This window comes from Fukomys damarensis, unplaced genomic scaffold (genome assembly GCF_012274545.1).
Source record: "Fukomys damarensis isolate Sample0158 unplaced genomic scaffold, DMR_v1.0_HiC HiC_scaffold_2, whole genome shotgun sequence".
Classification (NCBI taxonomy): Eukaryota; Metazoa; Chordata; class Mammalia; order Rodentia; family Bathyergidae; genus Fukomys; species Fukomys damarensis.
The window spans coordinates 26,983,454-27,044,800 of record NW_022900914.1 but is presented as its reverse complement, the minus strand read 5'-3'; the positions used below and the strand labels follow the sequence as shown (position 1 = coordinate 27,044,800).

Here is a 61,347-nt window from a genome sequence, read left to right as displayed (position 1 = left end):
GATAGGGTCTCACTATGTAGTTGAGACTGACCTGGAACTCACTATGTAGCCCAGGCTGGTCTTGAACTCACAGCGATCCTCCTGCCTCAGCCTCCCCAGTGCTGGGATTACAAGCATGCATCACCACACCCAGCTCATTCGATATTTTTACATAATACATAGGTCAAAGCTCTGTGCAAAGGATCAGACCCATACCACTGTCATCATTTCTCCCAGCACCCCTGGCCAACCTTGGCTATAGGCTTCTTCCCAGAACAAGGGAAATCACTGAGGACAAAGCCACCCCAATCCAAATCCCAGATAGAATGAGGCAAAAGAAAAATGCATAAGTAATTATAATATAATGGTATCCATACTAAAAATGGTTTACAAGGAGGAGCAGGAGCACCTGACCTGAATGGGAGGCCCAGGCAAGGCCTCCAAGAGCGGGAACCCCAGACTGAGATCTGTGAAACACAGGGCACAAGAAGAGGGCAAGAAAACACGTCCCAGGAGGGGCACTACGTTAACCCAGGCCACAGCGTTGAGAACAGGGCGGGATGGAGCAAGGAGAACAGCGAGGTTTGGCCAGAAGCCAGGAGAGAGCAAGGAAACTTGTGATAACAGACAGCTAAGGCCACTGATGAGTCCCCAGGACTGCCACAAGGAGATGAGTTGGAGGAGGCCACACTGGATGCCAGGAGGCAGTGAAGGGGCTGTGGGTGTGGAGGGAAGAGTCAATGGCTCCCTTTGAAGAGCGAGGTCTGAGGGGAAGAATACTAAGATCCAAGAGGCTGGCACTCGATCACATGAAGCAAATAGAAAACGGGGAGACCCGAAGGGCTGGGCCTCTGTGGATGGAGGAAAAGGCAGTTTTAAAAAGGCCCACAAACACCATCTACTTCACAGTTTTACCCAAGGCTATCTCTGATCCCAGAGCAAGTTTAATATAGAATTTGTCCTTTTCCACAGTGAGTTCTTAGCAGAGCCTTTGAAAAGTGTTTGGGAATATCTCAAATTTATCCACTGGAAAGACAGGCTCTTGGCATTTAACAATGTCGCTGTTCGGAGATGCTCTTTCCTTGTCCTTTTCGTGGCACTTGAGGGCCTTTGGGTAGAATTCTCTCAGAGCAGTGAGAAAATACCAAAATAAAACCACAGGAAAGGACCCGCCCCGCATGTGGGCGCCGCCTCCCACAGCCGTGCAGCCGCTCCGGTCTGCAGCGCTCTGGGAGAGAACAGAAGGACAGGCCGACGGAGGGTATTTACAAGGGGTCTCCGAGGCGGGGAGGCCTCACCCACTTCTTCCCCGTTGAAAGAGATGGGCAAGCTCAGCTGAAAAGTCACAGGAATGTCCTCATTTGGGCCAATACAATTGGTATTCGAGTAAAGAGCATGGACTGGAAGACAGGATTGGTTTTCAAGAAAATAAAGGGCCCTTAAAGGCGGTCATGAAGAGATAGGGCCCTCTGCCTCTGAGAGGGAGAAGCAGCTCTGAATCCAGTTCCACTTCTGGACGAAGAACCGCGGAATAACGCCTCGGGTACACACGCCTGCATTCACCTGAACCCAGGCCATCTTTACTCTTGCACTCTTACTTAAAGCAGTCCCTCTGCTCTATGGGCTCGGGAAAATAGCCCCAGGAGTTGTCCTTCATTTTCCTTTCCCCTCTGGATCTCTGCCAACGCGCACCAGGACACACCACCTCGCGGCGCCGCAGCGTGGGAGAGTGAGCGGTCAGCCTGGGAGCAGGCCACAGTGGGCTGCGTCGGTGAGAAGTCAAGCACAATCATGGAACAATTAGGTCCGGCCGCTTTTGCTTATCACTGCGCTAACAAGTCTATGAATTTCACAATGAAATGCTCACCACCCCCTTCAATTTCTTTGTCACGCGTTCTAATTGTTACGATTTCTGTCGAGTTTTAATGATGCATATGGAAGACTCGAATCAGCATAGTTTAATTCCTTAGCATTTAATAAACGTCATGTTTGCTTGGAAGTTAACTTGGGGGACTCCCCCGTACTCTGCCGGACCCTGACACATGTGGACCAAACACACGCACTCTTTTTGGGAGTTCACACTGGTCCAGAATTGCTCTTATCCCACCTGCAGTCTGTGCCCCACTCTTCTTGGTAGTACGCATTCTTGAGCTTTAACCCTAGGTTCATAATAAGCAGTGATTGTAAAAATGAAGAAATTGAACTTAGGTTATTTCAGTTCTGTTATTCTGCGGGACCACGTGGAGTTGTATTTGTGTTTTTAAATTTAAAAGAGTAGAATAGCCCACGGTCCCACGATGGGTAAATCTTGGAAACTACCTGTGTGTCCACCAACAGATAAAGAAAATGTGGTACGGCTGGACCCGGAAGGGAGCCGCAGGGCCGCTCTGCTGTCGCCACCCCCGGGGGCTGTGCGGCGACCCCGCCAGGGTGCGGATGCCCAGGCTGTTGAAGGGGCGAGGAAAAGTCGGGGTTGAATCCCTGCAGAAACCAGCGGTGGCTTGGCTCCAAGTAGAGCCGTGTTTGTGTCCAGCTTCCCTTGTCCTGACAAACAACGACCTATACTGGACATTTCCCAAGTACGGCACGGTCGTGAAGGTTACAATAATGAAAGGCAAAGATACAGGGAAGAGTAAAGGAGGTGCGCTTGTATTGTTTTTGGGTAAAGACTCTGCACAAAAACTGCACCAGAGCCATGAAAAAGAGACAGTTGTTTGGTAGAGCGACAAAGGCAAGCGTTGCTCTAGGCGATGGGAGAGCGGCTTCTTTGTTAAACGGAAGTGTGACCAAAGTGGGGAAAGCAGACACTTGAGTGTCCCAGCGTGGCGTCCTCCCAGCAAGCCAAGATTGAAGAACACAGAGCAGGGGCCCCCTGTGTCAGAGGATTCGGGGCGCCCAAGGATAAAGAAGAGTGGGTAGGTACTTCAGTGATGAAGAAGAGTTCAGTAACTAGAGTTGTATAATGTGGATGTCAGGAAAATAAAAACTGTCTGCAGTACAAATTATTTGCTTATAGGTACATTTAATATCAAATATTTTTAACCATAAAATAGTGCATAGAAAATAAAAAACAATTTCTTAAAGTATCATGTTTTGAGCTGGGTGTGGCAACACACTTTTATAATCCCAGTGTTCTAGGAAGCTGAGGCAGGAGGACTGCAAATTGAAGCCCAGCCCGGGGAATTTAGCAATTTAGCCAGATGCTGTGTCAAAATAAAGATTAAAAAGTTACACCAAGGATGTAGCTCAGTGTGAAGGCCCTGGATTCAGTGCCCAGTACAAAAAAAAAAAAAATCATATTTCTACCTTGCCTTGGCATAGTACAGATTTAATATCTCTAATTCTTTTTTTTTTCTTTCTTTATTTCTTTAAACAGGGTCTCTTTGTAGGCTGGCCTTGAATTCACTATGTAGCCCCGGCTGGCCTCAAACTTGCAGAAATCCTCCTGCCTCAACCTCCCTAGCACTGGGATTACAGGTGTGCGCCACCACGCCTGGTTTAACATCTCTAATTCAAAAACCTAAAATGCTCTACAATCTAAAACCTTGAGCGATGATATGATGACTTGAGTGGAAAATTGCACACCATGCAACTATGATTCATGCATAACATCATGAAAAATACTGTATTTTTGCCTTTGGGTTATGTACTTAAGTTATTCATTTATAAATGAATTCCATGCTTAGACTGAGGTTCATCCAAAATATGTCCCATTCTGTATAAGTATGTATTCCAAAATACTCCTGGTTCCAATTTTCTTGTTGTTATTGTGTGTTTAGCTTGGTTTTTTGAGACAGGGTCTTGCTGTGTAGTTCAGAATGGCCTTGAACTCACTACATAGTAAATCAGGCTGGCCTCAAACTCACAGAAATCCTCCTGCCTCAGCCTGCCAAGTGCTTGGATTAGAGGGTGAGCACCACCATTCCTGGCTGAGCCCAAGTATTTTGGATAAAGAATACTCTACCTCTACTAAAATTCAGGATTTTTTGGTAATAATCAATCTTGAAAATAACTAATTTTAATGAAAACAAAACAAATACTACCATAGTAATGCTATTGTTATCCTATAAAAAAGGTAGGTATTAAAATTATTTATTTGAAAAATTCACTGTAAGTGCTTTAGTAACGTCTCACTTGTTTATAAGTACTTTTGAAATAAATTTAACCTTTAAAACACACCAAAAAACCAGGCGTGGTGGCACATGCCTGTAATCCCAGCACTCAGGAGGCTGAGGCAGGAGGATCGCTGTGAGTTTGAGACCAGCCTGGACTACATAGTGAGTTCCAGGTCAGTCTCAACTACACAGGGAGACCCTGTCTCAAAAAACCAAAGAACACACACAAAAAGAATGTGGTATGTACATAATGGAGTATTATTACCCAGCCACAAAAAGGATAAATTTGAGCCATTTAAAGGAAAATGAGTGCACCTTGAGACCATAATTCTAAGTGAAATAAATCAGCTACTGAAGGTTAAATATCACATGCACTTATGTGAAAAATCCAAAGTATAAATAGTTTAAAGAGCAAAATTAAAGATGGACAATAGAAAACAGGGAGGTAAGACCTTCTGCAAATGGGAAGAGACCTAGGGATGAAGCAGGAGGGCCTGAGGGAAGGGAAGTGTGTCAGTAAAAACATGGTTCATGAAATTCTGTTTTCATTATCCCCTTATTTTAACCATGTATACCAACCTATCACTAAAAAATAAATCAAGAAAATAAATTTTTACCACAAAACTATGGTTTAGGAGTTGCTTAAATTGTTATCTTTTGCAGATATTTTAATTATACTAAAACTCAGTAGTTACTTGTCAAATATTTACACAGAATGTCATATCAAACTGTAATAAAAAATGAAGTTGTTAGGCAGACATAAAAAGTATGAATTAACAGTTGTGCTTCTTTTTATCCTGCAAGAATTCGTAGGCACTCACAAGATTGTGAAACCAGCAAGTGCTTCATAGTTAATTTTTATTTAATAACAAAATCTGTCATAAGATTACTGTACCAACGTGCCATGACATTGACCCAGTGGGCCTGAATCAAGAAAATTTTTGAAAATAAAATTGGTAGTGATTAAAGCAATGGCTACATTTATTTTAAATATGTAACGCCTGCACATCTCCCATAGAAGTAGTAAAAATTCAGAAGAAATACAAGCCAGCCATTCAAGGCAAGTTGCACTACAAACAGCACATGACTCAGATGACAGGAGCTGCGAGATGACAGGGAATCTTTTTCTCTAAGTGTTGACAATAGGAAAGAGAGCGACAGTAAGTGTCCATTAGATAAAGCGATAATGATGAAAAAGAAAGACACTAGTAAAGACAAAGACAAAGACTTGGGGGCTGGGCCGGTGTTAGCAAACCATCCCATTCTTAGCGGCTACTGTCCCGACTCACATCTACAACAGAACACCTCAAAAGAGCTTAGGGGGTTCAAACGCACCGCTGCGACGTGCGCTGCTCTATTGAGTATGTAAGCTGAAGACACTGGAGAAGCAGCAGGTGCAGGAAGGGCGTCAGGTCATGAACTTTCCCACAAGCAAGGTGCCCTCCCATGCCGGGAAGAGAGGCAGATCCTCAGCAGGGCCATGCCAGGATGGACGCAAACCAGTCAACTAAGTAACGTTCATTCTCTCCTTCTACTCCAGCTCCTCTTCCTCGTGTCCTTTTCTACGCTGTCCTCGTATTCTTGAACCCCCAGGGCTCTGCTCTCAGACCACACCTAGTCCTTCCACGCCCTCGCAGCCAGTCCTGAACTGTGAGAATACATTTCTGGGTTCGGTTTTGTTTTCAGGCAGGATCTTGCCCTGTAGCCCGGGCTGGGATCCCGCCTCAGCCTCCTGAGTGCTGGGATTAGAGGTGTACACCACTGCGACCGCTGATCTTCACACGGAACACAGTTCGTGTCGTTCCTCCACGCAAAGCCTCCCATCTCATTCAGAGTAAAATCTGAAGTCCTTACGATGGCCTGCAAAGCCCTACGCACGGTGCCCCCCGCCTCTCAGCCCCTGTGGCCCCTCGCCTCCTCTCTCACCCTCTTCCCTTGGGCTCCCTGCGGGAGTCGGTAGGCTCTCCTTACAGGTCTCTTCTAGGACGTCGATCATCCCAATATTTTTCTGCTACTGTCCCCTTACCCTTTGTTTTTCTGCCTAGCCATGATCACAAATGTCTATCAGTTTATTGTCTGACTTCCGCCACTGTAATATACCCTCCAGGAGAGGAGGTGTGTAAGAAAGCCTTCAGAATGATCAGCAAAGGTGACTGCAGGAACACAGCACTCTGGGGTTTTCTAAAGTGCCCAGCTGCGGCAGCCAGAGCTTTAAGCTGCCCTTCTGGACTTCAGAGGGTGGAAGATGACAGGCACCTTTAGGAACTGCTGATAGACTGATTCAGAAGACTTCCAGAAATAGAATGTCTGATAGGCTTCGTGAAAGGACAACCACCACTGGAAAAGATTTCAGAAAGAAAGATGGAGCTGATCGCTGCTCTCAGGACAGAGAGAGCCAAGGCTTGTCCCTGAGTAGAGACAACACGGAAACTCTCCTGCACGCCTGTATTTCCTGGTTCTTACCAATAAATCTGCAAGGGCCACCGTGGGCAGGGGCTAAATTTTAGAGATCACATTGACCTCGATACCTGCCCAAACAAGATGAATTGATTCCAATAGCTTATAAATCTTTTAAAGTAAGAATATGTGGACTTTACTGTCTCTCATTTGAAACCTGTGGAGAAGGGAGACACTACTACTTTTCTGTCTTTAGTAATTAGAAATGTTTAGAGACCGGCATGGTATTTAAATTTTTGAGATGTGTAAAACTGTATTAGACAAGGCATTAAGAATACTTTAAAGTGTTTATCTACTACATTAATTTTAATTATACGCCACTGGACTCACAATGTTTTGAAACGCTTTATAAAATGGCCTCAAGATCTTTTTATTAATCATAATTCAAATGCTGAGGTTTCCGAGTCTGGGTAGCAGCAGCTTTGCCTGAGGGCGCCCTCTCCTGTTCCAACAGTGTACTGCAAACACATTTCGAGGGCTTCGCAGCAATTTTGGTTAGAACAAAAGGGGCTTCTTAGGAAAATGTCAAAGCAGACATCATATTACTTAAATAAGCTCCCCTTCCTTCTAAGGTTTGGAACTCTGTGCTGGTGCAGACAGACGAACATGGAAGGGAAGTAGTGGACCTCAAAGTGGAATGGTGATTCACATTTCTTCTCCAGGAATTCTCATGGAAATGAACTTTAATCTTTCAAAACTTTTAGTAATTACACTAATCTGCTTCCTTTTCCTTACATAATTTTAAAGACATACTATTACTTGCAGCTTTTATCTGTGGTACTTTTTACAATTCAACTATTTGCTTCCCAACCAGCAACTGTCTTGCTCAGAAAATTAATTAGGCCCAAAGTCATATATTGATGCCACTTTGAAGTAGGAGCTTGTTCATAAACCTAAAACAAGAAAGATCCTTGTTTCATAAACCAGGGAAAACTGCATGTGATTATACTGAGTCCCATGACACTGTGATCAAGAATGATAAATACAAAAAAAAAAAAGAATGATAAATATAGGCACTTACCAATATTTCATCAATACACACGCCCTACACTTTTGGGCCCTGGGTAAGGTCCATGGAAGGGAGCAGCTGCAGGGACTTGGGAGGGCTTAGGAAAGGTGACAAAGTCACCAAAGCGTCTGCAAGGTGGTGGGCAGTCCAGGTGGAGTTGAAACAGAACAGGACGTGTTGATCGATGGAGAGTGGAGGAATGTTGTTACGATATGGTCAGTTAGTGCCACTGACCCCTTCCATTGTTTCTGAAGAACCAGAGCCATTCCTCTGTGCTGCCGGCAACCGTTAAAATAGTTCTTGGTGACTGGACCTCAATGAAGGGCTGATGCAGTTTTGGAATATTAACTTTAATAGATAAATAGAAGTTTAACTTCAACAAATGTCTGTTTTTTATACAATCGAAGGTGAAGAAGTAGGTTTTTTTTTTTTTGTACCAGGGATTGAACTCAGGTCCTTGCGTTTGCAAGGCAGGCCACTGAACCGCTGAGCTAAATCCCCAGCCCATGAGAAGTGGGTTTTGTGGGTCGGTTTTTATCAGCATTGCTTTCTGCCTGCATCTGCTCACCCAGGCCCATCGTACTTCTCACAGCTCGTCTGAGACAGGTGGCACAGTTGTGTGACAATACTTTCCTACACATTAAAAAGTCTGTTTTTAGATGCACCTGATTTCTATAGTGGAACTACTCAAGTTGTCAAAGTCATATAGTTCCATCTTCCCGTGGACAAAATTTGTCTCAATTGTCAGGAGACCCAATGAAAGACTCTGGAGTACAAGTCCTGTCTGGCTCCTTCACCCACACCATCAACACCTCGCATCATCTTTGGATTATTTTACAGACCTATAAATTAAAGAGAACTGATATTCTTACCTATGATTACTGTCCACTGAAGTACAAATTGTGTGGGATAGGAGGAACTATTGATTGCTACCTTGTGGATGACTATACCCATCTTTGTATCTACTTGCAAACTCATTCCAAAATCCCTTACTTCCTGTGGATGCCGCTGCCCTCTGAACTTCCCCTGGAACCCGCTGCTACGCATCTTACCAGTTTCCTCATTGGTTAATGAGTTAAATAAAATCTTATGCACATACTCATTTTATATCTTGATGAGTCAGGAGTACAGGCTCTTTAAAGAATCATCCTTCATAATATCATCAATTAGAGTTGGATGGTGTTATTTTTCTAGGGTATGCCAAGGTGCCATGTCCAATGACTCCTTAATAGTGAAATTGTGTACATATGCCTGACAGAGTCGATTGGTGAAGGTTATTGAAATTGATTTCACACCTTTAAAAAATAGCCCCAGGCCTTGCAAAAGATATAAGTCCGTAGCACATCAAGAATTATTTGAAATATATCTTTAATTTTAGAAAAATCAATATGCAATCTACAAAATACTTTGTTACATGATTAGTAAGGCTCAATCTTTTATATTCGTATCGATAGGACACAATCATTTTGAGTAAAACATTGTAATAGTCATATTAAGGTAGGCCTTCTAACTGAATTTATAAGGAAAAGCACAGCTCCAGAATGAAGGGAACTAAAAGTCCTAAAGCTGCCTAATAAATAGACAACGTCAAAAATTCCAGGCTTTATTTGTTGGAAAAATACCATTTTCAAACCTTTCTTAAGATTCCCAGAGAATAAACAATGTTCTTAGACTCAGGCCTGCACAGTTGAGTATGTAAGGATGGAGCCATTTGCACAATTAATAAGACTGTGGTAAGGTGACCAGACCAGACCATGAGAGCAGAGGGACTTGGCACAAACCATCATCTCCTTGAAAGTCTGCCATGGAGGCCATCAAGCAACTGACTCCTAAAACGGTCCAATTAATAAAGTGGCCCACATTAAAATGCTAGAAAAGGAGTAGTTTTATTCCCCCTCTCCTCCCTTAAAAGCAGGGGTTTTCTGAAGATCATGATCAACTTTCTGGCAAAGAAGTTTCTACTTCTTAATCTTTGAGTCTAAATGGACCCAACTGGATTTTTCACCTGGAACTCCAGTCACACTTGACCTCCTGTCATTTCTAAGGTCAGAGCAATTGTATTAAAAAGCTTCTCATCCCCACATGGAATGTTAATTTAACACTAAGTAATGAATATTTAAGGTCCTAATAGATGTGCAAATTAACAATTATGCTGTAGCACCCTGCTGTCAATGCCATCAACCTTTGCATTGTGGCTGAATCTCAATTTGGGCTTTCCTCACTCTTTTGTTACTCTTATTTCCAACACTGACTTTTGAGATGCTCCTGAAAGCTGGGTGGCTTGTAACTAACCTCAGAAGCAAAAGAGCCACAGACACTAGTCAGCCCGTGAGGCATGAGGGGTGATTAACTGAACGCTTGCTGAATTTATTTGAAGGTATAAATATTTATTAAGTGAGTTCCTTATGGGCAGGATGCCAGAGAGCCCACTTAGAAAGGAATGGCAGCAATTAACTAGCTAACTTCCCTGGGATCATGGTGCAGCACCAGACCTGGACCATCTCTCTCTTCCTGAGCCCGAGACGACTGAAGCCATGCCAGAGTGCGCCCCTGCTGGATGATGAGGAAAGACGGGGCTTTTAAAGTTACACACACATGTGCATGTGCATGTGCAGACTTGCCCTGCTATACATGGACAGTGAGTCTTCAGCATGTGATACCATGAATGATAACGCCAGTGAAGCTAAAAAGAGCAGTATCGATTCATTTTTACCATGACTTTTGCAATATGTGTCCTCATAGTAAAAAAGAAAAAGCAATAAAATCTGTTGATTGATACAGACCATCGTGTTTGTTTTAATCTGTTACTTGAACAGATTAAAATGAATGCAACACAGTATTAAATAAAACATAGGAAATAAACTCTGTAGGCCAACAAATAAATGTTATTTGGAAGAACGTTATATCAGTTTTGACTCAAAACAAATCTTGTATATAGGGAAAAATGCCTCCCAATCATATTCAAGACTCAACATAAATTGAAAGTGTGTTAATACCTCCTGGAGGAGTTTGTTTCCCAAACTGTAAAATACTTAGAATATAGATTTCATACATTTTAAAATTCTGACCTGTCACTGTAAATATTTAAAGGAAATTATAAGCAGAATTGTAACTGCTAGTGCCACTAGTTTTTCATAAGAAACTGAGCTACTCTAGTTGTTTCCTGCTTTGAGGAATAGAAATGTTTCCTCTCAGAAATCTAGGTAAAATAATCTAGTGTCTTTTACTTTAGACATGTTTTAAAGAAAAATACTTAAAATTAAGCAGGATTAGCATAAAATAACATGATAGCAGCACCAGCATAAAATAATCATATGATTTAACTGCTATTCGAGAGGCTTGTGTTAATTACAAATACTTTATCAAAATATATTCTGAGTGTACTTTTAGAAAACAATATTCATGAGCTTTAAAAATTCATCTTTAATCTACATAAACATTTCAACTAGTGCCCAATACTCTTATTCCATTTTTTAAAGGATTTCCATCAGCCAAAGGGCAGTGTGTCTTAGTGACCTATACTAAAATTCATATAGCAACAGATATAGCTCTTTGCCACACACACCAGAATGTAAAGACACTTCCAAAATGATAAGCCAATGGGGGGAAGACAGGTACCAAATACAGCCAAAGATTATTTACCAATGTGGCTAGAGGAAAGGCACAGAAATAATTCAAAACCACAGATACTTCCAAATCTGGATTTTATCTGTGGTTTGTTTCAATATCACTCTCTTCCTAAGCATGTTTCAGAAAGGAGGAAGAGAGGAAATGAAGTACTTTAGTTTATGTCCCCTTTGTGCTTTTCCCTGTGGTACAGCAAGAAGAGGTAAGGACGGAGGGATATGGAGCTCAGGTTACTCAAAGTACAAAACAATCAACCACTGAGAGATAAAAAAAATCAAAAACCCTTCAGCTGTGCTGGCTACCAGGTCACGCACTCATTGGATAACAGTGCTTTGAGTTTCAATAGGAAGCAAGACATCACACAAATTACAGGTTTGTTTTAGATCAAACCCAAAGGGCAAAAACATATCAAAAGTATAAAATACAGATGGTTTGGTTTCAGGTTTAAACTTCTCTAAACACAGCCTTTGGACCTGTCCTAAGCCCACTACTCGGAAGTCATTTCCACTATTTCATACAGTCACGGAATTCTGAAATTCCTGCGGTTTCTGTGAATTACAGATTTTACAAGTAGCTTTTGGCATCTCTTCTTGCTGCTCCTACTGTGTGACGCAGCCACCAGCTTTACCGGCGTCTTCTCCATCCGTTTTAATCCATTTCTTTTCTATTTCAACCTGTTACGCAGAAGCAGAACATAGGCCTCATTAGCAGAGCCATGCAGCCCTGACGCCCCTTCAGCCCTCTTCAGCCCCGAGGCACAGCCACAGCCTGATACCCTTCCAGGGCAACTGCGGAGGGGTGTTATGCCCTCTTGTGGGGCAATGGAGCCCCCAATCCTTCCCCAGGGGCCAAATCGAAAGCTCCCTAAGTCATAGTTTTCATCATATTTTTTACTGTAAAATGCTTCTAAAATACGAATTCATTTTAATTTCTTTTTTATATAAAATGCTTGCAGATCCGGCTAGGCATGTGATTAGTCATCCCCACTCCCCAACGATCACATATCTATCCCGGCCCGCCTGGGGTTTACAACACACCCAGAATGATCTCTAACTAGAACAAGCTAGTTTACAGACTAGAAACCCAGTTTCTCTGCCACTTATCATTTTATCTCATTTCAAATGATACCTCCAGGAGACCTCCTGGGAGACCTTAGATAAACAGCCCCTGTTGCTCTCTATCCTGCTGTCCTGGTTTATTTCCTCTCTAGAATCTGTCAGTAGCTGAAACTGTATTATCTGTTCATCTACTAACTGCTTTTTACTCCCCCCAAGCTCCATGAGGACGATGCTGAGTCTCCTGCTCGCTGTCTCTGCCTCTGAAGTCACGCCCAGCACCGTGACACCGCTCGGCAGACACTTGCTACACAGAGGGCAGCGCTCCATTAACGCTAAAGCTGCTTCCTCGTGTCACTTGGCGACTCCTGCTAAAACTGTCCAAGACTGGCATGGCCAATGAGGAGAAACTCGGCATAAAGGAAGCCTCTCTGCCCTGGAGCCACACGTCAGTCCTGTGTCACACTCACACCCCTAGTGCTATAGGTCTGGGCCCCAGGAAGCAGCTCTGGGGTGAAGATCTGTGTGCAGTCACCGGGGAGTGGAGGCTGGGAGGAAGCAAAGCGGACACAGGATCTGCAGGCTGCAGGGCAGCATCTTACAGGCAGCCGCTGGTGCCCTGGGAGGCAGACCCCACGGTGGTCCACAGACTGAGCCCCAGCGGGAGCATCCGTCCATAAGGGGACTCAGGCTGAGCCAAAGGGATGCACCCCTGGGTGGAGCATCTCTCTTAAGCCAGCGCAGTTCCCAGGCAGCATCTCACCATCATCCGTTTTCACAATAGGGAAAAAAGTCATGGAACTCCCAACAATATAAACAGATGGTCCCAAGCAACCCTGACCACCCTGACCATGGGTGTTCTTTCAAAAGGAAGAAATGAAATCAGAGAGGCATTAGTCATGACTGAGATTCCAACAACATGCAGACTTTAAAATGTCAGAAAGTGTAAAGGCTATTCACACCCAAGACAAAACGAAAACACATAGGCAGATATGGTGATGCACACCAGTAATCCCAGCTACTCAGGAGGCTGAGGCAAAAGGATCACAGTATAAACTTTAGACTTAACCACTTATTTGTTATGAACTCTTCAATCTGTGACTTGAAAAGTATTTTCTGATTTAAAAAAAAATACAATGGATCCTTGATTTATAAATTCAATTTGTTCCCGTGGGCTGGTAGTAACTCAAGTTGGTCAACTGCCTTCCCAAAGTCTCTCTCCTGTATAATTTTGGGCCACACTTTCTTCCAGGCAGATCTCAGTGTCCTTAGAGAGACATTGGCCCAGGACTTCTCAACCCTATACAGGAAAGATGTTGTAATGTTCCATCCAGAACCCTTTAAGGGTTAAATCTATATCTGAGACCATCTGGAAGCACAACTGACCAGCATCTGGGTCATAACTCAAGGCTTTATTCATAAGTTAAAACTAAATATCCAGTCATGATCCAAGTTGTTCATATGTTAGACCACTCATAACTCAAGGGTCTGCTTATTTAAATAAAACCAGCAACATATGTCACCACCATTTCAAGATTATTTTGGGAATGCCAAGGCAAAATTTTCCATATAGTTACTATCCTTGATGATAAGAGAGAAAAGTAAATTCAGAAACAGTAAGTGTACTGCACTCTGATTCATCTGGCCCAAGCTGAAGAACTGATGGTGAACATTTAAAACTCTTATAACAATATGTGCACCCATGTTTACAGCGGCACAGTTAGTAACAGCTAAAACTTGGAAACAGCCCAATTGCCATCAACTTGAAACTGCATAAAGAAGATGTGGGTTTTTTTTTTTTAATAAAATGGAGTACTATTCAGCCATAAAGAACGAGAAACTAGAGACATTTATAGCTAAATGGATGCTCATTGAGACCATACTCTTAAATGAAGTAAATAGGACACACATGTGTAAATACTGAATAGTTTCTCTGTTATGAAAAACTAAAAGTGTAAATAATATCCAAATGGTATAAGTGATAATGTGAAATAGGAGGAAAAGGTCTAAAGGAGAAGGGAAAGTGGGAGGGGTAGGGGAAAGCTAAGAAGGGAAAAGAAAAAATATAAGGAAAGGACAAAGTGGAAACAAAGTCCTTATAAATAGGGGAGGGTGGAGGGGGTGAAGGGAGAGGAGGGGACATCACATAAAGGGACACGTTCCCAATGATGAATGGAGCTGTATTGTATACATAAAATGTACCAACAAACTAAATGGGCAAAAAATAAAAATAAAATTTAAAAACTCTTGTAACAGAGTGACTCAGCATTTCCCAAACCATGCTCCACAGAACACTACTCCACAAGACGTTGATATGCGCCTGACACACACCTACCATCAGATAAGATTCCACGGGCAATTAGTTGGAGGGAACTTTGTTAAATTTAACAAGTTTACTGCAGGACTTCTCAGAGCCTTCATTTAACATTAATTTAGTATATGGTATTTCCCAACTTTTTTTTCCCCTTGGAAAAAAAATTATATAAGACACAATATGTTTTGGGAAATTCTACTTTTTTTTTCTTTTTTTGTAGAGGCAGGGTCTCACTATCTAGCCTAGGCTGGCCTTGAATTCACTTTGATCCTCCTGCCTCAGACCCCCAATGGCTGTGATTACAGGCATGCGCCACCATGCCCAGCAAAGGAAATTCTATTCTAGCATGGCAATTTTCATTATCAGTGTGCTTCTAAGATACAAATTCATTTTTAATGTCCTGTTTTCCATTGAAAGCTGTATTATACGTATTCCTCAATACAGACCATCCAGTTTTCATGGCTGAGCTCTTCTCTGGGTTAAATATCATTTCATACAGTCAATCAAGAAGGTAAAGCAAGTATTTAAAGTCAAATCACGGCCCAGCTCTGGAAGTTCCAGTGTGAAGGGAGGGGTTGGGGATATACCTGGAGGTTGTAGCAAGCTCTCTGCTGGATGTGTTTCTGTGGCTGCACATCACTCTCCACCCCCAGAGACCTGACCGCCGTCTGGGAGGCACAGGTCTCCGCCATGGAGAACTGAACAGTAGCAAATGGATACCAGTCCAAGGGAATCTCTTGGTCAGATCCAAGTTCTAGTTTGTACGACAAACAGTGGGGATGATCAGGACCTTGAAGAAACAAAATCAAACTATTTCAGTGGTCACTGGACATTTCTGTTAAACATAAAAGGCACCTCCAATTCCATGAGTGCTGTGGTTGTACAAATTCCATATTAAAAACATTCCATCCAAATCCACAATTGTGCACAAAGTAGGGAGAGTTCCATGTGGATGCAAGTACCAGCTCTAAAAGAAGTGCAACTTTATTACAATACACCTGCACATGTTAACTCTTAAATGTTTTCAGTTACAAGTGTTACTGTTTGCGCTAATCAAAAGATAAGAGTAATATTTATATGAAACATAATTATTTGGCCACAATGTGGTTTAGGTGTGGAAACTTCTCTTAAGCAGATGGAAGAAGCTCTTAGAATAATTCTTCATTCATTCATTTTCTTACCCCTATGCTTGTAGAACATGCAAAGGTAAATTTCTGCTCCCATTGGGTCATAATACTCAGAAACCTGATTTAAAGGTAAACTTGGGGTGAAGGGAGGGCAGGGACAAGGGGAAAAAATGAGAACCAAGACCTGTCATGTAGAGGTACAAGATCCCAACAATGAATGTAACTGTACTGTATCCCTAGAATGTACCAATAAACTCAATTAAAGCTGAAAAAAATAAATAAAAGTGAAACTGAAGGTATTACTACATTTCAGAAAATATTCCAAGTTAAGAATTATTTTTTCAGTAAAACAGACTGTTTTTCACTGCTGAAAGTCTCACTCATGCTTCTGAAAAGCTTTGGCTAGCTCAGAGGTACTGAGTAGAGATGGGTATATTTGTTTTCAATATTTCAATCTAATATTTGTTCTCACTCGGTTGAGCAACTACACTGTGCCAGGCCAGGATCTGTGCCAAGCTCAAGTGTTATGGTCTGTGTCTAGATGCCCCCAAAAGCCTCATATGGACATAGGTGGAACGTTTCAAAGGTGGCTCCATCTAGGGTGTATGGTACTGGGATTAAGGGTGTGGTGTGGGGAATAAAGGGTTTGTGATAACTAAATTAGCCCATTGATTTGTTGAGCATAGTTCTGGGTGTGGATTATGGGAAGGCCCTCCCTGGATGCAAGTGGCACCATCCAAAAGGCAGGTATCCTGGAAAGGATAAAAAGAGAGAGGTACACTGTTTCTGCTGCTGCTGCTGCTGCTGCTGCTTGCTGCTTTGCGGGCTCCTGTCTGCTTGCCATGAACTATTTCTCCTCTGCCATGCCACACTGCCTTGAAGCCACCTGACTCTGGACTGAAACCTCTACAACTGTGAGGTGAAATAAACCTCTCCTCCTTTAACCTTGGTATGTTGGGTATTTCGTCTCAGCAATGATAAAAGTAATTATGAAACAAGGGATATTATTTATATCAATGATTTCAGGTGGATCACTCAAATTGTGTGTGTACACATGAATGCATGTTTGTGGTAATGAGGCAAAAATATTTCCACTGTAGTAACTTTATAAATGACCGTGACCTCATCCCCTTGTTATAACATCTACATATCCAGTGTGATTATCTTTTCTTAAATAAATGTAAGAGATGACTGTAATTTCACAAGCCAGACTAAATTATTATACCACTGACACTGCTTAAAAGAACATTTCATCAGAGTATAGCTGTAGGCACAAGAACAAAAGTTTAAAGGATTTCACTTAATTCCTAAAAGACAAATTGCCTTTCATTCCTTACAACCTGTTTCTCGTAGAGACTAAGAATTCCAAGCTGTAAAAGTCATCCCTCAATTAGCCAACAGATGCTCATTAGCCATTTCTACCACTGGCACGTAAGGTCGACCACAGTGGCCTCAGAGGGGTTCTGGCCCCCTACAGCACCGCAGGCAGGTGATGACTTCATCCCACACATGCACCGAGACCCCCACCTCCATCCAGTATCCTTTCCCAACCTCAGGGGCAGCAAGTTCATTCACATTTAACCCGGGGCTCCCCAGGCCAGGGAGGGGGCACACAACCTCCACACCCGGTGCACACTGAGGCTACTTACCTTCAAGTCTCAGCTTCCCTCTGCAAAGGAGGGTAAGAGTGACCACCCGACCCGCTAAGGCCGTGGTGAGGATTAAGCACAGGGCCAGGCAGGAGCGGATCACGGTGGCACCTGCTGCTCGTGTTATTACTCTGACGAGTGCCACGCAGCTGGAAATCCATCCATCGTCATCTCAGTACTAGAATTGAGCTAATAAAGGAGCTGTGAACACTACACGTTTAGAGTTGAAAATGATATTGGAGATGATCGAATTTGATATTCACGTTTCATAGGAAAAGACTGGGGGAAGTTTTGCCACAAAAACTGAAGGAAAAATTAAATCCAAGTTGAAGGCCTAACACTGCAAAAATGCTAAAAACAAAACCTTTCTGCCTGTTTTTCTAAAAAGCTGGTTGAAGATAAAACAGAATCTTCCTTTCACACTTCCTGAAAATTCTAAACTCTGCCGTGATTACTAGCACATTCTCTCTTTCGACTTTGAGTCCTATAATTAAAAGTATCACGTGTCCCCAGCAGCACAAAGCCAGCATGTTGAGACTTAACCCGTACTTGTCACATGCATGAATGGATATGAATAAAATATACACATTGAACCTCCATTTACATTCATGTTAAAAGAACGTAAAACTAGGGACGATGAGAGGCAAAATGAAACCCCTTAGTTTGTACGACCTTTCCTGAAATGAAAGAGGAAAATCCTGTCGTCTCAGGGCTGACCACGAGTGGGCGCCGTTGGGCTTCGGCAACTGTTATCCTTCAGTAGCATGGGAAATGCTTATCCAAACTTTCCTCGGGTCTGTCCGGTGGATACCAGATCCCTGATGAACAGGAAGTGTTCACATCTGAAACTGAACTACCGAAGGTCGAAGGAATGAACGGCAAGAGGACGGCACAAATGGAGGCCGAAAGAACAGCCAAAATCCGATGACGCAGAGCAGAGAAAAACGAGGAGAGGAGGACAAGCGGGAACTGAAAGAGAACTGCCTCTCCACCACAGCCACTGCCCTCTCCAACTCCGGGCCACCTTTTACACCGCCTTTGGCTAACTGAGTCCTCACGCTCTCTCTCTTTTCCCTTTCCTCTCTTTTTTCCTGGGTGGTTCCTGCTTTGTCATCCTTCACACTTGAGTATGAATGATGGATGACCTACTGCCCTTCACACCCTAGGATGAAGACTACGAGCTACTGACTGCCCAGGCACCATATGCACCATGAAAAACGTGCCCATGTAGCTGTTAAAGGAACATTCTGGGCCAGGGGTTTAGTTCAGTGGCACCGCGCCTGCCTTGCAAGTGAAAGGTCCCGAGTTCGATCCCTGGTACCAAAAAAAAACACACACACACACACACACAAAAAGGAACGTTCAGCACTGACGAGGTACTATTTAAGAGCCATTTAAGGGACCCCTAGTGATTCCAACGTCTCCTGACATCACAGGTCCAGCCTGAGCTCCCAAATTCCCAGGAAGAAAGGCAAAGCAAAAATTTTAATTAACTACTTCATTTTTCTTTCAGTTTCCATGTCCAAAGTATTTCTCCATTAGTGCAAGTTTTTCAGAAACTGAGCTGAAGAGGGTAATATTTTAAAGGCACTCTTTGAAGAAAATCCTCTGTTTGCTAAACACACAACTGATCTGACAGTTACCTAGAGAAACGTGCTGCACCCAGCCCTACTGCAGGGTGTGTGGCCCCAGGACCACAGCAGTGAGATGGAAACACAGGCTGGTACAGTCTACCTTTCACCAAGGCCATCCTGCAAAGGTTAAGAAGCACTGCCCTTGACAAAGATTTCCCTTCGGTCCCAACTTTCCTTTTGCTCTCCATGCCTCATCCGAAGAGGGAGGTTAGAAGGCAGCGAGCCAGCCTCCTGCTCTCTGCATTACCCTCCCACCCCCTAATGCAGAGTCTGGGGAGAGTGCTGAGACACCGCAGGAGTGCCCACCTCTGTGTCTTGCCCCCAGGGGGTTAAAACCAATCTGTACAAAGCACCTCTGACCCCAAAGGATCTGCTCGGTGCATCATCGTTGTGCAGCTGACCAGAACCTTGTAAACCCCGGTTCCAAGTGTGCCTGGGGCCGTGAGTCTGCGGGAAGAGCCCAGCAGGCCAGTCTCTCTGGAATGTCTATTCTGGCCATTATTCTCAGTCAACTCAACTGCTGGAAAAGACCAGGGGAGGAGAATGACAGAGAATGACAGGGACACGTGGGGCAGGGAGATGGCACCTGCCTGGGGCCAGAGCAATGTCACAAGACAGTGACCAGGTTAGCAGCTCTTGCCCGCGCTGCTAGGAGTGTCTTTCACAAGCACCAACCACTAGGCCTCACCCCAGAGTCAGACCAGAAGCTGATGCAACCCAAGCATGGATACAGCTTGAGTAGCCCTTATTGGGGATGCTCAGGACAAGGTTTCAGAATTGGTTTTGGATTTTGTGATATTTGCATATATATAATGTGATATCCTGGTGATAGGACCCACACCTCAACACAAAATTCATGTCTGTTTCACATACACCTTATACCCAGAGACCAAAGGTAGTTTTATAATAAAATAGTCTAATAGTTGTGTACATAAAACAGAGTTTCATCGTGTGAAACTGTCTGCTTATGGCATCAGGTCAATGCTCAAACATTGTTGGATTTTGGAGCATTTTGGATTTCAGATTTTTGGACTAGGGATACTCAACCTGTATGTTTTTCTGCTCTGTGACTCCAACATGTAAGCAGGCTGGGAAACACACTTAAGGCTAGGGATGAGACACAAGGGCATTCCAAGCTATCCTGGCTAACAGCACCACTGCCCTTCTAGTCACCCAAGCCAGACAGACACCCTGACCCGCCCCAGTCCTCTCATAGCCCCAAGTCCATACACAGTCTGTCACTGTCCTGAGGCCACCTCCTCTGACATCCGTCAACCTTCCCCCATCTCCCTTTCATGGGGGCAGAGGTCCCATGCGGGCTGCAGGCGAGATCCTCCTGGTATGTCTTCAGACCTCCTCGTACCCTAAGCGCCGCCCCAGGGGCTCCAATTTAACTGGCACAGAGGGAGCCTGACCACGGAGATTATTTAAAAGCCCTCAGGATATTCTAAGATATGGTCAGGTTTGAGAAACACTGCTATTCATTGGCATCACCCACAATAAAAATACTTCATCTGAAGTCCATGGCCAGGAGAAGCCTAAGATAATCTTAAGTTCTTCTGGAGGACTAGAGGGACCGTGAACTACTAGGAGCCAGTGATCAGTTCTCATCCATCTTTATCCCCAGAACTTGATGTGGCACTTGGTACACAGTGAGTGCCCAGTGAAGACATGAGTGAATGATTCCCCAAACCTGCTCCAAATTTACCTCTGTAGTCCAGGTTTCCATTAGGAAAAAAAAAAACCTCAACATTAACAGGAACAGCTTTCACTTCAAAATGTGCTTTTTTGTTTTATTATATCTACTAACTTATTCTTCTAAAATAAATATGATGTTAAGATTATTTTTAAAGTTCTGAACTTCCTTTGCAAAATTTAAAAATTAACTGCATTTTTAATGCTCAGGTTGTATCTACCTAATCCTAAATCAAGTTAAGTTGGTCAAATGGGTAAATTAACACAAAAATTATGTTGAGTAAAAATGAAAGTCAGTCTTTTCTCAAAAATCAAGAAGCAAAACCTAAAGAATAAGTTATATCAGCTGAGAATACAAAGAAAAAAGTTTAAGTATATTCATGGATGGCAGATGTATACAGCTAAATTGGGGAACCTAAGCTTTATTAAACACATTTTTAATATCTGAGCTTGATATCTAGAAGGCCAACTACAGACATCCAAAAAATTCTCCCTTAGTGCCATCCACAACAGATTCCTAGCCTAGGATTGTAATTCTTACGATATTAAAAAGATGTAAAATGTTAAACATATCTGGTCGAAATTGGCACAAAAGGAAACAAACCAGCTGTTTGACTAAATGTCGCTCTCCTACCTGTCTATGTAAGCATAACCTCAGCTGACAAGTGACCATCTGACTGGCTCTGTCTGGTTTCAACCCCAGGATGAGAGGGAAAATATTTAAGCTGTTTCCCATGAAAATCAATATAGGTGCTGCATATTTACTTGAATTTTTATCAGGAAGCCGCTCTATCTTCCACACCACAGCCCGGTAGGCACTCTCATATTTTGCTGACCCCACAGTGACGTGAATGACAGGTTCAGATTCAGGTTCATGTAAATTCCCTAGACACGATGGGCGGTTCATTTTGGCCTTCAGAGACTTCTGCCTCTGGAGGCTCATGGTCCAAAGGGCCTTGATCCACTGAGATGGGACAGGAAAGTGTATCATTACACTGTCACAGCACCTCAAGGACCCGGTGTGGGATGGCCTCTGAAGGGACGGGACCATGTTGACAAAGGCCTGAAGCTCCACGTACGCCCCCTGGACTACTACCACAGACTTCACAGAAAATGGAAGATCGTCCCCGTGATACAAAGTCTTGAATCGCATAAGCTCAAACCGGCAGGCATCCAGAGGCACGAACTTAATGATTCTAGTTTGCTCAAATTCTTGTCCTTTCACACACTTGTGCAAATGATAGTCAAGAATATCAATCCACTTTTTTTCTGGATCTTTTTCAAAACAGCATTCATCTCTCTTTTGCAGCTCAGGGTCATTCAAGGTTAAAAAGCATTCCGTGTTCCCGTTCACAAAGCAGAGGCAATAGATTTGAGTTATCACGGCACTTTCAACCAGTTTCCCATCTTCCTTTGTGACTTTGCCCCAGAAGTTGTCCACAATTTCCAGAGAAATTTCTTGCTCCTCATAGTTCTTCTTTGGTTTTGAAACAGTTGGCAGCTTCATCAGCTCCTCCTCCATAGTACTCAGAAAGTCAAGGAAGTCACGGTACTCCAGAGACCCCAACTTCAGCATCTGCTCTGCATCTGGTTCATGAACTACTTCCATCTTAGAATGGTATTTCCTTTTTTCTGTGTAAGACACATGTTCAATCTTCACAGTATGGATTTTTCCTGCCACATTAAAGTTCTCTACTTTGGGTTCAGAAAGCCTGCAATGTGGATCAAGCTGTAACTCTTTGAATGGTTTCTCTAAACCCTTCTCATAATACATTTGCAAGATTCCTCCAGGTAAAACTTTCAGAAAAATTGGTCCCCACTGACGGGAAGACATCATGTTCTTCTTCTCGGGAATTCTCAGCATGAAAGACCATCCAGCTTTGGGCTGACTCCTGAAGAGCGTGTGGGGGACAAAGGAAGATGCAGAGTCTTCAGCATAGGGACACTGCATAGACACACTGCCAAGAGGGTCTTGGTTCTCAGCTGACTGGAGGTGTTCAAGTTTCTCACAGATGTAGTTGAGTGAACATTTATTTAGGCTTTTTTGATCCATTGGCATCCCCTTGTCTCTTGGTGAAATCGTCTTTCTGCTTCTTGAGGGGTCAAAGGCGAACTGAGAAGCACAGCATTCCTCTTTCCAAAATGGACTTGAAAATGCACAGGCCTCCTGAAAATATGGAAACTGGGAAGCATCACTTTGGACCCCTGCGTTTTCAGCCTGCTGAGGGCAAAGTTCATCTGGAAGACCTACTGCGGCAGCTGGAATTGTACAAGAGAGGTCATTGGGTAAGAAAGCCTGAGATAAACAGGTTGGTTTAGCAGACAATAAGGAAGAACTTGCTCCTGCTGGTGTGAGTGTGCTGTTTGCAGAAGATTCTGGGATAGGATAAAGCACATGAGTCCCTACTTTAGGTATACCAGGAAAACCTGGGAAATCTTTGGTAGGTGTAGAAAGAGGAGAATTACTTGGCGGTCCTGGGCTGAAGTAAAAATCAACAACAGGAGAGGAGAGAGGGGTGCTGCTGGTCGAGGATGATCCACTGGGGAATTCTTTGAGGCCAGGAAGGTTCAGTTTCAGCCCATTTGGTCTACAGACACCTTGATTCTCCAGAGGGAAACTCCTTGACTTTTGAGACTGAAAAGCAGAGTCGTCATCAAAAGTGACCCAATTGCTTGGGTTCGTGGAACACATCTTCAGGATTATGTTGTGGTTTTGCCAAGGAATCAGATATGTTGTCTCTGTTAAAAGAGAAAGAGAAAACAAGAGCACAAAGTAAAGAGGAAAAGAAAGTTATTGCTTGGCACACTAGCACATGTCTGTAATCCCAGCTATTTAGGATCCTGAAGTCAGAGGATCACAAATTCAAGGCCAGATTGGACAATTTAGTTAGACCATGTCTGTCTCAAAATAAAAAATACAAAGGGCTGAGGATGTAGTTGAGTGTGAAGGCCCTGGGTTCAATTCCTAGTACTGCAAAAAGGGAAAAAAAAATAGAGTTCTTTATTTCTGAGAAATACTTAGATGTAAAAGCGCACATATATCCTGAATGTGAAAAAATACTTAAAAAACAAGAACTCTTTTGATGGCTGAATACATTTTTTAAACAATAATCCAAGTAGGTGCTGTCTACCAGAGACTCGCTTTAGGGTTAAGAATGCAAAGACTAAAAGTAAGGGGCAGGAAAAGATACCCCACACAAATAGAAACCAAAATAGAGAAGAGGGGGGGTGCACCGAGAGGGGATCTGGAGTATCCCCAAAGGCACTCGTGTTGAGGCAGGGCCCTCAGCTCCTAGCCCCATTGAGAAGTGGTGCGGCCTTCCGATGGGGCCGGGAAGGAGGTAGTCAGATTCAGGGGGTGTGCCCTTGAAGGGGCTCTGAAGTCCCACCTGTCTCTCTCACACAAGCTCCGAAGTAAATGGCTTCTTGTTCCATGTGCCCCACAAGATGGCGCTGCCTGCCACGGGTCCAAAGCAACAGACCAATGGGCCTGGACTGAAGCCTCCACAGCTCTGAGCCAAAAGAAGCCTTTCCTCTTTTAAGTTGATTACTTCAGGTATTTTCTTATAGTAACTGAAAGCTAGCACAGGGGGCATTCTTATATTAAAAAAAAAAAAATTAAGTCAAAAACTGTTACAAAACACTGAAGAGGAGATTTTATAATGATAAAAGGGTCAACTCACAAGGAAAATGTAACAATTATAAATATATATGAACACAACATCAGAACACCAAAATGTATGAAGCAAACCTTGACAGAAATGAAGGATGCAATAGCCAATCATTCAGAGAGATCAATATCCCAAATATAACATCCAGTGGGAAGGTCAATAAGAAAACAAAGGACTGCAACAACACCGTAGGCCGAATGGACCTATTCAGACACAGAACATTCTATTCCTCTGTCACAGAATGGATACACATTCTTCTCAAGCACACACAGAATATTTGCCAGAACAGAGTATACTAGGTCACAAAACAAGTCTTAAATTTAAGAAGACTGTAATCAGACAAGTATCTTTGCCAGCCGCAATGGAATTAAACTCTAGAAATCAGAAGGAAAGCTGGAAAATTCACAAATGTATAGAATGAAGCAATATATAACCCAAATAATGGATAAATTGTATCTTCATACAATTACAAAAAGGGAAATTAGAGACTATCTTGAGACACATGATGATGAGAAACAAAATATAACAAAACTTATAGTGAAAGCAATACTAAAGGGGAAGTTTATAGCCATAAATGCATCCATAGTATGAACAACTACATGCAACAGATGGGATAACTTAGAAGAAGGATATATTCCTAGAAACATACAACCTACCAACCCTGCATCACAGTGTCCCTTTGGCAGCCCATATACCAATACTGAATCACAAAGAAAGAAAATCTGAACAAATCAATAGTAGGAAGACTGGTTTAGTAATAAACACAACGAAAGTTCAGGACCAGATGGCTTCACAGCTGAATTCTACCAAACACTCAAAGAAGAATTAACCCCAATCCTTTCCAAACTTAAAAAAAAAAAAAACTGAAAAGGACAGAATACCTGCAAATTCACTTTACAAGGGCAGCACTCTGATACCCAAGCAAAGCAAAGCAAACTGCAAGTAAACATTCCACATGAACAGAAATGCAAAAATATGCAATAAAATACAGTATTTGAAAATCAAATTCAACAGCAAATTAAAAGGATCCTATACTATAACCAACTGGGATTTATCCTTGAGATGCAAGGATGGCTCAATATACAAAAATCAATCAATACAACACATCACATTAACAGAACAAAGGACAAAATTCAGGTGATCACTTCAACAGACAAAATAAAGCATTTGACAAAAGTTAACAGCCTTTCATGACAAAAAGATTTGACTAACCAGGAATAGAAAAAAATTACCTCAGCTAACATCATCCTCAACAACAAAAGTCTGAAAGACTTACCCTAAGATCAGGAACACCATTAGAATTCACAGTGAGGGAAATTAGGCAAATAAATAAATAAATGTTAACAAAAGGAAGAATTAAAATTATTTCTGTTTACAGATGACATGATTTTATACATAGAAAGCCCTCAAAATTACACACACACACCACCTGTTGGAACTAAAAAGCAAACGAGGCAAAGCTGCACGACACATAATAAACATATAAAGTTCAGTTGTATTTCCATACACCAACAAAAGCAATTTAAAAATGAAATTAAAATAATCACATGCACAAAAATATCAAAAAAGTACTTAGGAATAAAAATAACCAAGGAGCTGGGAGTGGTGGCTCATGCCTGTAATCCCAGCACTCGGGAGGCTGAGGCAGGAGGATTGCTGCAAGTTCTAGACCAGCCTGGGCTACATAGTGAGTTCCAGATCAGTCTCAACTACACAGTGAGACCCCGTCTCAAAAAACCAAAAAAAAAAAACCAAGGAGGTAAAAGTGATATGCATTGAAAACTATAAAATGTCCCTTTAAAAAATTAAACAGGGCGCAAGTAAAAAGACAACACTTGTTCAAAGATTGGAAAATTTAAAATTGTTAAAAACATCCATACCACCCAAAGTAATCTATAGATTCAATGCAATTTCTATCAAACTATCAATGGCATATTTTCAGAAGTTAAAAAAATCCTAAAATTTATATGGAACCAGAATGAATTCCCAAATAGTCTTTTTTTTTTCTAGAGGAAAAATAAGCTGAAGGACTCAAGTAATTTATATCAAAAGATATTACAAAGCTCAGATAATCAAAACAGTATACTGGCACCAAGGCAGACGTAGAAACCAAAGTAATAGATTATATTTTATACAGTCCGAAAAGAAATCTGTAAAATTATCCCTGACAAGGGTACCGACATTCCACACTGGGGGAAGGATAGTCTCTGTCAGCAGAGGTATTCAGAAAATGAAATGCACACACAAGAGTGAAACTGGACCCTTAAGTCATACTCAAAAATCAAGTTAAAAAAGGATAGAAGTCTAAGTATAAGACCTAAAAACGTAAAACTCCTAGAAAAAAAACCATGGGAAAATCTTCACAGCAGTGCTTTTGGTAAAGATTGCTTGGATGTGGCACCAAACTGAAAGCACACAAATGAGATTGCATCAAGTCAAAAAGCTGTGCACAGCAAAGGAAACAAATAGAATGGGAGAAAATATCTGCAAGCCATACATGGAAGGGATATAATACAAATATATACAGAACTCAATTCAATAGTAAAAACATCTCAATTTAGAAATGGGCAAAGGACTTAGACATTTCTCCAAAGAATGCATACAAGGGCCAACCTGTATATGAAAAGATGCAAACCATCACTCATCACTGGGGAAATGCAAATCAAAACTATGAGCTATCGCCTCACATCTGCTAGAACGTCCATGATAAAACTAAGCAAACAAAGGAAAATAACAAGTGTTGTCAGTGACGCATAGAAATTGGAAGCTTGCACAATATCGAATGTAAAATGGTCCAGACACTGTGGAAAACAGTATGGGATATAGCTACATGATCTAAATAACAACCTCACTTCTAGGTATTTATCCAAAAGAAATGAAAACAGGAGCCAGGTATGGTGATACAAACCTGTGATCTCTTGGAGGCTGAGACAGGAAGATAAAAAGTTCAAGCCTAGACTGGGCAAATTTATAACTTAGTAAGACCTTGTCTCAAAATTTTTAAAAAAATGAAATGCTGGGGATGTAGTTTAACATGAAGACCCCAGGTTCAATCTATAGTATCATTAAAAATATTGAAAACAAGGATCGTGAAAGATTATTTGCATACCCACATTCACTGCACCATTATCCATAATAGCAGGTGAAAATAACCAAATGTCCACTGATAGATGAAAGCATAAAGGAAACATAGCATATGCATACAATGGAATATTCTTCAGCCATAAAAAGAAAGGAAATTCTGACCCAGATGAGCCTTGAGCTACAGCACAGATGAGCCTTGAGCACCTTATAATAAGCAAAATAAGCCAGTCACAGAAAGACTTATACAAGGTATCTAGGGTAATCAAATTCATGAAACAGAAGTAACATGGTGGTTATCAGGGGCTAGTGAGGAAGCAAATGGGGAGCCACTGTTCAGTGGGTATTGAGTCTCATCCAAGCATAGGATAAAGCTCTAGAGACTTGCTGTGCAGTAATGTGGATGTAGTTAAAAATACTGTAGCGTATACTTCAACATTTGTTAAAAAGGTAGATCTCATGGGGTTTTACCACAATTGAAAAGAAAAACTGTAATATTTTTAATCATTAAATCACTAAGTCTTGCCAGGGATGCAGCTCAGTGGCACACCTGCCTAGTAAGTGCAAGATCCTGAGTTTGATCCCCAGGACGAGAAAAAAAAAATCACTAAGTCTTTAGCTGAGTAATTACTAGGTACCCAGACCTTGCTAGTGCTATGGAAAACACAGGAGAAAAACTAAACATCCAATTTAATAACCCACTGGCAGACGAAGATGACAGGAGGTTTATAGTTTAGAAGCATTTTGAAATTCATGATCTTGTTTATCAAAATGACCTGTGAAGTATGTTATTATTAATCCTGTTTCATAGTTGAGATTCCTTGGGTGTAGCTCCACTGACTAACCCAGCCAGTAAGAGATAGAATCAGGCTTTTAAGAAAATAACAGCTTTATTGCGATATAACTCACCATAAAATCCACCCTTTAAAAAAAGTACAGTTTAGTGGGTTTTTAGTATATCAAAAGAGTTGTGCAAGCATCAGTACCTAATTCCCGAACATTCTTCCCCTGACTCCAATAAACCCTGCACCTATTAGCGCTCCCTTACCATCCCCAGCCCCTTCTTCTAGGCCCTGTCAGCCACTAATCTGTTTTCTATCTCTATGACCTTGCCTTTTCTGGGCACCTCATAGAAGTGGAATCATTCGACATACGGCTTTTTGTGTCTGGATTCTTTCCCTCACCACCTTTTCAAGGTTCATCTGTGTTGTAGCATGCATTAGTCACTTTCCTCTCTTTGCTGAGAGAAAATACTCAACAGCCAAAGTAAAAGGGGAAAAGGTCTATTTGGTTCACAGTCTGTAGGTTCCAGTCCATAATTGACTGGATGCAAGGCAGGGTGGCAGAGGGACAACAGTTCAGGGCAGTGGAAGGCAGCAAAAGCAACAAGGGAGAACCTAACAGTGTCTTTCTGCCTCTTTTATTTTATTTAGACTACTTAGAGCAGGCAGCACACACATCCTTAATCCTACTGCCCTTGAGCCTACCACTGCACCACGAATCTATTCCACCCTCACACATTAGATCCAGTCATCTCTGAAAAAGCCCCACCTAAAACCACATGAGGCTCTGCAGGGGACATCTACACACAGCCATAACACAGCACGTTTCACCGCTTCATTCCTCTTTACGGCTGAACCACATCCCACTGTGTGGCTATTCCACATCGTGTGTATTCATTCACCAGTTGGTAGACATTTTGGGTTGCTTCACTTTTTAGCTTTTATACATAATGTTCCTAAGAATATCTGTATACAAGTTGTGTGTGATCGCTTTGCTCGAGTAAATACCTAAGTGTGTGAAGACCTGGGATTTGAACATAGGTCACTTCAGTCCAGTCTGACAGGACACAGACTACTGAAATTACTTCAGTGACACCAGAGGTGATGAGCTGTACGGAGCACAGCAGTGAGCCGGTGCGGTGACCTGAATGCTGGGCCCTGCTCTGTCCCTTGCTAACTGTGTGTGCAGGCCCTGAAGACAATCAGTGGTTGCACACAGTAATCTCTGGGGTCTTTCCCTAGTCTAAAACAATTCTACGGTAGTTGACATCTGATTGAAAATTTTGTCGAAAGCAGAAACTCTGTTACCTCTAAGTTCGTGGGCCTTAGTGCTCGGGTTTTTAACCATGCATCCAAGTAATCCACAGAAAGAAAATAAAACCGCAGAAGGTCTACTGATGTGAAAACTTAAAGCTCAGTGGAACAATGCTTGCGGAAGGGCCTATTTCTCTCCTTCCAGCCCTCTCCCTGTGGATAAGGAAGGATCAACCAATGCAATCATTCAAGCTTGAGTAAAAGCCAAAGCTAAAGAGGTCAAGTGCTTAGGGCTCTGGTGAGGACCGATCACGGCTGGCCCTTGCTGTCACTGCGGCATCTGCACATACCCAAGGGCACAAAGGCACACTGCAGAGCAGCAGCTTGCTGGCTCGGAGAACACTTCACTGTTGCTGCCACAAAGCCCTCTCCCCTGGGGCAGACAGAGCAGTGCACCTGGGGGCCGGGGACAGTCCTCATCCCGTCCTCTTTAGAAGGAACCCAGCCAAAACAGTTCTGTATGTAAGATGATAGATCAGATCATGCAAATACTTATTTTAGTTGCATTTATTCAGAAGGAATAATAAGAGAGAGATGATCAAGGGAAGAAATCACTTTGCTTCAGCCCAAATACTCTCTGACCTACACCACTTTGCCGCATTCCTTTCCCCTTGGTTGCTTTGCAGAGTGGAACATAGGTGTTAATTTCTTTAATTTTTGCTTATTGACAAACTTAACTTCATAAGCCAAAGGAAACCAATCCCATTAATTTGTAAATGTCCCTAAACTTTTTAAAAACACAACTTTTAAAAAATTAGCAACCTTGAACCCCAAATTCATGCAGGAGTCTTCCCAGAGGGCACTCAGCAACCATGATGAGAGCTTCACTCACGCAAACGGCCTGGGGACTGTGTCCAATGAGAACCCAGACCTCTGTCCCTGCCTCCAAGGCAGGAGTTTGATGCAGTTCTGCACAGAGCAGTGGAGGCTCAGGCTCCGCTGTCAGGGGCAGTTTTGTTGCCCTCAGTGACTCCTCTTTCTCCCCTCCTCTAATACTCTTGTTGACCCCCCACACACAATTAAACCTAGAGCCTCGAACTAAGATACATCACCAGCCCTTTTCCTTTTTTTAAGCAATGTCTCTCTGAGTCACTAAGTTCTTCAGGCTGGGCTCAAACTTGTGATCCTTCTGCCTCCATCCTGCCAAAGTGCTGAAATTATAGTCTTTCACCACCACACCTAGCTGCGCTCTCTTTATCATGCTTTTTTACACTCCCCTCCATTTCTCCCTTACCTCTGTCACCCCCATCCTCTGATATCTTTCTATTGTTTTCCCAGGGCTCCACCAGCAGGCCTGGAGTTAACAAATAGGACCGGTCCATCCATTGCTCTCCTTCCCTCCTCACCCTCTCACAGGAAACGGTGTCACCACTGAGCCAAGACCCTGCCTGTCCAAAGCTCACGGGGTCCCAGGAGGGATGCGAAGGCCCATAGCAGGGCCAGGTATCTCCCTTCAGTCATCTGTTCCAGAGTCCAGCTCCAGAGACACAAAAGTCTTCCTGGAACACCTCCTGAAACCCCTTGTGTTTTGTGATGTTTCGGTCCACAATGCAAGCAGTGTTATGCCTAGATCTGGACCTTTGTCCCCCAGGGGACTCTAAGTCCAAGATGTATTACCGTGGAACTGTCTGAAACCCACTTCTGAGATTGGAAGATTTTTAAGGAGAATATTTGCTTCCCTTTAAAATGGTTAATTATTCTTTATAGCTGCCTGTTTTGAAAGCAGTATCGGAATATACTGAGTTCATCTTCTACACAGTTGGAAATGTAAAACGAGTACTATCACTACTGAAATCAGTGTGGAGATTCTGTGAAAAACTGAAAATAGAAATTCCACGTGATCCAGCTATTCCCCTTCTAGGCATCTTTCAGAAAGAGTGGAATACATCATAGTACAGAGATACACGCATACTCATGTTCACCAGCAGGTGAATGGTTAAAGAACTTGTGCTGTTTACACACCATGAAGTACCACTCTGCCATAAGGAAAGGTAAAACTGAGTCATTTGTGGGAAAATGGATGCGCCTTGAGACCATAACGTTAAGTGAAATAAATCAGACACTCAAGCTTAAATATCACATTATTTCTCTTCTATGAGAACCCCAGAGCAAAAGTAAAGAACAAAGTAGAAGATAGAAAATAGGAAGTGAGAAGGTAAATCTTTCTCAAAGGGAAAGTGGATCAAGAGAGGGAAATGGAGGAAGGAAGGGATGGGGTAAAGAAGGAATTGGGCTGTTCTATGTATAAGTACCAACTCCACACAAGGAAGGTAAACTACACACCTGTATCTAATAAACTGCACACCCGTATGTACGACAACCTGGCCTAATAAACTAAAATTTAAAGATAAAATGAAAGAACATACTGAGTTCAAGAACTAAGAGTAGACATTCGCCTGTTCACAGTGGGAATAGCAAGGATGTAGGAAACTGATTTCAGCCTTAGACCTCAGCAGCTGGGAAAGGCCTTTGGAAGCACAGTACATTCTCCTGGACAGGGCAAGAGTTAGCCATCCCCATTTATGGGAGTATAAAACACACCCTCAGAGGATCAGCAGCAGGAGAGGATGACGAGGCCACAGCAAGCACAAAGAGGCTGGGCTTGCCCTCATTCCTGAACTACACCTTCCTGCCACTTGAGAAATATCAGCATTCTTAAAGGAATACTACGGAGATGATCATGAATTGACTCCATATTATCTTAAAAAGTAAATCAAAGATAGCAATAAAATAAGCCTTATGAATAAGAAGCACTGGTACGAAAAATGGTCTCACCAAAAAGAACTGTGGATAAAAACTTTCTACTCATCATGGGTAAATGTCATACATTCTTTAAGAGTCAGAGTAAAGTCTTGTCAAGAAGGAATCACTACTTTTTAAGGCATTTTCTATGCTTCCTATAAATGCCTGACAAAATTTTGAACCTCACAATACATTTTATTAAGTAATTGTCTTTTTTGCTTTTCTGCAAAATAAATCTCTACACTGTTTTCCCAGTTCAAAGAACCACTGACTTTGAGTTAGAAAGAAAATGGGGAGATTGTGCTCAATTACCCACACTAACAAGCATTTAGCCATCAGTATATGCTCCTGGTTTGCCAGGGGCTGGATGTGCATAGCCTTATTTAATACTCACAACTCATCATTTGGTAAAAGGAGGAAACAAGGTTCAGAGCAGTTAAACTGCTTACCTAAAGAGCCAGTAAGAAGCAAAACCTGAACTCTGACTAGGTCTATCAGATCCCAGAGTCCAATACCCAGGGGTCCTGAAAATATCAATGACTTGCTGGTGTCGCGTGTCCTGCCGTCTCTGAGTACTCTCTGCCACACCACTCCTATTTAAGAAAACAGCACCAAACTAGAACTATCCCTTCCTGGAGGCAGGAATTGTCTAAATAGGACAGAGCCTGCTCTCATCAGAGAAGAACCTGTTTCTCCACCAAGCCTACCACACATATCTGCCCTGGACCCCAGGCTGTGGGAAAGACAAACTGTGGGCCGCTTTCCCTCAAGGCTGCTCAAGAACAACAGCCCAGCATCAATTCCAGTCACTTGTGAGAATGGATTTCACAACAGCCTGCCTTGTTTCTTTTCCCTTGTCTGCCTCAGCTGGCTCTTCTATGCTTCTACCAACTTGGAACTGTTGTCCTGCAGGTGCCTTGAGTGCCCCCTCTCCCCTCACAGCCGTCTTGGTATACTGCTGGATTCTCCAAACATTGCCTAAGTTCCTCCTTCCCATATCAACCTCCAACCTCCTCTACCCTGCTGTTTTTTATTTTTTCAGAGATGATTCAATGAAATATACATACAAAGTTCTACCTTTTCCTGTGGATTTTTGAAATCCGATCAGATGTATTTGGTTAGAGAAGCAGCATTCCAGGTTGCTTGCATTCGAAGACGTCTTCCCCGCTTCAGTGCGTGCCTGTGGAGAACATCCTCTAATATGGTCCCTCACATCTGGTTCTTCTCTATCTGCCAGATGTTGAGGGAGGGCTGTGCTGAGGAGGTGCCTGGCAAAGTTTCGAAATCCTCACCAAGCCTATCAAAGCCTCCTGGCCTTTGCCACAACCCAACTGTCCCAGTTGGGCTGAATCCTCCTCAAGCCTCAGGAACACATCTGGACTCACAGGAACAAGCTGGCCTTTGCAGAAGGCTGATTTAGTCTTTTATGCCTATGACTTTCTGCTCTGTAACAATGCTGCATAATCCAGAGAAAGAATGCCTTCATCTCAGTATCTATGTACTTTCACTGGCTGCTCCCCGAATGTGGAATTCTCAGACTCCTGTGGTGCCAGACTCCCCTGGGCAACTCAGCAACCAGACAAGCTGCATGTGCAAAGCCTCCATCCTCTCTGGTGCAGCTGGAGGGCTGCAATCCAATTATCTTCACTGCTTCTCCAGGATGCAAATCAGGCAAATAAAGCCAAAAGTGGGGTGAGACAATGTGTAAAAAATGCATGGTGAAGAATATTTGGGGTGTGGCCGTGGGGATCGAACCTGAGAGCTCAAATGTGTTAGGCAGGTGCTGTGCCACTCGGCTATACCCCCAGCCCAAGAATCTTCTTAAATTTTGCTATTCCAGGCTGACAGTGGTGGTCCACACCTGTGGTCCCAACACTCAGGAGGCTGAAGCAGGAGGATTGCTGCACATACTCAGTTCAAGACCAGCCTGAGCTGCATAGAGAAACCTTGTCTCAAAAAAACATTTTTTTTTTTTTTGCTGTGAGAATATTTCAAGTATTATTCCTACAGAAGTTTTCCCTTTAATGAGAAAGTAAAAGCTTGAAACAGAAAGAAAACATAAGACTGAGGAAAATGAAAAAGCCTTATGTTTCAGTCATGCAGAAGGACTGAGGATGCATGAGCCATGCTATTAGCACATATGTTCTGCAGCCTGTAATAATCACAAACATGTGGTATTTAGTTCAGCTATGTGACAGGAAATACTATTTGTAAAATATTAAACCTCAGCATAATCTGTCTGTGCCTTCAAATCTTACCAGCACTGGTTCCAGCTCAACTAACTGCCCTGGCCCTTCCTGTGACAGTTAATCTTCAATTTTCCACCATGAATTTGGGTCCTTGTTATTTGTTTAAACTTGTTTTATAATGTGTCCATTTCCATAATTTCAAAATGTGACTGAATTCCAGGCGGACCCAGAGTTTACTTCTTGAACAGACCTGTCAGCTTTGACCTATAAACACTTGAGCAAACACAAACCAAAGCTGCTAACGGCTCAGGGCCCAGTCCCAGATGACACTGCCCACTTAAAGCACCTGACAAAAGGCATGGCCGCCTAAAGAGTTGACTGTTTCAGCCAACGCCTGGAGACCAACAGGGTACCCACTGGGCTCAGAAGGAGGATGGGCACTAATTTGGATAAATGCCAAGCTGCACACCCAAGCAGGGTCCACACTGACCCACCTTCTTCCCTCTTTGTGCAATCCTCACTTCCCGACTCCATGGAGCCCTTCTCTCTTTGCACAAATCCAAGGTGAGCACTTCATACGGACTCTTTTCCCTATGGCAGCTGCCATTACCAGAGAAAATCTCTCCTCACAACTTTCATGTTTATCTCTGACAGGAGGATGACAGAGAGCAACCAGGCCAGCCAGTCCTCAGAGGGGGTCTCTATGTGAGCGAAGACTCAGTTGAGTAAGCGTTCTAGGTTTTGTTTTGGTTTTTGGTTTTGGTTTTGTTTTGTGGTGCTGGGGATCAAACCCAGGGCCTCATGCATACTTCCAGTCCTAAAATTTCACTACAATTGCCACAACATTTTATGAAGTATCCACACCATGTTCCTAATACTGCCGTAGAAGCTACAGAAACTTGATAAGTAAACAGTGATCTCTGAGCCTCAGTGTCCTCATCTGTAGAACAGTAATATTTATATTTCCCTCATATTAAAGTGCCCATAATAGGTACCCCTCTAGGCTAGTTTTTCCTCTCTCCTCTCCCTTTCTATTTCCCTACTGCACCTCCTGTAGCCTTTAGAACACACATCCTCTCTACTCAAAAGGAAGTTACAGAGCCCTAACTCTGGAGCTGGAAGAAACATCAGGTTAACTTTCTATAAATCCATTTCTAGAACTGTGTCTCCATTCTGCCTAATTTACAGATGGTGTCTTTACAAGGCATGATCAAGTATACTGTACGGTGAATGCTGCGGCCAAATGCCATCCAACACAAAGGCAGGCTCATAGAAATATCATAAATGTCCTCATCCACCTTATTCACAAGATTCGGCACAACATAACTTCTGACTCTTCCCCAAAGTCAAAATGACCACAAAAGAGGAACGTTTTGAATGCATTCAGGACAAGGATGTAGCCCCAGCAATGCAGCTAAAAACACTCACAAAAGGCAGCTTCCAGAACTGCTTCAGACAGTGGAAAGAACAACAGGGTAAGTGTGATCGACATGAGGGGACTACAGGGAGGCTTAACAGCAATGTCTTTCAGTATAATCAATGTTTTAATTTAAACACATACCATATTTTTCAATCACACCTCATATGACCATGCCTCTGCACGGCCCTGTGATCTGATCTTGCAATCTTACCTTAATCCCTTGCATGGGTTTCTCCTCCGTTACCAGCTGAATGTTTGTGCACCCACAAAATTCACAAGTTGCAACCCTCATCCCAATGTGACTGTGTTTAGCGATAGCTGTGGGGTGGGGTGGGATAGGTGAGGAGGGTGAAGCCCTCCTGAATGGGATTAGTGCCTTATAAGAGGACGAAGAGGGCACTTGCTCATTCTGCTCTTTGAAGACTCAGGAGAAGTGAGCAGTTTGCGGCCTGTCAGAGGCCCCCACCAGAACGCTACCATGCCAACACCCTGGCTCAGTCACCAAGTTCTGGAAAACAGTGTCTCCCAAAATGGAAAGAAGTTAACAGGTACGGGAAAAATGACCCAGGACAGGATGCACCGGGGAAGTCCTCGGGGAAAGGGCTGACAAGTATCCTCCCGGCCAACATAAATGTTCTCACGAGCCACTAGCAGGAGGGAGAAGCTCACAGCTCTCCTCAAGAGCCCACTGGCAGGTGTGCTTCAGAACACCGTAACCTGCAGCTAGAGACCACAGTCATTTTAACTCTGGACACTGCAGCTCTTTTGTTATGTTGCCAGTTTCTCTGTCAGGACCTCAAGTTCTCTGTCTGACTCTGGGACCATAGCAGCTTTTTCTCCCCTAGTTCTGGGGACCGGACACAGGGATCTGTGCATACTAGGCAAGGGCGCTACCACAGCATGACATCCTAAGTCCTTTACTTTTATTTTCAGATAGGATCTCACTATGTTGCCCAGGCTGACCTCCAACTTGCAATCATTCTGCCTCAGCCGCCTGAGTAGCTGTGTGGTAGTGTGTACCACCATGCCCAGCCTGCAATGGCTTCTTGGACAAGCTTCAGGCACTGGTACTTTCCCTAGAACGCAAGCAGTCCTCACAGTGGGACACAGCTCCACGTAGGCCGTGGCTGGAATGATCTCTTGCCTTTGGCCAAAGCAAATATGTAAGGGCTTTCTTCTCCAGGGCATCCTGCACTGTCTCTCTGTCAGGACTAAGGCCTCGCACTCTCAGACCCTGGTCTCGCCTCACCAAGGAAAGGAGCCCAAAGAGGGAGTGCACCCTCCCACAACATGGGGCCCTGGGATGCTGTAAGATGCCCAGCGTGCACCCTGCCTGTCTCCTCCACCCCATGTCTCCACACATAGCCGTCACCCTGCACAGCACAACTTAAGTCAGCACAGCATCAGGAGACTTTAAACAGAATCAGGAAAAGGAGGGATTAAAAGTGACACAGCCCTCTACACCAATGGTGGTGACTGAAAACCTGGGTCCATGATTGTTAACCACAACCCAAGACTGAGCCCCACTCTGGACCAGTGGTTCTCAACCAGGAGTGACTCGCCTTTCCAGGGACAAGGGGAGTGTCTGGAGTCACTGTTTGGTTGTCAGACCAGGGGTGTCTGGTGCTACTGGCGTCTAGAAAGTAGGGGCCAGGGATGCTGCTAAGCTCCTCCAGTGCACAGGAGAGCCCCACTCCAAAGAATGATCCAGCTCAAACTGGGAGCAGTGCTGATGCTGAGAGGGCCGAGGAGCTGGCGAGTGGCGGGGGGCAAGCCCAGAGTCCCCCCTCTGCGCCTGACTACTTTGCAGACAATGAATCAGATTTTGAAATTTGGCCCAACCTGAAAATGGTGCTGTCAGAACTGACGCCTGTCTCAAGCCCTTTCCATTAATTACACCATGCTGACCAACAAGGCAGAAGTCAGAACAGGACATAGGGCAGACAAAGGGATTTTTAGAAGTCAGAAGACTTAAATGACGGTAAAGAGAATCTAGCACTTTGAATAGCACAGCCCCAGAGACAGTCAAGAAGAGGGCCTTGTGTTACACAATTGGTCCGTCTGAGGTACCTCCAAGTGAAAACAGAATCTCAGAGAAACCAGACACATAAGACAGGCAGGGGCTAGAAACTGGGGTCTGGGGAGCGTGAATGCAGAAGAAAAATGAAAAAGCTACAGGACACCCGAAGGTGGGGACTGGGTCACGTTATACATGAGGAAAGGAAAGGAGTAAGACACAAGAGAAGGCCAGGTCAACCCCGGAGAGGTGGAAGGAGCTTGTCGGGGTCTGGAGGGATGCAGAGCCAGAGTAGAGCCAGGGAGACTGGGGCTTCATGATGAGGTCAGCGGAGACAGGGCAATGTCTGAAGCTGGTCTGGAAGCAGAGGGCAACCACGGCCGGCTTGTCCTGCGTGGGCACTGGGTCTACAGACACAGGTCAGGCTCGCGCCCACCAACCCAGACCCAGACCCAGACCCCGGCTGTGTGGCAGCCCTCGAGTGGCCCGCTTCTTGGAGCAGCACAGAGGAGCCCAGGGCTTCCCACTCCCCAGGAAAATCCAGCCCACCCTGACCTTCACGGGCACCGAGGCTGGCAGACAAGGGCCTGCTTTCAAGGTTGCCCCTGGCATTTGTGTTCTGTGGGCTCCTGGGAGGGAAGAGCAAGGACTCAGAGAAAGAGAGAGAGAGAAATGAGAAAGGGCATTGTCTCCTCACACACCCGGGGTGGGCAGGCTCAGGGCCCTGGGGTTGTTCGATGGTGGCTCCGGGATTTGGGGTCTGAATTCTCCCAGGAAACCATAAAAATGATGTGGGAGAAAGCTGAGGGTGGCTTGATCCAGATCACACATTTTAAACATGCAAACTTGGGGCTGCGGATTTAGCTCAGTGGTTCCGCCGCCTGCCTCATAAGCACAAGGTCCTGAGTTCAATCTCTGGTACCAAACAAAACACCCAAAAAACAAAAAACAAATAAACATGCAAACTTGTTCCTTCTCTCTCCCCTCCCTACGGGCCTGCTGCCCATCTGAAGATGAGCAGCAAGTCTTAGAAGTTTAAAACAGTATATAAAGAGCATCTGTTTCTCCAGACTTAACTATTTAGTGTTGGGGGGATAACTAAAGTTAATTCTTTTGCTATGAAAACTGGTCAAACAATTTATCTCAATTACTATGGAACTGCTTTTAGTGTTTTGAGAGGAGGCAAGTAGCTAAATGGCCCAGAAAGAATAATTGGTGTTTGGGGCCAGGGATTTAGCTCAGTAGTTCCACCGCCGGCCTTGTAAGCACAAAGACCCGAGTTCAGTCCCTGGTACCAAAAAAAAAGAAAGAATAATTGGTGCTCTAAATATAATTCTTCACACACACTAAACAAGCTAAACTAGCTTCACTCAGACTGGAATGGACCACCACTTGCCAGAAAAGTCATGACCCTTGGATGCTGGGCTTTGAACAACACTGGCAAATGTTCTAGTGCAAAACCCTCGGGCACACACTGCTTGTTCAGTCAGGACTAGCTGCAGAGCAACCCCACCACGCTGCACTCCACCTTACGAATCACGGAGACCACAGGGATGACGGAGGACGGAGGCCAAGTTAGCATGGGTGTGGAGGCAGAAGCAGAAGCTAGTCTTGTGTTTAATTCCCAGCCCTGCCGCTGACTGTGTGACATGGAGCAAGTGACTTCAATTCCCTGAGCCTGTTTCCTCAGGTGTAGGGGGGGCGGCATCAGTTACCCTTATGGTCTGAATGTTTGTCTCCTCTCCACCCAAATTCCCAGGTCCAAACTAATCACTGCTCCGATAGTATTAAGAGGTGATTAGGTCACGAGGACTCCTAGGAATAGGAAAGAGGCCCTATGGAGCTTGCTGACTCCTTCTACTATGTAAGGAAGGACACAATGAGAAGGTGTCATTTATGAAGCAGATCAAGCCCTCACCTTGATCTTGAGTCCTCAACTTCATGAGCTACCCAGTCCAAGGTATCTTACTGTAGCAGCCCAACGGCCTAAATAAGGTTCTTGCACATATTAAACCTGTAAAATGGCAGTGCACAGAGAAAATAACCGATGGTTCTTACTGTGGATTCCCGACCCTGGGGGAGGAGGCCAAAGGAAACAACAAATGAAGAATAAATGGCACAATCCTTCCCTACTAAAGCACACTGCGAGGCTGGGAGTGGGCAGCATCACAGACAGCCCTGGCTCAGGGCCAGGGAAGGCCTTGGGGGAGGCGGCATCTGCTTGAGCAGACGTGGGCAGCAAATCAGGCATTCTGGGAATGATTGTATTCCATCGCTGTGGGTCATGTGCCAGTTACCAGCAGTGTGAAAGAAGTCCTCCCATCTGACTTCATTCAACTCAGGGAGGAGCAGACGCAAGATCCAGTTCATTGATTATCATTGGGGCAGTTCTCCTCTCTGGCTGTCCAAACAGGGCCACAAGCCAGAGATACAGCCTCAGAATCCGTGAGAGACGAGTGTGTGCCCTCGTGTTACAAGCACTTTTGGCCTGGCCAATGGTGACCACATCTCTGTGGGTACACAGGCATGGTCTACTGAATTGAAGAGAACAAGAGCTTGTTTGCTTCTGTCCTCTCTGCCACACCCACGGAATTCCACAAATATATATGTGTATGAATAAGCAACAACTTGAGCGATCACAAATCATTTTTTAAATGAAGGTCCTATTTTCAAACCAGTTATTTTTTAAAAAGCAGCACTTACTAATATCTTGGCCTCAAATGCAGATATAAGCACACAAGACAACAGTTATGTCTCTAAGTCCTCACAAAATACTTGTGAGCTTTACTGCATCTTGGCACTAAAAGAATTTTGCACATAAAGCACAGCCTGGAACACGTAAGTGGAAACATGTAAGTGGGCACCAATGACTGGATTTGCCCACTGGCCCTCTAAACCTTAACTTAAATTAAATTTACAGAACTCTGACTCAACCTGAGATACTTGAGTCTGTGGTAGACTGACCTCCCTCCCCTGACCTCTGAGTACTGTATGTCCCACACTCACCAAGAAGCTTGCTGTCCTGCAAGGCCCATGTGCTCTTGGTGGATCCAGTCCACTTCAGGGCACTGGCTGCTCTCCACCGGACACCCCTGCCCCAGGTTCTGCTCTTCTCCTCCACTCCTCTATCACAACCCTCCTCTTGCTCACACACACTGAGGTCTCTTTGGCAAGGTCCCTACAGCTGTCCATCAGGCCTGGGAGCTGAAAAGGCCAGGCTCAGGGAGGTTCTGTTCCTGCTCTGCTTCTCTCTGCCTCTGTGTTAGAGATTGCCAGGGTCCTTTCAACTCCAACAACTGATGAGGACTCATTCTTCAGTGGAGGGGTCTTCAGGAAAGAGCATGCCTCCCAGAAGCCACTTCCTGCCTAAACTCCAGGACCTCTGCAGCCAGGCTGCAGGCCAGTGGTTCTCTGAAGACAGGGTGTCTCCACTAACTCCCACGCCCTGCTCTTCTGAATGTCACCTTGCCCTTCCTCCATCAGGAACAGATTCTGGCTCCCTGGCCTTGAATCCAGGTAAGCCCTGTTGCTGCCCTGGCAGAAGTGACACTAACCATGGGGAGGATAGGCTGTAAATGACAGGCATGTCCCCTTTCTGTTCTCATAGCCCTGCAGCTCTAAGAAGCAGAGCAGGCTCATCTGCTGGCCAGGGAGACCACCCAAGAGAAGCCACACCAAGGCCTCACTTGGGAGGTGCAGCCAGGGGGGCTCTCAGCGATTCCAGGCCCCTCACCATCGTACTGGAACTACACAAGGAACCCAAAGCAGGGGTTCTTGCTGAGCCCACCCAATCCACAGAATCAGGAGAGAATATGAAGCTGTGGCCTCAAACCTCTATATCAGCAGTGGTGAATCAATGACACACGTGCCACCACGAGCTGTTTGTATCCTTGAAAGCTCTAAAAGCTTTGCCATCACTGCTCTACATGGTGTGGGTGTGTGTGGGGTTCACTGGTATTAAGAACATTCACATTGTTGCGTGACCATCACAACCCTCCACTTTCACCTCTGTGTCTTCCTAAGCTGATTCTCCGCATCCATAAAAGAGCAACTCCCCATCTCAGTCTCCACCCCTACTCCACCAGTCTACTCTGTCTCTGTGAATTTGACTACTCTGAGCGCCTCATTTCAAGGACAATCCCACAATATTTGTCCTTTTGTGTCTGGCTTATTGCATTGAGCATCATGTCTTCCAGGCTCATCCATGTTGAAGCTTGTGCCAGAATTTCATCCCTTTTTAAGACTGCGTAGTGTCCCATCATACGGTTATACCACGTTTTGTTTATCCATCCACCCACAGATGAAAACCTCTAGCATTGGAGTGATTATTCTGTGACAAAAGGTAACTACAGCAGTGGGCCCTGCAGCCATGGGACAGCATAGCAAGGTCCCCGAGGCAAATGTCAGGACCCAGAGAGCCTGGCAGACACAGAACAGCAGATGATAAACTCAGGGGAGATGCAGTTAGTGACTGGCGGGAATCCAGGTTGGAGCTCCTGATAGCACAGCAGGCTGGGCATCTCGGGGCCTCATTTAGGACACAGTCTGATGGGGTCTTACACTCGGATCCCCTGTTCTAGTGCAGGCTCAGAGCCTGGGGTCCAGGAAATGTTTGGTAAAGGAACCTGACACCCGCCCAGGTCTGGCTCATCCCAGTTTCTTACAGCCTCAGGACCCATGGGCTTGGCTCTGCCTCCATCTGACTCTAGGGCTTCCCAAGAGAGGCAAGAAGTAAGCCGAGGAAAGGGCAAGGGTGGGAAGCTGGGAGGAAAAGAAAGGGGACACACAGCAGAAGCTTATCTGGCAAAGGAAATGGATTCCCAGGCAGCCCAGGGTTTCCATCAAAACATGGGCTCTGAACCTGGGAGCAGAGACTCCATCTGCGGGGTGGAGGCTTTGTTAGGAGGAAGGGAAGGAAACCATCCAGCAGGATGAAGCCCCTCCTTTGAACACCTTTGCTTAGCTTGCTGGGCCCAAGCTGTAAGGTCCAGGGTCAGTCAAGCCTCATATGCCCACCATACAGGGAGGGACAGGCTTTAGAGAGCTGTGGTGCTTGGCCTCGGAACAAGCTGCGAGGAGAGAAGACCTGAATAAATGAATCACACACCCGAGTACTGGAAGCTCTAGGACAGCAGTCTTCTTCACTGCACAGGACCCAAACTGGTTGCTCCCCTCCCCACCCTTCCCACCCATGTGACCACTTTAGCCAGGAAACTCCTGTCTACAGCCCATCCCACCCTCTCTGCTGCACAGGCCCACCCAACCCACACCTAGAGCGCCCCGCACAGGTGTCAAATTCCCAGTCTACAGAGACAACTTCCAGCTGACTTGGCAAATGCTGGCATAAAAATGCCCACGTGGAGGATTAACAAGGGTTCAAGCTGAATTCAATTTGACTTAGGTTTTCCAGCCTCTAAAGATAAAACAAAACCCTGAATGCTCATTCTGACCATGCTTTTGTTTGAAGTTTGGCAGCTGCTTGCCATGTGTGAAGCAGCTATCAGCACCAGAGAAAGAGCTCAGGACCCATGGGCTCAGACAGGCTTCCAACTGACTATGGGCTTTCAGCAAAACAACTGGACTCTCTGAGCCCCAGTTTCGGGTTTTTTTTTCCCCCCTTAAGTGTATTGGTACATTTAAAGCAAACGATACAGTTACATTTATCACTGGGATCTTGTATCTTTACATGATATGTCTTGGTTCTTATTTTTTCCCAAGTTTCTTAAGCCATAACACAGAGGATAAAGGTATGTGTTCCCAAGGTTTGGCTACATGCATTAATAAAGCTAACTATATACAATTTAAATATTTGTTCCAAAGTGTCCAGGGGGGATTGATTGTAGATACCAAAACCTTCGGATACTCAGTTCCCTCTATAAAATGGCACAAAGTTTGCACATAACCTACACACATCCTTCTGTATCCTTTAAATAATTACTAGACTACTTATAATACCTAATAAATGTTGTATAAATAGTTGTTATACGCTATTGTTTAGTGAACGATGAGTAGCACAAAAGGTCTATATATGTTTAATACAAATGCATTTCCCCCCCAAATATTTTCAATTCATGGTTGTTTGAATCCACAGATGTGGAAACCAATGAACACAGAGGACCAACCATTCATTCTCCTCGTAAGAAAAAACTAAATACACTAGAGATTATGTTCAACAGATATTTGCCGTTCCCTGTTAAATAATGGCTAAATAACCTTAGATTTCCACAAGTCTCCTGCTGGTGAGAGTGGGGTGCTCTCCTCACTTTAGGACCCCAGCTGGAGCTCTACCAGCTACTTCGCTTCTTCACTCCCCAGGAAGTCAGCCCTGTCTTCACAGGCAACCTCCCCGCCGACTCAACCTTCCATCCAGATGTCTGTTCTCCTAATCTGCCCAGCTGGAGCAGGCCTGTTTTTATACTAGAGTGTCTGCCCCTGGCCTAGAGCCTATCTCCAAACACAGCTTGGCTGCCCTCTGCCAACCCCAGTACCCTGGGTCTGCCGAACAGACCCCCATGGCCTTTGACACCGGATGGAAACAACTCTTTCCCTTTTCCTTGTCTCAATGAGGCATAACCACAGGAAAGATTTGCAGGTCAAGCATCTCCTCTACCCACCTCTGGCCAGGACTCACCTGGTACAAAATGAGGTCTCTAGGGCTCTTCCAAACCTCAAGGGACTTTGGAGAGCATCATGAGGTGATGGACCTGAAAAGATTATTTGAAAATTATGAAGCACTTGTTGCTTTTGCTCCTCTTGTTAGAAGACCGCAATGTGGCTGGTCTCAGACTCTGAGTCTCTAGAGGCCTGGGACTATTTCCCAAGCAAATTGTTTCGGTACAGTGACCACACACAGAGAAAGGCTTGATGGTCTTTGTGACTCCAGTGCTGTTAGCAAATGCAGTGTGATCTCCAGGACAGAGGCTGGGAGGGAAATCCAAAAACTTAGGTCCTGGCCCCAGTGGTCAGCCAATAAATTCAGTGCATCACTCGGCCCCTCTGGGCGTTTTTCCTGGATGTGCACAATGGAGCTGACAAGCCACCCACATTCCTATTCAGCAGGATATTAAAAGGGCAAAGAATCTGAAACTAAAAACACTGCACAAGTAGAAATGTAGTATATAATGGGATAAAGAATGGAGAAAGGAGACATGACAAGGAAAAATTAAAGGGGAAAAGAAAGCAATAGGAGAAAAAGTAGGCTTCTGGGGTTGAGCATGAGGCTCTTGACAAAGCCAGGGTGAGATGCTAGAGAAGTTACCTGTAGAGAAGAGTCTCACCAGCCTGAGAGTCAGAGCCCAGGTCACATCTGCCCCAGAGGCTCCAGCAGAGAGAAGTGTGGAAGGACTTCTATCACCTGCATTTCCAGCAGAATGGACCAGAGAAGGAAGATGAAGAAGGAATAAGACCACTGCTCATATAAATTGTGCAATGTCCTAGAGAGGCCCTAGCCAGGTCACACAGTGACACACAAGGTCCAATTCAGGCTGCTCTACTTTCAGGGGGACCCAGGCCAGTCACTAGGCTGGCTCTGTGTGAGACCACAGCCCCCAAACAAAGGCCACAAGATCTGAGACTGTTCACCTAGACCAGATTTGGACAAGCCATGAGAGATAATGGCTACCTTGGCATCATTTGGTCCAGGTTTTGAAATTCAGGAATTTTTAATGTGACATCCTTGCTGAGGACTTACCCAGCTCCTACATGGGCTCTCCCAGAGACAGAGACTTGTCTTATAAGTGGGTTCATCTCATTCTCATGTACAAGGATTAAACTCTTCTCCCTCCTATTAACCACAAACCTCTTCCAGGTGCCCATCTATACTCTGGGGACTAAATCTAAATCCTTTTTCCTTTCCTGTCCTTCAGATAACCCAAGTCAGTTGGTGCTGAAAGCAGGCATGTGTCAGTGGATCCCTAGAAATCACGGCCTCTTCCCCTTCCACACTGTCTCCCAGGGACCTCAGGCTGCCCTGGGACATTGACTGCTGGCCCTGCCCTCTGTTCTGGGTTTGCTTTGCAACTTGGCCTGAGCCTCCTGTCCCCACTGAGGCAAATGCTGGTTTATCCGTCCTGGATTTGCTGCTCTGCCGGGTGCTGAGGGCATGTCAGGAACATGCTCCATGATGAGGCCAAAACGACAGTCTCACATTCACCCCACTCCAAGGAAGGCAGCTGTCATCTGTCATTGGGACTAATAATGCGTGACTTTAGAATGTTCGATAGGCATTAAATATTATGCAGAATTTCCTTTGACAGAGGAACTAGCCCAGAGGGGTGTAATAATTCACTCAGCATAACACAGCTGAAAAGATAAACTCTAATCTAATTTCCCAGCCCCATATCTTTTCTGCAGCAGTTACAATAAAGACATTATTTCTTCTTCTTTTTTTTTTTTTTACACTATTTCTTCTGGGGCTGGGGATTTAGCTCAGTGGTTCCACCGCCTGCCTTGCCAGAGCAAGGGCCCAAGTTCGATCCCCGGTACCCAAAAAAAAAACAACAAAACATTATTTCTTCTGAGATATTTTGGGGTAAATTTTCCATAGTTTGTGTTTATGTGGATTCTTTACTGCATAAAAATTAATTATATATCTATTATATACTTTGAAAATATTCTTGGTAAAATTTGAAATTTCCCATAGAGATCTGTGTCTTGGTGTGTATGATCACAGAGCGTGTGTGTGTGTGTGTGTGTGCACGCACATGTGTGCGCTAATTCTCTCATGCACACACATGAACTCAACAAGGATTACTGAACATTCTTAAAACTATACATTGATACAAGTAAAAACAGTCACATTCCAGGACATCAGGACCTTCTCTGTATAGCAGGGGCAATTCTCAAATGCTATTAACATCACAAAGCTGACGGACTGCAGGGTTCTATGGTGCCTCACACCCATACTGCTGAGTAAGATGAATGGGACGGATGGTGGCTAATGTTCACACTTGTGGTGGAGGAACTGAGCTGCTGGACCGAGAGGAAAAGCAAGCTGCTGAACTGAATCTTGCAGGTTCATAAGAATGATCAGGCAGAAAAGAGCGTGTGCAAAGGCAGGGAGAAAAGCCTATTGGTGGATATGCACAGCTGGGCCAGGTTGAACACAGGTGCACAGGGAGAGGCACAAAGGTGAGGGAGGTCTCTGAAGCTATTCTGTCTCATGCTAACGAGTTTGATTTTACCCTAAATGTATTGGGAATTCAGGAAGAAAATCACAAGGGAGACTAAACAGAGTGATAACAATTGTGGGATACGGAACCTTGAAACAGAGCAGCTGCTCAGTAGGTAGTGGCTGAATGCTTGAGCCACATAGAGCAAAAGGTGGGAGAGGTGAAGGGCTAACCAGAAGGAAAGAGTTAAAGGAACCAGGTGAGCCATGGGAATGGGCAGTCAAGAGCACAGGCAGGCCCTCAAACCAATAAAGGAGCCAGCACCTGTCTTAGGTAGGCAGCTCTGCCATCCCCTTAGCAGGGTGCATTGCAAGTAAACAGAGCACTGTAGGGCCCTTCCGCAACCCAGGAAAGGCACCTCTTCTGGTCAGATGGGCAGCAAGCAGGCCACAGTGGAGGAGTCTAGAGCAGAGCTGCATGACTGTGGATGCACGTGGACAGGCACGTGTGAGCAGCTAAGTAGGAAAGGCTGGCAAGGAGAGGGGACTGTGTGGGTGTGGAAGAGGCAGATATCAACAAGCAGGGATGTTTAAAGCTGGCTAAACCCCATCATGTGAGGTATATAGCTGTTCTCTCTTGGAGCTTACAGACAAAGATAATTGATAGGGCCGGGGATTTAGCTCAGCGGTTCGGTGGCCTACCTTGCAAGCGCAAGGACCCAAGTTCGATCCCCAGTACCAAAAAAAAAAGATGATTGATAAAGAGGGTGATGTTGGAAGCCCAAAATAATCCATCTTCTTCCTGGAGGAAAATGCTGATCTAGGCAAGTCTTGAAATCGGAGGCTCCTAACAGTATCATCCAATTCCCAGGAAAGCCTGGTCACTGTTTCTACAAGATAATTTTTCTTAAAATCAGGAGCTCCTGACCACTAGTATGCTACTCAGAATGACCCCAAGTGGACACCTTCAGGGAGACTATGACCAGTAAAGGCAGTGGGATGCAGTGGGCTCTTTGCAAAATTTAAGAGCTTCAAGCCACAGACAAGCAACAGGTGTGGAGCTGCGCTAAGGGAGGTTCTCAGGTGTAAAAATCTGAGATTAAAACATTTCTCTGTGTTTGTGTTAATGTTAAACTGACGCCAACAAAAATATCAACTTCCATCTTCCAGGGCCTCCAATATGGCCTTGCATATGAGTTCCCATGAGCTAGGGGGAAAACATTCAAAGTAACGAACACAGGCCAATGTGTCAGGCCTGTCTCTGAATTTCTGGGTCACGGCTGTTTTAAATTAGATTCTCGGCGCTCTTTCTATGAAACTATTGGCTTAGCTCTGGAATGGAAAAGCTATTTTTGTGCTCTGAGCCACAGATATTTCATATCCATAATTCCAATTATGTTTTGTTTTCATAGTGCTCTTTTCCTCTACTAAAGAACAGTCACAGCTATCATCATCATCAATTTGGATAAGACTTTTGCAAAACTCAACATTCTCTGAGCCGAACACAAGTATCACAGATACATGACTTGTAAAACACAGTAACACACATTCTAGGACTTATTAATTTCTCAAGAAACGAATTCTGTTCCTCCTATGCAATAGATTCTTTGCCATTCTATATCCCTGCTACTCCTCAATCACTCAGGGTCTTGACTGACCTCTCCCAGGAAAACTCAGGCCTGGAAGTGGCTCTGCCTGATATTTACACCCTACCCACTCCCCTGCTTCCTGGAGTCTTTGCATTTAAATGTTATCTTTAATAATAAAATGAAAGATAGTATCTTCTTGAAGGGCAGAACTACCAACAAATGAAGCAAAGAGATATTTCTGGCTAATAGGAGCATGGTTCTTAAGCAACAATACAATTATTCTAGAAAGACCAAGTGATAGGCTGTGAGGGCTACTAAGTGGCAGTACAATAGCCTTAGGGAAAGTCATCCACCAGAAATCTAAGGTGATTGTCAAGAAAATGGGCCATTAAGAGATATAATGTTTTTATTTCTAGATGTCCCCCACCAAGGCCTCATGTGCTCATAGGTGGGACTTTGGGAAGACGATTGGATCGTGGGTATGTAAGGCTTATCGGTGGATTAGTCCACTGATGAGTTTATAGCTGAATGAGATGTTGGGAGGTAAAGCCTGGTCAGAGGAAGTGGGTCACTGGGGGCGTGGCCTCCTACCTCTTGCTCTCTGCTTCCTGTCTGCCATGCCATAAGCAACCCTCCTCTGCCAGCTGACCTGCTTTGGAGCCAGCTAATTATGGACTGAGACATCTGTAGGCTGTGAGCCAAAACAAACTTCTTCCTTATAGCTGTGGGTATCGCATATTGTGTCCCAGTGATTTAGTAACTAAGGCGTAACCATGGCTTCTCCCAGAAGCCTCTCAGATTAGACCTTCTGAAGCACAGTCCTGGTTTGAAAGAATTGGAGCAGGAGAGGGTAGATACTGGGGGACAGGGTCACTTGTGGCCACTAACTTATCCCCAGCAGTGGCCTACTGTGTCCTGTTATCTCAGTTTCAAATCAACCTTTTGAAGAAGATTGTGCTACTACTGTTTTGTAGAGAAGGAACTTAGCCTCAGAGATGTTAAAGCATTTGCCCAAAGCTACAAAACTAGTTAGTGGCAAAGTTTGCATTCAAACCCAGGTCTGCTTGACTCCAAGACCTATTTCTTTTCCATTATCACTTTGAGTTGTGGACATGATCAGAGGAGAAGGCTGAGGACTATTGCTGGTTTGGTTTCCAGCAACAGCCCAGCAAACAGGCTTGGTTGGGAAAGTATGGGGAAGATGGCATCCAAAAGTTGCCTTAAATATTACAGATAGGCTCTGCTGATATTGGTCAACATTCCCAGAGATTGTGCCAGCTACAAGGGAAGAATCAATAACTCAATGGAAAGTCCTCTGCACTGTGAAAGACAAAAACAAGCATGCCTAACAGACAGAAAATATCATTTCCACACCACAGGAAAACAACCACATGAGCTTTCTCCTGTCAACACAGATGTTGGGATGCACACACATGTGATGTATTTGCAAACTTCCACTGAAGATTTTAACTGTTAATCTAAAAGAAAACAGGGAGCAGCACATTTGGGAAATTCAGATCACTTTTAGTCTGAGAACATGTGGCCAGATACAGAGCAAAAAACCACACAGAAGCAGGGCCTTGAGACTCTGGTTTTGGCACACACGGTGTGTTCAGGTGTCTTCTGTGATATTTACACTCAGAACTGGCTCAGGAGGAGCATATTTTACATCCATAAACTAATGCATATGGGTTTACATACCTGGATTCTACTGTACACACAAGAAAATAAACTTTAAGTTAGTAATTAATATAATGGTTGGAGTTGACACAAGAATTACCCCTCCTAATTCATCCAAACACAGAACAAAAATACAACAATATGACCTAAAACCTGGAAACCTCCATGTGCCCACAATGAAGAGGAAAGTCAGAGCAGGAGCTACAGTCAAGGGGCTCGTGGAGAAATCCAGAGCAGTTGGAGGCCCGAAAGGCCAGGGGACTTTCAGGGCAATGCTGGCAGGCAGGAGCACTCCAGGTGGCCAGCCTATAAAGGAGCTCTCAAGAGGCACGCATAAAAAGGTGGAAGTGATAAAGGGCTGAGTCAAAGTGAAATTGCCTAGAGGTACATCATTTACAAGCAGAGAGCTTACTGTTTGCTGGTGCAGACAGTAGAAAGTGAGAGACCTACAAAGAATCTGAAACCTAATTTACCTCACATGTAAGAACAAAGTTTAAATGCACATCTCCAGGTCACATGGGGACTGCAGTGCCAAGAAATTAACAATAAGGCTAGTGTGGGGTGGGTAAAATTCAGAGGGTACCAGCTGAAGTAAATGTGAAATTATTTCATAAGGATGTGCTAAAATCTAAAGTATTTATGATTTTTGTTTGTTTTAGTTTTGTTTTGTGAGACAGGGTCTCACTATGTAGTCCAGACTGGCCTTGAAGTCACTGTGTAGCCCAGGCTGGCATCAAACTCACAGTGGTCCTCCTGCCTCAGCTCCCTGAGTGCTAGTATTACGGAGAGGCATCATCACACCCGACTAAGATTTCAATAGAAAACAACTGATGAATATGTATAACATAATGGGAAATAAATCATGTAAAAAGTCAAATGGGGGTAACAATCAAAAAAGTACATTTAAGATATTAAAAGAAATATGAAAGGTTAGAAATAACACAAAAATCATTAAACAAACACATAGATAGGAAGTACCAAATAGAAATTCTAAATATAAAAAATAAACATTAAATTTTAGAAATACAGTAGGTGAGTTGAACAGTAAATTACATATAGATGAATAAAGTTGAATATATGGAGATAAAACTGAAAAAAAGAATAGTGCTGAGACATAAAGAGGTATACAATGTGAAAGAGAACTCTCTTTAGACAGAAGATAAAATGAGAATCTCCCACATGTGCCCAACGGGTGTTGAGAGATTCAAGAGTGTAAAAGGCTCACTATCAGAATGGGGCTTTGTTTCTTTTTTCTGTTTCTCCATGCACTAGAAGCATTCCTGACACACACTGAGCACTTAACAGTGATTTTAAAATGATTACTCTAAAATAAATTGGTAAAGAAAACAACTAGAAATGTTTAGATATGAAAAGAGACATGGGTCTTCAGGGTGAAGGAATACACTGACTTCCAAGGAGGATATATAAAAAGACTATACCTGGACACACTGAGAGAGAGGCAGAACATACAAGACTAAATCAATCTCAAAAGTCTCCAAAAGAGAAAAACACAGATTCCCTAGTGCAAAAGTGAGAGACTAGTAGTTTGATCCCCAGTACCAACCCCTCAAAAGTGACAGACTGGAAAGATTTCTTATATAGAATAGTAGAGGGCTGAGGATTTAGCTCAGTGGTTCTGCCACCTGTCTCACAAGCGCAAGGACGCAAGTTCGATCCCTGGTACCAAAAAAAAAAAAAAAAAAAAATGAATAGTTAGTTGATTAAGACAAGAACCAAGTGTAATATTTTACAAAACACTGAGGAAAAATATCTACTTAGAATTTTATACCTTGCTAAATTATCTCTCCAGGTAAAATGAAGTAAAGATATTTTAAAACACACCAAAAAAAGATACAACAGTGAGAAAATGTTCTCACCAGAACTTTGCAGAAAAGATTAGCATTATAAAGAAGAGACAAGAAGCAACACAGAAGAAATCAGTAATGTTAAATAGATTTTAACACTCTGAAGGAAGAAAATAAAATGATTAATTGGGAGAATTGGAAGACTAAACACAAGTATACACTATACTATATACTAAACCACTAGACCACAATGAAAAGAGCAAATCAGATTTAAAGCCATCTAAGACCATTGCATTAAAATAAAACAGAGAAACGTGTTGTACTTTGTTAAATAAACATGCTAAAATGTGAATACAGTATAACAGAATTTATGCCATTCAAAACAGCTGACAGGAAAACATAGGAATATAAGAACTTTATTCAAAGAAAAATAAGAAAAGAAAAGCAACAAAAAATAATAAGAAATAAAAACAAACATGGTAGAAAATAGATTAAATGTGTATACGTGTGTGTATGAATGCAAAAGTATAAATTCTATTACTAAAAGGTATATTTTCAGGTTAAAATTTAAAAATCAAGCTATATGAGTTCTGTTTCTAAGGTCGATATTTAAAGCAAAATCATCAGAGAAATTAACATAAAAGGCCTATAAAGACATTAGGAAAATATCAACCAAGAGGAAGCAGGGATAGCAGTGCTAATATTAGGCAAAACAAATTAGACAACAGCACTGAAAGAAATAATTGTACAGTATGTACACAATAAAGACAATTCACTGAGAAATAATCATGAATTTGCATAAAAACTTATAGGATCACAGGAAGAAAGTGACAAATCCATAGAGTGGGCGATTTTAATATTCCTTTCTCAGAAACTGAGAGGAACTCAAAAAGCTAGCAAAAAAATCAGGAAAGACATGAGGAATGTGAAGAACATAGTAACTTTTACCTATTGCAGTGATTCAAAATTTTGCATCTGTCAAGTACAGAATTGTTTTCCTTTAAATACACACACAAAATGGTTTGAAATTTTGTTTATATAAATTTTTTTTTTTTTTTTTTTTTGGTACCAGGGATGGAACTCAGGTCTTGGGTTTGCAAGGCAGGCAGCAGCATCACAGAGCTAAATCCCCAGCAATATAAATGTTTATACAAAGGAAGTCCTAATGAAAAAACTGCTGCTATATATAGACCATTCTGTCTTTTCAAAATGTAATTAAAAATTTAAAATCAATAATTTTTTAAAAGTTAAAAAGTTATTTTAAGTTGAAAATGGAAAAAATGTTTTAATCCATAGGCTTAAAAGGAAATATCAGAGTAAAAAATATTTAGAGCTAAATCATAATGAAAGCATCACTTATTAAAACTTGTATGACATGTCTAAAGTAGCACTGAGAGGTAAAGTTGTAGCTTTCAATTTTGAATCACTGTAAGGGGTCAAAAAATTTTAAAAATCAACTCAAATACTAGGAATGGAAAGACTATACTTTTGGGTATGTTTCTATATATGCCATAGCATGTTTCAGTGCATTTAAATATACTCATTATTTATTAGACTGTAATATCAAGAATATGAAAACAAGAAAAATTTTTAAATATATGGATAAGAAATAAGCTGTTTATTTGAAAAGACTAAATAGACCTCTATTTTAATTACAAAAAAGAGATCTGGCACAAATAAACAATGCCAAGAGTGAAGATAAAAGATGCAGCCAATATTTATAAAGTCATAAAAGAAAATTATGAATAACTCAATGCTAATAAATCAGAGAACACATAAAGGGATCATCTTAAATAATCACAACTGAATCAAGAAAAAATAGAAAAATTGAATTCATCAATAATAATTCATAACATTGAATTGTCCAAAACTTGACACAAATATGCTGCTCGAGTTCAGATGATTTCATGAGTTATAACAAAGTTTTAAAACACAGATTTTTTTTTATCTCTTAGAACCTGTTTAAGAAAAATATATACAAAACAGGAAAAGTGTTCAATTTATTTAATAAGACTAATATAATAAACCTGATACAAAAATAAGAAGAGAAAAAAGAAAACTGTAGAATAATTTCATTTGTGAACATCTGCAAAAACCCTAAATACCCTACAGAATAAAAGAATATCTGTATATTTATAGCAAAATTATCTTTCTATGTATTAATCTTATATGTATAAGATTATCTGTGAAGTTATATAAGTACAATTCAATATGTTTAAATATAACCATCATTGGGCGGTGGATTTAGCTCAGCGGTTCGGTGGCCTGCCTTGCAAGCGCAAGGACCTGAGTTCAATCCCCGGTACCAAAATAAATAAATAAATAAAAATAAAAAAAATATAATCATTATTTATCAAACTAAAATACCAAGAATGAAAATATATAATTGTCTCATATAATTTAATAAGAGATACTCAAACATTACATAAAATCAATCATCACAATGTAATTTTTTTGTTTGTTTGTTTTGTTTCTTGAGACAGGGTCTCACTATATAGTTGAGACTGACCTGGAACTCACTATGTAGCCCAGGCTGGTCTTGAACTCAAAGTGATCCTCCTGCCTCAGCCTCTTGAGTGCTGGGATTACAGCCGTGCACCACCATACCCAATCACAATGTAATTTTTAACTTGTTAAAAATATTAATAAAGGGAAAGCCCTCAGTGTAATTAAGATATCTTCTTAAACCTTAAACTTTGTATTTAGTGGAGAAACTTGAGAGTTAACATTAAAGGCAGGAAAGACAGTACCCAGGACCCTCCAAAACTGTGACTATCAGACATCCTATGGGAGGTTCTACTAAATACACTAAGACAAGAAGACATAGGCCTCATAATGCTTGGAACAGAAAAGACAAATTATTGCTGTTTTATGATTTCTACATAGAAAACCCCAGAATGTCTACATGCAGATTATTTGTACTAACAGGAGATGTCAATAGTAATGGTAAATTAAAAAAAAATAAAATTTTAAAATTGGGAACATTTCTATGTGCCATTAAATAACAAATTTGAAAATAGAATAAGAAAAAGAATATTACTTTAAATAACAACAAGATCTATAGGAAATAATCACTGTAAAAGTTGATTAAGACATTTATATGAGAAACTGCCAGTCATCCAGAGCAAAAGATGTCAGAAATAATTGAGTGCAATTTCAATATAAATCTTAACAGGATTCTGTGGTGTGTGTGTGTGTGTGTGTGTGTGTGTGTGTGTCGCGCACGTGTATGCAACTAGACAAACTACCATTTATATGAACTAATAAAACCCAAAAAGGCCAAAAATGTTTTTACTTTAAAACATTTTTATTGCAAAAGTAATAAAAATAAAAAATGAAATACTGAGGGAACACAGTCATCTATTTACTGCCCTGCCAGCTTACTAAAACCACAGTTAGTAATTTAATTCACTTGCTGTCTTTTTATTATACATTCAGTGTGTTGTTTGCAGCCATGATCACATTCACTCATGGTTTTATATCTTACCATTTTTATTTAATGTAACATTTTCTCATGTTTTTTATAATATTCATTACACCTCTTTGAGATACCTGATTACTGACTACCTAAACCAGGGTATGGCAAACTATGGCCTCACATTTGTAAATAAAGTTTTATTGGAACACGGCCACATTCATTTGTTGACATACTGTCTATGGCTGCTTTCATGGGTCCGACAGCAGAACTGAGGAGCTATGACAGAGACAGTGTGGTCTACAAAACCTAAAATAGTCACTTTCTGGAAAGTGTACTAGCTCCTGCACAAAACTTTTAAGTGATTTATAATTTGGGCTATTAAAAGTAATGTCACTTGGTCCGGGCGTGGTGGCGCATGCCTGTAATCCCAGCACTTGGGAGGCCAAGGCAGGAGGATCCCTGTGAGTTCAGAGACCAGTCTGGACTACATATTGAGTTCCAGGTCAACTACATAGTGAGACCCTGTCTCAAAAAAAAAAAAAAAGTAAAGTCACTTGGAAAATCTTTGTGCATATAATGTTTATTTTTTTTTTTTTTTTTTTTTTTTTTTGGTACTGGAGATCGAACTCAGGTCCTTGTGCTTGCGAGGCAGGTGGCGGAACCACTGAGCTAAATCCCGAGCCCTGTGCATATAATTTTTCATAATTTGGACAACTTAATAAAATGGGATAACTAATAATGACATTTTAGGGCTGACACTGGCCCCCACTCTCTCGGAATTTTCTAGCTATGCTATAACAAGGATGGTAGCAATAAGAATGGAAAAGAAGAGCCAGTACTTGTGTAGGTAGCATTTCTCTAGTCCCTATTAACCCAGGTATGCAACTTCACACTCTTGATGGGCACATATTCAGTTAGTCCAAAAGGCACTGGGAGAGCTGAGTGAGGGAAAGATGTGATACAGTCTCCAGAGAGAGCTATGAGTGGCAGCTGTGAGTGTGGGATGACGAAAGACACACGTGTTCTACCCCTCTGAACACAACCACGACTTAAACTTCATGCAAAGGCAGTTAAACTGGCTCTTCTAAGAAAGCTGCTTAGCAACTACTCTATATTTTGAGTAATACAAATTCTTCTATCTGGGAAAGTTTTATTCTTCAGAAAGAAAAATTATGGAACCAGCAAAGTCAGCACTGAATATCTCTGAAATAAAAGGTGAGACAGGCTGAGGGGTCTCAAATCCAATGTTTTATGAATAAAATAAACATCAAGAAGTATCGGTGTCATCTTGTAAGGGAAATATTCTGAGGGTCTGACAACATAAATCTATCACTATGTAAGTTTATAATAGGCTTTTATAGAATCAGATTCCTCTCTGTCAAGGCAAAAGACACTGGCAAATCTGGATCACCTCACGATTTTCGAGATGCCTTCAAGATCTGCCTTATCCTGTCGTGGCTGAGGGAAGCACAGGAGGATGTAAGCACCACAGTCTGTGACCTTTCACCTTCTGTACCAACACTAACTAGGACGATGAGCCGGAGTTCTGGTAATCCAATACAGTTTACTCTTCATGCCAACTTTTACTCTCCATGAGCTCCACGTAAACCAAGAATGCTATATAAACTTGGGTGGCATCTCATATCTAATTCCATCATTTTCACATAAGTTTCAGCCCATAGTTGGCAAGCTCACAGAATAGAAACAGCACGGCAGGAGGCAGAGGAAAGCTGTTCAAATGGCAGCCAGGAAGTAGAGAGCCAAGAAATCCTTCAAAATTATAAAAGTAATCATAATCTAGCGGTTCTTTAGTGCTTCCTTATATGGGAGGGACTATTCTAACCTTTCATACATTATCACCTCCCAATTATGCTTCGAGTAGATATCATTATTATTTCTATTTTATAAATGGGGAGACAGAATTTAGGTAACTTGTTTGAAGTTATTCAGCTAGGAACCCACAAACACCCACTTTCTACTGGGTAGGATCTAGACATACCTGTAGAATATTTAGGGAAAATCGTAAAAGCTACCAGGGAGGAGACATATTATTTCATAATAAAACGGCAATCATTTGTCATAAGGCATCTAAAAAGAAGTTGAACAGATGCAGGAGGACAAATGGTATTAACATCTTCCAAGTACTGAGGGAAAATAATTTTGTCTAGAATTCCATACCAAGCCAAACTCTCATTTGTAAGATGAACATGAAGACATTTTCAGGGATGCAAACACTTTCAAATCTGCCAAAGATCTTTAATAAAAGGACTTCCAAATTTACAGTGAAGAAAAATGAACCCAGGAGAAAGGCGTTAGGGTGTGAGGAGTAGCTGTCCCAAAAATCCACTGAACAAAACTGAATATATAGAAATAGATTAAATATATAAATATTTAAATTTGTTATAGTTGTATATTTATAAATATATACATATCATCATATATACTTATACAAATGTAATAAATATAAACATGTAAGTACACATACATATTTTACAAAAAATGTAAAACAAAACAAAGCTGGGACTCAAGGACAAGTATAGAGAAACACAAAATTATGTTATTAGCTATCAAAAATAAAAGCCAAAAAAATCATATGCGTATGTTAGAAGTAGGACACTAAATTGACCCTGGGCTCACTTTTGACTAAGAAAAGCAAACAACCAGGTAACAGGAATTCATAGCGTCTGTAAGCTGCTCACAAGGACTGAGACTAGAGAGAAATTTCTCACATGGTTAAATAAACCCAGATCTGGGACACTGGTCTAAGTGTGTTAATTTGGACAGAGATCCTTGACACAAGTTTTTCAGCAAAAAGGTGATTATCATATACCTCAACCTTCCAGAAATTTCTTCCTGGAAAAACAGAAGAGAAAAGGCCTCACCTTCAGTCATGCCATTGATAGACCAAGCAGGTATCTGAGGAAAGCAGCTCTCCTGAGTTTCTGGGTAGATTCCATGAAGAGGATGGATAAGGTCACCTGGTAGCTGTGAGGACACACAGCAGTACAGGATGGGGGCACTGCTCCCCAGAATCACTTGCATTGAATACTTTCATATCCACTAAAGCAGCCAGCCTCGTCAATGCATAAGATCACCTACAGAGTCAGGCTTCCAAAATGGTTTATGAATGAGCTTTCACAGTAATAAGCCTCAGAAAACCAGGAGCTTTTCTTTTTCTTTTTCCATGCTAAATCCTTCACCTACCTTAACACTCCCCATCATATGCAGGTCAAAGGGGGCCTGACACTGTACCTGGTCTCTCTACCCACCACACTCACCTGACACTGAGAAGGACAGTAAAAGCCCACACTGGCACAACTCTGAAGACATAATTTACCTGATGTACTTCAAAAAATCTTGCCTTGTGCTGTGACTGCTCCAGAATTCCATGGGGTTCTCGGAACTCCAGTGACTGGGAACCCCAAGGGATTCTAAACACTTCTAGAGGTACAGCAGGTTCCCAAGGAAAGATGAGCCCTCTCTAGACTAAGTGGAGCAATTCTCAGACTTCTAAAAAGAATCCACAGTGGAGATGAGAGAGATGGGAGTCACAGATATTTTACAACAATACCAGTTTTTATTAAAACGTGAACAAATTTCTATTTCCTTTTCTATTTTTTCCTAATAATTAAAATAGCAATAAAAGGAGACAGTAGACAGGTGTGACTGAGATGCAGACTTCCCCCCGACAGGCACTCAAGATTTGATTCCAGCACTCAGTGACTGTGGCCTTGAGAGAGTTACCTCTCTGATCCAAGTTTTTGAATCTCCATAAGGAAAATAACTTACCTCCAAGAGTTTTAAAATGAAACACTATACATAAGTGCTAATACTCAATAAGTGCTATTATTATTGTAAAAACTTGACTAAAAAAAGAAACAAGTTGAGAAACACAGGCAACTACAAAGAAAATCAAAAGCACCTATAATCCCACTATCCATTTCAATGTATATAATGTCAATATTTTTAAAGAGTGAAAGTATAATGCTTTCTAATCTACAACTTGTTGACAAATTCACACCCAACCCTAAGCATGTCCTGTGCAATGCAGTATTCTTGTATAACATGGCATTTCAAGGTCTCACGATATTCATTTGGGTTACTTTACTTAATGACCTCTGCCTCCTTTCTCTCTGCACGTCCCACGCTTCCTGTGTCCCCAACATATCTGATCCAGCTTGAGGGCAGCTGGCTGTTCTCTATTGGTTCTGTGAGGCTACAGCCTCCACCTCCCTACCCAGACCATTCTTGCCTGGTGTCAGACACCCTCTGTGACTTCACAACATCCCCAGCATCCAGAGCAGCCTACCCTAGGTGCTGAGAAGACCCGAATGATGGGTGGCAAGTCACCAGTTTCATAGATGCCACAAGGGGCTGCAAAAGCTGCCCAAGGCAGAAAGACAATTTTTCTCCAAATGGCAGAAAGCTGACTTCCAGCAAATCAAATACACAATTAAATATTCTCAGGAAGAGGAAGAGACTGAAGATTCTTATCTGAGCACATTGTTTTTCTAAGCAGCAAGAACAAGTTCAAAATTTAAGGGCTTTCTTTTTGAATGGAAGTCATACACTTCTTTATCAATGATGCTTTGAGGTTACCACAAATCAAATCCTAGATTCAAACAGGGAATCAACGAAAAGAAGCAAAATATATTTAAGATAAGCTCTTTTATTTCCACAAATTCGTGTTTTTGAAAATTTTTATTTCTGAATGGTTCAAAACAGGGTGTTCAGACTCTGATCTACTGCATCTGTTACAATCACGTTACCGTCTATATACAAAGAGAGAAGTGTGTCCTCCTTACAGTAAAAGTGCAATATCCCCCTGTAATCCTGCTCACCGAGCTCATGCCTTAGTAAAGATTTTTCTTCCAGGTTATGTGAAAGTAAACTCGCTTCAGCCTGCTCCATACCACTCTGATTCTGAGCTAACAAGAGTTTGCAATATCAACCTAGATCCTGGATCTATCTCCCCAACACACACACACACACACACACACACACACACACACACACACGCACACACCACCTCTGGATTCCAGACTTGATCTGTCCAGTCCCATGAGATAATTAGCAAACTCCCTCCAAGCACCCAGGGAACCAAGCCTGTCATGGAAACACTGATTCAACCATAATAAGAATAGACATAAAAACCACACAAGTGAACTAAACATTTCTTCTACCCAATCAGAGTTTAGCTGAAGCAATTGCCTCAGGGTTAAAACAAGTGAGGCTGTTTTTTCTTTGTGGTCCTGCTCATTTTAGCCTCTGCCACTGCCTTGTTTATACAACTCCCACTTATGAGAAAGTAGGAGGGGATCTAGGAGGGAGGTGGAGGGCTGGCCAGGCTGGAAAGGCCAACAGTAGAGTGGGAGGCTGATTAAAACTTCGGGCCTGGAGGCAGCTGTAACAGCTCCTTTAGGTTGTTAAAAGCAAGTGGCACTCAACTTCTTTCTCCCACTCACACAGCTGAGTGTGGACGGAAAACTTCACTCTCCAAAGCCCAGGCTCTGCACGGTATTTTTATCAAATATTCTCTTTCTCTTCTTTTTACAGCCCCCCCCACGCCGTCTCTTTCCTAATTAGGCTACAGACATGAAGCATCACTGTTACTGAAAGAAAGTACAGTTAGAGAAGTTGAGGTGGGGGGAGCTCCAGCCAACCGAAAAAGTACAGTCCTCAGGAATGTGTTTTCATGTCCCGCAGCCCTCAAGTTCAAACGCCAAGTCCGGGGAATGTCACGCTGCCAGAGTGTTGGGCAAGAAGGGTGCCCGCGGCCTGGCTCCTCGCCCTGCATGGGGAGGGGGTCCGCGCCCGGGTGCGGGGAGGGAGGAGCCCGAGGCGGACTGAGACGAGAGCGGGGCCGGGT

At 42.9% G+C, this 61,347-nt stretch overlaps 1 protein-coding gene across 3 annotated transcripts; it reads right to left on the bottom strand.

Annotated features, from left to right (window-relative positions):
* Positions 1–8,975: 8,975 nt before the first annotated feature.
* Ston1 (stonin 1) lies at positions 8,976–58,419 on the bottom strand. Of its 3 annotated transcripts, none has more exons than XM_010615803.3 (4): positions 58,361–58,419; positions 21,427–23,400; positions 15,144–15,346; positions 8,976–11,861 (listed from the first exon to the last, which is right to left on the bottom strand). In XM_010615803.3, exons 1-4 carry the CDS (start codon positions 58,368–58,370, stop codon positions 11,787–11,789), a joined length of 2,262 nt encoding a protein of 753 aa, XP_010614105.1. In that variant the 5' UTR covers positions 58,371–58,419; the 3' UTR covers positions 8,976–11,786. The 3 variants fall into 3 exon arrangements, with proteins under 3 accessions (XP_010614105.1, XP_019061839.1, XP_033619835.1); XM_019206294.2 differs by lacking the exon at positions 58,361–58,419 and adding an exon at positions 44,509–44,598; XM_033763944.1 differs by lacking the exon at positions 58,361–58,419 and adding an exon at positions 33,329–33,492.
* Between the last annotated feature and the right edge of the window lie 2,928 nt (positions 58,420–61,347).

Coding starts and splice junctions, on each gene's coding strand:
- Ston1 (XM_010615803.3), bottom strand. Junction 15,347..21,426: donor GCTTCCTGATAAAAATTCAA/GTAAATATGCAG, acceptor TGTTTCTTCAAG/GTCCTGATCATCCCCACTGT. Junction 11,862..15,143: donor GAGCTTGCTACAACCTCCAG/GTATATCCCCAA, acceptor TCTGCGTAACAG/GTTGAAATAGAAAAGAAATG.